This window comes from Triticum aestivum, chromosome 5D (genome assembly GCF_018294505.1).
Source record: "Triticum aestivum cultivar Chinese Spring chromosome 5D, IWGSC CS RefSeq v2.1, whole genome shotgun sequence".
Taxonomy (NCBI): domain Eukaryota; kingdom Viridiplantae; phylum Streptophyta; class Magnoliopsida; order Poales; family Poaceae; genus Triticum; species Triticum aestivum.
In genome coordinates this window covers 377843574-377915323 of record NC_057808.1, presented here as the reverse complement: position 1 = coordinate 377915323, position 71750 = coordinate 377843574, and the positions used below count along the sequence as shown (strand labels likewise).

General features: G+C 47.2%; 1 protein-coding gene across 1 annotated transcript; it reads right to left on the bottom strand.

The window, feature by feature from the left end:
* Positions 1 to 39045: 39045 nt before the first annotated feature.
* Positions 39046 to 48863, bottom strand: LOC123120664 (formin-like protein 6). The gene is made up of 12 exons (XM_044540655.1): positions 48705 to 48863; positions 48188 to 48424; positions 47400 to 47573; positions 46970 to 47114; positions 43097 to 43725; positions 42699 to 42808; positions 41501 to 42569; positions 40768 to 40844; positions 40263 to 40370; positions 39915 to 40127; positions 39625 to 39719; positions 39046 to 39285 (listed from the first exon to the last, which is right to left on the bottom strand). Exons 1-7 carry the CDS (start codon positions 48861 to 48863, stop codon positions 42299 to 42301), a joined length of 1725 nt encoding a protein of 574 aa, XP_044396590.1. The 3' UTR covers positions 39046 to 39285; positions 39625 to 39719; positions 39915 to 40127; positions 40263 to 40370; positions 40768 to 40844; positions 41501 to 42298.
* Between the last annotated feature and the right edge of the window lie 22887 nt (positions 48864 to 71750).

The following is a 71750-nucleotide window of genomic DNA, read 5'->3' as shown; positions in this document are numbered from 1 at the left end:
GGGGCATACGTCGAAGTGTGTTTCGGTCGTGCAGCGTGCTGGTTCGTGTGGCGCGTTGTCCGTCGTGGTGTGACACGGCTCCTCCGGCACCAGGGAACCTCCTGCTCGCCTTCGGCTCGTTTAATTTTTATAAAGCAGGTCATGCAAAAGGCAAGCTTCTTTGTTTCGAAAGGCACAGGTTTGAAGCATGTGCAGTCACGTCTGCTTAAGAGCTAGGCATGGTTGAGGCTCTATAGGTATGTGCGTGCATGCACATGTGTGCATCCTACCAAGCCATTGGTATGTTGCCTCCGGAGGCACGGGTTTGAAGCATGTGCAGTCACGTGTGCGTAGGAGCTAGCCATGGTTGAGTCTCTATTGGAATGTGCGTGCATGCACATGTGTGTATTGTCCGAAGGCATTGGTATGTTGCCTCCGGAGGCACATGTGTGAATCATCTGCAGTCACGTGTGCGTAGGAGCTAGCCACGGTTGAGGCGCTCTTGGTATGTGTGTGTGTGGATATTTCCCGGAGGTATGGTGACCCAGGCTTTGGTGGCACAGGGCCATGTCGCCTCTGGAGGCACGGGAGGGTGGTCTTCAGAGTTACGCGTAAGGGTTCGTTTTGGGATACACTGTTGTCGTACAAATAAGAAGAGGCACTGTTGTTTGTAGTGTACTGGCACTCTCTGATGATGTTCTTTTTTCAACATGAACACGCAATTTCTAACTACATTACATACAAACGTGAGTTATTGATAAACTGTTTTGTCACATCTTGATAGAATTAGCCTCATGGGCTAAATCAAAAGTTTTAGTCTTCATTCTTGCTGAAGATCTTGCTAATCTCGTCACCCATTTCACTAGCTTTGACTTGATTCATCTCGCTACTTAAGAGAATGTACATTGCCTCTGCCCTCCAGTCTTCGACCTCATCCTGTGAAATTTTGCCGAGAAGATAATTATATTATTAGAGTTGGTGCATAAAAGTTGTATATAAGTAAATATATATAGACTTACTGTCAAATCTTCCAGGTCTTCGACGAACTTTTCACCATTGTAGAGGAATGCAAGCTTTAAAACAGCAAATGGTGATTCACCCTTTTCTACCACTGGAACATCTTGCATGGTATGAATCTGCCATCTTCTTTTCTTTGGATTCATTTGTTGTTCAAGTATGGTGTTTAAGACTTCTTTAATCCTAGATACCTGGGAATTGCATTTTGTAATTGTTTTAATACTGCAACTTGTAAAACTGAAAAAATTGTTATGTATAAATGCTTACGATTGCCGACTTATGAGCGTGATATTCCCGAAACTGTGTTTCTCTTTCTTTTTGAGCGTCTTCATGTTCCTGAAGAACTCGACATGCTTCATGTGGATCCAATTTATCCACGTCTATCTTTTCTTTCTCAAATTCCTCTGGAGTCGCTTCTCGAGGATCAATAATGTGAACTTTGTGTTTATATTTGTCCACACATATAGTATGTAGCGGTCATGCTTCTCCATTGGAATGAATATCTGCGTACAAAATACTTGTTGGTTTCCTGACAGTTTAATATAAAGTAATTTGATAGAACACATATTTTGTGATTTTGTCGCGGAGGAAAGGGATGTTACCATGTTTGTTGTTGAGAGCTTTTTCCGTTGATTTTCTTTGAGATACATGGGAACCAGCTGATTCTTTGTTTTTTGCAATTCACTTTTAAATTTTGGAATAGTAGTTTTGTCTTTATTTAATTTCAGTATATGCTGCAAACAATAATTACGATGAAAAAAACTGTTAGAAAAAAGAGCTGTGTAACAATATAACAAGAGTAGGTGTTGCAATATAGAGAAGATTTTGCTTTTTAAAAGTTTACCTCTGCAAAGTTTGGGCCTAATATTACTCTGTCACTCTCTTTTGAATCTTGTCTGCTTTCCCAGATTTCTGCTATGTCATCGAGCACCCTCTTTTCCATATGATGTGGTATGTTCATCTGTGCTGGTCTTGGACCAAATACTGCCTTCAGTTGGGCTCCAGTAAATTGCATGCTTTCACTGTCCCTACGGATACGCCTAAATATAGTTTTGCTGCGACAGGGAGATAAAATAATTTTGGAGGTCAGGGTCAGTGAGAAACAGATTTTTCATTATTTTTGGCCTCGGTCCAACTATTTTGAGGTGCAATAGAAAACAACTCACTTTTTGTATTCCTCATGCCAGCTGTCGCTCATGACTAGTTGGAAGAGGTCGGACACCTCCTTTATGGGTTGGAAGCAATGGGAATGTTTTGGGTATGGACTGGTGCTTCGTCCTTTTTTCCTTTTTGTTTCATCTGTTTCTGTCAGCGGAAGCAGATATGTAATATGTAAGCTCTCGTGATACGAAAGACATTGGTCAACCAGTGGGGATGGGTAGGTCATTACAAAAAAAGATAACCAGAAATGATTTTCTTACCTTTGTTGGTGGAAAAGAAGTTTGAAGTTTCTGGTTTGAATTCTTTGATTCTTTCAGGTAGTTGCTCGCACTTTACTTGTTTCGTCTCACCAAATATGGCTGTAAAAAGGAACTCTGGTTTCCACTCGGCATCTACGTTGCTATGTTGCATCAAGGTCATCGGATATTCTTTTATTTTTCTTTCATGAGATAATTGAAGTATTCAAGTAGTGATGCTTCTAAAAAATAAAATTGTTGCTCTCGTACTATTCACTTACATGGAAATCCTCATCATCTTTTATGAGATCAATGACATTCCAGTATTTTGCAAATTGAACCATGAAGTGTCCGCATTGGGTACCCTGCTGTTTTGGCACGCAAACTCTGTTAGGTGTTTCTGCTATCCTCGGCCAGTTCGGTTCGCTGTTGGCTCGTAGTTCTGCTTCGCCGTAATGCTTCTTCATGAGTGCGTGCATCCTTTTAATCTGTGATTGTGGTTTGGTTTTATTGTTGGATTTTGCCATTAATAAAGGGAATGCAGGAATTGGAAAACCAATTAGAAAACCAAGGTTGAATTGACGTACCAGTTCTGGGTGATCCTTATGGTGTGTTTTCCATGTATTTTTTCCTCCTCTGTGTCTGTAATTCAGTGAGTCAAGTATGTCGATGGAGCTCGTGTACTTGTTGAGCACGTACAGTGTGAAGTGTTTAGCTGCATTGTGAGGTATCATAATCTGCGGTGTTTGGAGAAAGAGTGAGTTAAAGTTCATTCTTGTCAGGAGAATTAAATGACATGTAAATGTGCAATCTGTACGAAGAATGAATTATGTTTGTATATTTCTATTAACTTACCAGCTTTTTCTTTAAAAGTTCCTTCCCTGTTACAAGGGGTGCAAACGGTTTCAATGCTTCGTCCTCATTGAATTCTGCTAGTCCTCCTTCTTCTCCAGTATTAACACCGAGCACAATCTGCAACTAAAGAGTATTCTACTTTTTAGTTCAATCTTTGTAATTACTGAAATGATGCAAGTGTTTTTGTCAAATTGGACTTCATACGTTTGCAATTCTACGGGGAGTATGACTTTATCGGTTGTGTTGTATTGTTGCTGCACTGTCCATTCTTCGAACAATGCGTTTGCGATGGAGCCCTCCATCTTTCCTGTATCTCCTTTCTTTAGTTGTTCCATTATTATTTTTCCTGTAATCCAATCGGGTCGCTTCGAGCTAATATATACGTTTAGTCTACAAGCAGAAAAAGTTTATACATTAGTTAGGTGGGTTTAAAAAGGAGCAACATTTCTTTGTTTTTTGTTGTGACAAGAGAAAGTACTTACTCTCCGCATTCGTCCTGTCCTTCTTTGCTGAATAGGTATTCATGAAGTGCTCTGGCTTTGTTCATAAACTTGAAATCTCCTGGGACAAAAGTAGGAATAATGATTTTTCCATGGAGCCTGCTTGAAGGCTTTACCGGCCTCTTCTTGACCGAGATTTTCTTGTCTGAGCTGTTCTCGGATGATTGAGGCATTGAATGTTCTCCTGATTCTTGCTGCAAGATTGTCAGATACGGCTTGGCATCTTTGTTGAATTCATAGCTTTCATAGTCATTCAGCCATGTTTTGATTACATCGAATTTATAGCCCATCTTTACATACTCGTGGTATTCGTCTAGTTGGAGCGGGTTAAGGCTTAAAAGAAATTCATTAATTTCTTCATGCTTTTCCATTGTTTTGGGTTTTAGGAAGTCTAAAGAGATGGTGCTGGAGGTGCCTTGCTGATTGCTTGTCGAGCCTGTTTCTTCTTGAAGAAGAACATGTTGTTTCTTCTGCTCGGAAACATGTTCTTGTGTATTTGGTACGTCGTTGCTTCTGTCATCCTCTTTTAAATCAGTGCCTATTTGTTCAAGTTGCTCTGTGCTCGGGATATTGCTGTTGATATTTTGCTTGTCCGTTTCCTCTTCAGCATGGTGTGGTATCTTGTCGTCTGGTGGTGGTTGATCTGGTTCTATTGGTGGATCCTTTTCTTCATGGTCTGTGCAAGATTCTTGGGCGACGGCGTGGCTGCTGACATCCATAATCTCTTTGCGTTTACTGGATATATCAATAACTTCATGCTCTTGTGTGGTTGTCGCATGCATAATATGTTCTTTTGGCTCGGGATTTGGCGGAAACTCTTCTAGTACGCAACATTCTGCCTGTTGCATTTCTTTGTCTCCCATATCGACTTCATACTTCAGCATATCTGTTAGAATAAAAATAATAATTAAAAAAAATTATTACTTCTTCTAGTGTGACAAAATTGTAAGGTTTAGTTTCTGAAAAGACTAACCTGTTGTACACTTGATTAATGACAGTTTGGTATTCCCTCTGTGTTGACCGATTGGTTGATATAGAATTTTTTTCCTCAACTCTGGTACTTGTTCTGGCTCTAAGGTTGCTGTTGTTCCATCATTGGAGTAGTGCTTCAGGTTCATGTACATATAGAATGCGTAGTCCATTCTGCATGTAGAGGAATGGTACTAGTAAGATTGTTGCATTCAAGAAACGAAAAGAAGAGAAATGTTGGAGCAATGGTAGTGGTAATTGTTGCATTGAAAAGACGAAAGAACAGAATTATTTCAGTAATTGTAGTAGTGAATCTTGCATTAAAAAAAGAAAGAAGTGAAATGTTGGAAGTGCTTACGTGTCTTCTCCTTGAAGTGGCACCTGCAGTTTGACCTTTTTGAAATGGTCGATGCTTTTTTGTGAAAGTTGTAGCTCTGTGCTTATGTGCTTCCAGATTTTCATTAATTTGCTGGTTACATTGTTGAAGAATTCTGTTGTGCCTGGATATGCAGTTGAAGAGTCAAGGAGTTCAAAGCGCTGTTTTTGCATGTTAACTGTAATGGTGAAGTAATGACTTATAGTTTCGTCTTGCTCAGACCCGTGCAACGAACATGGTATAAGGAACTGCAAAACACAAAATAAAAAGAAAACATTTGGAAATCTTCTTATATTTAGGAACATAAAATAAAAAGAGAACTTTGCATAACATATACACAATTGTGTTTTGTTTTTGAAACAGCGGATCTGCTTACCATGTTATAATCTTGCAGTTTTTCTTCTTCTTGCATGTTGAAAAATGATCTAAGCCTGGCAGGTAGTAATTTTTTTCTAATGTGTTGTTGATCATTATTTTTGTAGCACATTGGATCTTCGTCGTCGGCTTCCTTTATCGAGTGTTGTTTGTTTCGTCACAGATACACAAAGGGAATTTGTCAGTTCAGTTATATGGGAAGTTTATCTATTTATAAAGTCATATATATTGTTTTAAACGTGATTCTTTTGTCGTGATCTTTACTTACAGTGTTGCTTAACGACAGAATCTTTCTCCCTGTGCCATTGAGTTGTTTTCTCAAGATTGTTAGCATGGGCTCGATTGCTTCGATGTCTACTGATTTACCGACCTTGAAGCTTTCGGCGACATGGCCTAGATTGACATCAAACTTGTCCGTTGTAATGAAAAGCTCATCCCTGCAAAGTATATTTAGAAAAATGTTTTAGTTTACACATGATACAGTCAAAATGATCGTGTGTAAGAATGTGTTTTGTGTTAGTTGCATGAACTTACATTTCTCTCTTTGTCCATGGCTTGCATACAGCGTTGTACAAGTCTTCGATGGCTTTGTTGACGGAATCACTATCTTTGCCCCCTTTCTCCATTGTGCATGCGATGATTTTGAATTTAATGTAAATAATTCCAAGTCACAAGATCACAAGATAGCAATTAAGTTTCTATTGTCTTGCCTGCTTTGATGCTAGAAGATATGTCCTATCCAGTGTTGTTCCTTTCTTGTTCTCCTTCTGCTTCTTGCGGCATGTTATGTTCTTCTTTTTGCGTTGTACCCTTTTGTTCAGTTTCTGCTCCATCCTCATTTGAGTCATCTGTGCTTTTCTTAGCATCATGTTTTTCCTTGTCAACCGTCATGTCTTGCTGGTGGTCTTTTCCGTCTTGTTTTTCAGTCTCAACCTGGTTGGCACTGACCTCTCTGCCAGGGGAATTGGCATCATACGGCGGTGTAGGGTTTTCTTCAATAGTTTCTGGTTCTTTCTCTGGAACAATCTGTGTGTTTGCTTCATTGGTTGTATCTCCATGGTTGCCTTTTTCGTGTTTCTGCGTTATCATTGAAAAAGCATTGAAATAATTTAACTTGCTACTTTATTTTAATTATAGCAGTTGTTATGGGAAAATAGCGAAGCGTTCGGTGCGTGGTTTGAGCTATTTTGATTGTGATTAAGTCGTAATTTTGTGGAAACATTTTCTGCAACTTCACCTGTTGAGCTGTCGTTGGTGATGCTGACTGTTCCATCCGTTCTTCGTTGAGTGTAGTTTCTTGGGGATCCTCTTGTTCTTTCTTTTGGTGTTCATCATCACTGTCATGGTTTTTGTCTTGCAGCTGTTCAATCATAAAGGTGGCTAAGTTGGAGTGCATTTGAGTTCTCATGGAACTACTTTATATTTTCGTAGAATTAGCTTATGTAAATTTACCTCCTCAATCGTTGCTGCTTCTGTTGTCTCTGCTACTATTCTCGTTGCTGCTGCTGACTGTTGTGCTTGTTCTTCGTTGAGTGGAGGTTTTTGGACATCTTCTTGTTCTTTCTTTTGTAGCTTTTGCAACACACAGGTGGCTAAGTGGCAGTGCATTTGAGGTTCCACATAGCTATTTTATACTTTCATAGGATCAGCTTATGTAACTTTACCTTTTCAGTTGTTGTCGCTGCTGCCGTCTCTGCTGCGTGTTTTTTGGTGAGTGAATATTTTGGGGCTTGGTCTTCTGTGACGTTGATGTCTGCCGTTTGAAGAACATGTTGCCCTTCTTCAGTGCCCTCCTTTTGCTCACTGGTCTCCTCTGTCTGCGATGCAGGAAAGTAGTGAAATGTCAAATGCGTATTTTTGAACTATAAGATTGTGAAGAGGTATTATGTGTTTTCACCTCTGTATTTGTTGTTGTTACTGCTGATTGTTCTACGTTTTCTTCGTTGAGTGGTGGTTTTGGGTCCTTCTCGTGCTCTTTATTTTGCAGCTGTTCAAACATAGAGGTGGCAAAGTGAGAGTGCATTTGAGTGAATACAGATATGGTGGGTTGGAGTTTATTTGATTGTGCACGCGACAATTTTATAATTTCATAGTTGCAGGTTTCGTAACTTTACCTTTTCAATCGTTGACGCTGCCGCTGTCTCTAGTACCTGTTGTTTGGTGAGTGAACTTTTTGTGGCTTGGTCTTCAGTGGCATTATTGTCTACCGTTTGAAGAACATGTTTGGGTTGTTCATTGGGATCCTATGGTTGTGTTTGATGGTCTTGATTGTTGGTGCTCTCTTGAGCTTCTTGTGCATGCACCAACACAAAAAATATTTAAGAAATGGGTGCATCTCTGACTGTTCAGTTACAATTTTTTTATAAGACCTCTTTATCTGGAGTTGCAGGACTGTCTACTGCTGGAACTATGGCTTCTCCTTGTCTCGTGTTGTCCTCTTGTTTTTCTTGTTCAATGTCTATGCCAGTGCTTTTGCTTGCTTCCTCTTCCTGTTTAAAAAAATTGAGATTATAGATTGAACTTCATTTCTGTCTGAGCTTTGTAACCTCACCTCTTCAGATGTTGTTGTTTGAAGTTTTGTGTGTTTTCGAGTTTCCTTTGTTTGTGCTGCTTCTTGATCTTCGAGATCAACGTACTCGTTTGTTTCCTGCATTTGTTCAAAGAAAAGGGTGAGACATCCCTTATAATCCTTGTATTGCGGTGGCGGGGTGTATTAGGTAGTTCAGACATCATAAATGTTTTGAAAAGGGGTTGTTGTTGTTGTTGAATTTTTACCTCTGTGTTGATGACTGGGTTATTCGTGCCTGCATCGACTGTTTCTTTGTCAGGTATAACAGTCTCTAGTTTCTCATCGGTTGTGATGTCTTGGGCTTTCTCCTTTGTACTCGTGATGGTGATCTGCAATGTTGTGGCACTGGAAATCTCTTGTACACAAACTTCCTGTTCTGTGACGCCTTCGTCTGTTTGAGGTTCACTATGGGGTTCAATTTCAACACGGGTTGTCTCTTGGTCTTGCAGTGCTTGTGATACCTGGAGATCAAACAATATGAGTTTGCGGTTCACTTTCTTTCCTGCCATTATGAGTTTCCGGTGTGGGGTGTAGTGGGCTGTGGAAGTTTACCTCCTCTTCGTTGTTTTCTTCTTCTTTGTCGTTTGTTATGCTAACGGTTGATTGTGGGTCAGCCTCTTGCATTTGGTTGGCGGGACTGCTGACTTGATTGTTCTCCAGCTGAGCCTATATTTTGTTGGAGGTTTGTCAGTTAACTTATAACTCTATCCAGTTTTAAAAGGAAAAATGGATGTTCATACTGACCTCTTCACTGGTTCTGACGTCGATCGTATCTTGTGCTTGTGTTGGGGTAGTTGTTGTTGTAGCATTGTCTGTTGTGAGGTTGCTTTGTTTGTTGCGTTCATTCTTGTTTTTGGGGTTGTTGACATCATCCTGCTGTTGGAGTTCATCTTGGCCTCGCGTGCTATTGGTACGTTCCTGAAAGCATTGAGACAGTTCTTTTCAGTTGAGGTATGAAAACAGGGGTTTGCTTTAGGGAGTGGATGGCACCATGCATTAATATTTATTTACCTATTTTTCCCGCTTTATCTTCTTCTTGTCAATGCCCATGTCCCTTGATTTTGTTCTTCTCTTCCTCTCTTTGTATTCTTCTTCTTTCTTTCCTTTTCTCCTTTCTCTTGGTTCTGTTGTGGCTACGATTTCATTCGTGCGGTTGGCATCGACTAGTCTACTTGAGGCTGCTGGATCTGCTTGCTCTAGTGTCCGCAGGGTCGCGTTGTCTGTCAGGTACCTTGTGCAAACTATGTCCTGAAATTCTCTGAGTTGTTCTAAAGAATCCATCAGGGCCATTGTTCGTTGCATGACTGAGTTCTTGTTTTTCATCCAATCTATCCTCTTTTTTGTTGCATTGGTGTTCAGCCCTGGTGGTTACTTCGGGTAACTGTTCTGCTTCATGGAGCACTTTTTCCAACAATTTCTTTATCCTTTGGAATCTTTCTTCTGGTCCTGTGCTGATGCTTTTGTTTGGTTCCCTGCTTCCACTGGTGCCGACACGTGGTTCACGCCGGCGCTTGGGTGGAGGTGGTAGCAGTTTGGTCGTGTGCTGGTGTTGCTGTTGTTTACGATGTTCTCCTGCTATCTAGTGAATTGAAGACGAAGTTGATGCTGTGCTGGCATAGAAGATCCTCTCTGATGTTCCTTTCCATGTCTGCATCGTTTTGGTGGAATGGAGTTGATTAGAATGGAAACCGTTTTAAAAAGGGAAGGACTGATTTATGTACAACAGAGCTATACCTGTATCTTGCCAAATTCATAGTCATCTGGTCGTGCTTTTCCGTCCCTTTTCATGTCTGCTCTAGCTATTTTCGCTAGGTCACTCTATTTGAGATGGTTTGCTCGTGGTAATGAGGTCTTGTCCATTGTTTTGCAATCTTCCGCATTTCTTTTGTGTCGGTTGGCAGCAACAGGGAGTCGAGGTACATGATTACTGGTCCCTGCGCCAAACCATTGATATGCTTTTTGTTCTTTTCTTCCTGAGGCAACATCCTGTGCTTCTGCCATATCTTGGTTCCTTCCTTAATACTTTCGATGATTACCTCGCAGAAATCCATCTTTGCCATTTCTGGATAGTCCATGTCCTTGACCATTATAGCTTGTTTGCTGAAGATAGCGGCGCTTGACCCGCAGGCAACATTGTGGAAAAAAATAAGGAAATTTTTTTTAAGTGCTTTCATGTTTGATTGTTCGTCATCTAGTTCCACCAATATTTCTAGCTCCTTGAACAGTTCTTTTGGCGTGGTTTTTCTACGTTTGAAGCCAAGGTCTGACATCAGTTCTTTCATTGAAGTTGGGCTAGTCGTTGGCCTTGGTGTAGACTTTTGTGTGCCGTTTGGGTATCCAAACACCTTGTGGATAGCTTCCTTGGTAATCTTGATTTTTTTGTCTTCGGTACCATCACTGAAGGTTATTGTCATGCTTTCTGTGTCCAGGTTGTCGTAGATGTGTGCTGCAAGCGGTCTGCAGATGGGCCCGTTATTTTTCAGTTTTCTATGCTGCCAAATCCTGCCGTCCTAATATCTTGCTTGTGATGGTCTTTAAGTAAATTCCATGCTTTCTTGACATGAGCGAATGCTGCCCCTGCCTTGATTTGGCATTTCTCTTTGTTTGTTTCTTGCTGTTCTTCATCAACTGTTGGTGCTGCCAATTCTTTTCCGCTTGTCTTTCTCCTTTTTCTGTCCTTCTGGCCTGATTTGGGCTGTTTCAGAAGAAAAAAAGAAAGGGTTTTGTTAGAAAGGAACGTTAGATCCTTAGTGCTGAATAGTGGTATTCAAAATTAGTACATAAGTGTGTTTTTACATCGTCGTCATGTTCTGCGTCGCTGCCGTGCTCTTCAGCATCATCGCCGTCTGTAGGAATGAAATCTTCATCATGTTGTCTGTCATCGTCGTCATCATTGGTATCTGAACCTTTGCTGTTGGTATCGTCTTGTTCTTTTTCTACCCTTTGTCGTTTGTTTTTCTTCTTGCGTTCACCTTGTTTCTTCGTGTCGGTTGGTGCTGTTGGCGGGAGTACCATTAGAGGTAATGGCTGATGCTGCAAGGTACTAGTGTCGGCGATGTTTTAAGCATTGTCCTTTTGCTTTTGCCTTTTTGCTCCAGGAGTAAAAACAGTGTTGGTATCTGATTTTCTCTTTTTTTGCTTGTTGCTAGATGTTTAATCCTGTTGAGCCTTGTGTAAGTTACCATTTCTGCCGCAGGTGGTTTGTTCTTCATGTTCTGTTGTGTCCTTTTCTGACGAATGAGGAGACATGCTGTGTGTTTCTGCGCTTTCAATATCACCGTCTTCGTGCCCTACATAATGACCAGGTAACAAAAAAGGATATTCTTTTGTTTGAAAATAATTGATACACATTTAAAATATATATCTTCCACGATTATGCATAAGGAATGTGAAACTCCCAAAGGGGATTTTTAGTTTTCTTTTTTTGGGTTAAGAAAGGTTATTACTACTGTTACCGATTGAGCTAATCAGGGGATGGAAAAAAATATTAATTATGGTTATAAGTGCAGCTAGGGAAGTGAAGTTAGGGTGAAGCATTTTCTAAGACAAAAATGCACTTTGCAGGTGATATTTCATAATGGGAGGAATATCATCAAGGAGAGTTGAAGATTTATTGGGTAAGTTAAACTGTTTTTGAATTAAAAATAAGATAGTGTGCGAACATTTTTAATGTTTTCTATAAAGAAATATATAAAAAGTGGCAGGTAGTTTTATTTGTAGACATAGTTAAGTTATTGTTGTCAAGGATAGCAGTTAAGTTATTAATGTCTCAATATAGTTTTTTGTAGATCGACAGTGGACACTTTTGCTCAAACCTTTGACAGGAGCTTGCTAGATTGCATGCTCTTCAGCAGGGTCTTCGTCAGTATTTTGCTGGGTTTTAGCTTCTTCGTGAGGATTTCTCATTGCTGCATAAAAAACGGGCAGGTGTTAGAAGCAGAGTTGAGTGTCACAGAAAAAAACCTGCGTTGTGTGAAAACAAATTTGTATGGATAGAGAGGCATGGGTTGTTTTACCCTAGAAGCACAGGGTAGACCTATTCTTTGTTCACGGTTTTTCACACCAGAGGCACTTAACTTGAAAAATGGTTACATTGAAGGGACAAGGGATGTAGAAAATCTCGTACGGTTATCAATTTTGGCCTCTCAGGATGCTTGCGGGTTTTGGATCTATCGACGTATTCTAGTTAGTGATGTTTCAGGTTTAGTACCTTTGAGCACATATCGTATGGCGAAAATTCTAGGGCGGAGAGCAGTAGCATTTCTATTAAATCTCATCTCTGCGCTAGTTCAATTTGTTAGACAAATTGATTTAGGGTATTGGAAAACTCCTTGGTAGCGGTGGCTAGGGTTGCTGTTCTTGGAAGTGAAAAAATCACTAGGATCTACCCGGTGGAATGGAATGGGATAGAACGATAATTACCTTCAATTACTTGTGCGATGTTCTTCGCTTCCATCCGCTTATTGTGTCGTTGCTCTTTTTTTGTTGCGATTTCCGCCGCCGTTGTTGAAGTCCTCGCCATCGGTCGCCGCAGCCGGCGGGGTTATTGGTGTTGTCGCAGGCAGTGTGTGGCTGTGTGTATGTCAGATTGGAGGGTGGTTGGCAAACGCGGTTGCGGTTGTCCGGTGACGCGAACTCGATTTCGAATTTGTGTTTGTGTGCAGAAGGAAGGAGGAGAGCATGCGGGAGTGATGAAGGTTTCGAGATTTACTTTGCGGAAGGGGAAGCAAGCTAGTAGAAGAGGGAGGGAGAGATGGAAACCATCGAACCGTCTCAAATCTTCAACCGTCCGTTTCAACATCAAGATTCGTTATGCTTGGCTTGGGTTTTTTTGTGTGCTACAGTATTATTATTTTTTAGTGTTGAGACTGGTAGTGCTGAAGTGGAGCCTCTCTACAGGCATGTGGATGCAGGCACACGAGGCACGGAAGTGCAGGTTCTACAGGCACGTAGTTGCAGGAACAGGAGGCACGGAAGTGTAGGTTCTACAGGCAGCTAGAGAACCACGGGACAGGCAAGTGTCGCATGAGGCATGTGGATGTAAGCATCGGAGGCACGGAAATGAAGCCAACACAGGCACGGACATGCTGCTTCTCGAGGCACGGGTATCAACCCTGTGGATGTACAAGAGTGTGGTGGCAGAGGCATGTGTTAGAATGCTCGGTTAAAGAGGCACGGTTGTGAAGTCTCTACAGAAATGAAGGCATCACAAGCATCCAGAGGCACATGGACGGAGTAGGAGAGGTGAGCTCCGAATACATAGTTACAGGGTCACGGTTTGGAAGTGTGCAGAGCCAAGGGTGTGCGACACCATGGGGCATGTAAGAGTCATGGCTATTGTCATGTGAGAGAGGAACCTGGATGCAGGTACGCAAGGCACGGGATTGCGACTTCTCGATGCATGGGTATCAACATTGTGGATACACAATAGTGTGGTGGCAGAGGCATGTGTCAGAATGCTCGGTTAGAGATGCACTGTTGTGACGTTTGTGAAGAGACACGGGCATGGTACCGCGACCATGTAAGAGTCGCAGGGCATGACACGTTAGGCACGTGGATGCAGGCACGGAAGGCACGGAGGTGAAGACGCAAAGAGGCACGGAAGTGGGGTTTTTGTTGTTGCGAACAACTATCAATCATGTGGATGTTCAAAAGTGTGGTACCAGAGGCATGCTTCCGAATACACAGTTAGGGAGTCACGGTTGTGAAGCCTCTAGAGAGTCACACGTGTCTGGCATCACGGGCATGGAGTGGTGTGGGGCTTTGAGAGGCATCACTGGCCTTCAACCCTCTGGATGCATGGTGGTGTGGTAGGAGAGGCTTGCTTGCTAATACTGAGGTAGGGAGGCACCATTGTGGATGCACAGGTGTGAGGTCTCTAACAGCGCGAGTGGGTGGCACCACATGCATTTGTTTGAATACTCATTTAGAGAGTCACGTCTGTACTCACGCCAGATGCATGTTTTAGGTTGGTGGCATTCGGAAGCACACGGTTGCAGAGAGGGGGAATGTTTGTGAAACATCGAAGTCACCGGCGGTCACGCGTGAGGAGTATGTAGAGTCATGGCGCGTCGACGTGATACACGTATGTCTAGGGACGGACTTGGGGCTTTATGGGGCATGGTCATCAACTGCCTAGATCGATAGTTGTTAAGTGTCTAGGGGCACCGGCTTGTGTTCGAATGCTTCGTTACTGAAGAATCAAGGAACTACATCAATAAAAAGAGTCTGTTGCTTCATTATCACAGTATGATGTGCGGTTAAACCGTTTTCTAAGGTTTCAATGGAGCTAGGCTCGTTCGCTTATCAACAACTTTTTATACCCTGATGTCGTCGTAGATCTTTCTAATCTCATCGCCCATTTTGCTGGGTTTGATTGTATTCTGATCGCTAAATAGTAGCATGCACAGTTGTTATGCTTTCCGTTGTTCCGTGTCATCCTACAAAAAGTTTAGTGAAAAACAAGGAGAAAAAACACATCAGAATTAGGTCATGCAGTTGTATGATATCTAGCAGATTTATTGCGATTTTTAAGCGAAAACTTACGTCGAAATTATCTATCTCTTCGACGAAGTGGTTGCCATCAAAGAGATGCGCGAACCTTAGAACATCAAATGAGGTTTCACCTTTGTTCACCTTTGGAACGCCCTGTACAAATTGAACTTCCCATCTAGTCTTTTCCTTTTCGAATTTTTCACCGAGTAATATTTCGTATACTTCTTTAAACCTGGGCACCTAGGAATTGCATTTTGTTTTTGTTTTAGAGAGACATGTAGTGTAATTTGTAAAACTGAAAGATGGTGTTATTTACAATTCTTACCAGTTTGTCTTTAAGGTTGTGGTATTTGTTATGCTCCTTTTCTTTGTTGGCTTCGTTGATTTCCATGTCAGCAATTTGCTTACTTAGTTTGCCATCATGCACGTGTTGAACACGTTTATTTTTCAGGTATTCTTGCCTCTTCAATTCTTCAAGAGAGGTTTCTTCAGGCTCGATGATTTGAAGCTTCCTTCTATATTTGTCGAGCACGAATAGTGTGTATCGGTCTTCCTTTTCAAGTGGCATGAATACCTGCGGTACAAAAGTTTTATTGTTAGAGGAGAGTTTAGAATATAGTATTTTGTTTGAAATGCTTATTTTTATTTTGTTGTATGGAAAACACTATTACCATTTTTGCTATCTTCAGCTTCTCTGATTGACATTTCTTAAGGAACAAAGGAACCAAGATATCCTTCTCTCGTGTGAAATCATCTCTAAAGTTCGTCATAGATTTTCTTTTATCCTTTAAACCCAGAATATGCTGCAGGGAACAAATAAAAAACCATAAAAACGAGTTAGAAAAATAGATCGGTACCAAGAGATTAAACAATCATTGCAAAAAGATGAGTTTATATGATCATTGTGGTTTTTTTTGAAATTTACCTCTCCAAATCTTGGGCCTAATAATAGTCTATGTCTTTTGTGTATAGTTTGGTTGCTTTCCCATGCTTCTACTAACTCATCGAGCACCTTCTTTTCCATTCCTTGACGTTTTTTCTTGTTTGCAGGCCCAAATATTTCCTTTAGGTTTGATCCAGTAAGAGTTGTGCTGTTGCTCTGTGGTTGATCTCTCGAGAATACTACTTTTCTTCTTACAGGCAGGACAGTAGAAGAAAATTTTGTTGAGAAAGTCATTAAGAAGCAAGATGATAAACAGGAATTCAAGGTTCTTTCTAGTTTCTGTCTTATTTGTGTGATTGCCGCCTAACTTAAACTAATTTCAGTTGCAAAAGGAACCAAGTCACCTTTTGAATTTGTCCTGCCATGTGTCACTCATGACTATGTTTTAGAGCTCGTTCGCTTTATGCACGTATTTAAACGAATGCCGGTGTTGCGAGTATTTGTTGGTGCTCCCTGATTGATGCTGGGTTTTTTCGTCTCGCTCTATCAAAACAGATAAAAATTATGGCTGTTGTTTCTAAAAGATATATTTGAAGCTCTTGTCATGTTGACTGATGGTAAAAATGAAAATAGTTATGTTACCTTTCATGGGCAAAAAAAGGTTTATAGTCTCTGGTTTGAAAACTTTGATTTTTTCAGGAAGTTGATGGTGCTTTATTTGGTTGGTTTTACCGAATATGAGTGTGAATACGTACTCTGGTTTCCATTCGGCATCCACCTTGCTGGGCTGCAGGCATGTCAAAATGTATGGTTTATAGTTACATGTTGTCCACCATTGTGAATAAACTAATTATGATAATAAAGAAATCAAGTTATTTGACGTGTATGTACTGGTAACTTACATGAAAATCCTCTCTGTACTTGACCAATTCTTTCCCATTCCAGTATTTCGCAAATTGGGCAGTGAAGTGTCCGCATTGTGTTCCTTCTTGCTTTGGTGTGCAGACCCTGTGAGGCCTTTCTGCTATCCTTCCCCAGTCTGGTTCGTTCTTGTGTTTTAGTTGGTGGTACTTGTTCATCAGCAGGGACATCCTTCTCATCTGTGATTGCATTTTGGTTTTGTTGTTTGGGTGCGGTATTGATAAAAGTAAGAGTATCATACTATCACGAGGAAAAGAATAAATCAATGTACAAAAAGTACGTACCAGTTCTGCTCGATGCACATGGTGTTTACTCCAAGACAAATCGGCGTAGTTTACATAGTTCAGTGAGTCAAGAATGTCAATGCTATCTCTGTACTTGTTCATTACATAGAGCGTGTAGTGGCTGTCTGTGTGTGAGGTATCATGATCTACGTTGAGAGAGGAGATCGTTGTTGATTTAAAAATTGAATTTCATTTCATTGTTGAAGCTCAAGGAGAATAAGCCATTTGTTCAGTAATAGTTCTGAACTTACCATCTTCGAATGCAGGGTGTTTTTACCTCGCACGAGTTGTTCAAATCCTTGTAGTGCATCGTCCTCGTTGAATTCTGATAGCTCTCCTCTATTATAATTGAGACCGAGCACCATCTTCAAGAAAGAGAATGTGTGGTTTTAGTTAAATATTGTACCATAGTAATGACGGTGGTGTTTTTGTGGGTGAGGTATGCATACATTTGCGAATTCTGCAGGGAGTACAGTTGTGACGTCTGGGTTAAACTGTTCCTATTCTGTCCATTCGTCCAGTAACGCGTTTAGCATGGAGCCCTCCATTTGTGTATCTCCTTTCCCTACTTGTTCCATGAAGGATTTTCCTGAAATGTAGACTTCGCGCTTTGAGCTTTTATATAGCTGTTCTCTGCAAGCAAGGGGGGTTTAGAAGTAGGTGAGTGAATGGTTAGTTGGATGTTAGAGAATGTGCAACTCTCTATAATCGTTTCCATGGAACAAGGAGAATCTGCTTACCGTCCGCATTCTTTCTGTCCTTGTCGGCTCATCAGATATCTATAGAGTTGCATGGCCTTTTCTTTGTAAATGAAATCTCCTGGAACAAGTGGTGCAGCGTTGACTTTCTCAATTTCCTTGCTTGCTCGCTTGAATGGCCTCTTAGTCGAGATTATGTTTGCTGAGCTGATCTCATATGATTGAATCGTCGAGGGTTTTGGGGAACTTGTCTACACTCTTGCAAGATGCCTTGCCTTTTTCTTGTCGTGACCTACCTACGCCTACTTGTTAAGTTGCCCAGGTGTTGGTTTTTCCTTTTGTGTGTTGTTGTTTTTGATGCTCGGTTCTACTGAGACTACAACATCGCGTTTCCTCTTTTGAAGTATCTTTTCTACTAAATCCTTCTCTTTCCGCTTCTTTTCTTCTTGTGCATCTTTTGCCTCGGGTGATGTTCCTGATATGCGATCTTCGCCAACAGGGTTCATGTTCTGTTTGGAAAGCTGTTGTTGGCGAGTTGGTACGCTCTTTGTCCTGTTATCCACTTCTAAAGGAGAGCGTGTTATGCCTTCGGTGTTTTTATCTGGGGGTGGTCTGTCTGGTTCTATCGGTGGATCTTTCCATTCGTCTTCCTTTTGTAAATCAGTGTCTGGCTGCGCGTGTTGTTCCCTCTGTAAACCAGCATCTGTCTGGGCATGTTCTTCCGTGAGTGCTTCTTCAGACACCTTGGCGGTATCCTTGCTGCTCACATGATAACCTTCTTTCTCCTTGTCGGCGTTCTGGGAACGGGGGTCCCCAGACTTGCCTGCCTACGGCCCACGGCGTGGCTGTGCTAGCAGGCCCGTACGGCCCATCTTCATCAACAAGACATTCAAGACCCTCGCGAGGGGCCAAGCCTCGCGGGGAGGACGACGCAAGACCTCCTCAGGAGCAGCCTCACCAGGCTGCCTCGCGAGGAGTGGAGAAATCAAGGCAGGGCAAACCTCGCGAGGCTCTCGTGACGTGAGCCATGACGATCAAGACCAGGCGGGCGCCAGGCGGGCGCCAGCGCGCGTAGCGTCCTTGTTCCCTCTTTGGTGCTAAGGAGGCAGGCGCAGGCGCGGAGTACCGAGGCATCAAGCAAAGGTTTCCATATCGGTGCAACGAGACCAAGACCAGCAGGACGGCAGGACGGAGGTCACCGTGGAGCCCAAGACGGCGTCATCACCAGAGCCTTTCGCAGGCGAAGACCGCTTTTGTCAGGATAAGTTGTACTAGCCGTCCCCTTTCAAATTGGCCATTGTTGGCTCCCTTCCCGCTCAATATTTGGGAAGAGGACCAGGGCCTCTATAAATAGGACTAGCCACCACAGTAGGAGGCAACTGATTCAGATCATCCTCACATCCACAAGTTCGCCAAGCACAAGAACACCTCAACCTCACGAGGCTGTTCTTCCCTTTGTACTGTTGTTCATCAGCCCAAGAGGCAATCCACCACCACCACACTGGAGTAGGGTATTACACCACAATGGTGGCACGAACAAGTATAAATCTTGTGTCTTTGTGCTGTGAGTTCGTCGAGTTCGTCCGCGAGATCTTAGCGAGCTAGGGTGTAGATCGGTAGGGAAGAAATCTTCGTGCGCACCCCAGTGTTCGAACCTTAAGGGTTTTGCCGGAACCCGTGATCCGACATTTGGCGCGCCAGGTAGGGGTGCGCCGGAGCTTCCTTCCCGCCGTCTCGCATCCAGTTGCTCCGTCATCTCCATGGCCGACGCTCGCCATGCTCGTGCTGAGCACCGGGCTGCCCTAGCCACTCGCGTCGCTCAGACGGCTCTCGTCGGTGGGCCACCTCGTCGTTCCCCGTCTCCTGCCGCCAACGCCGCCACCGGTCCGGCGGGGAACGAGCAGCAAGCGTCCTCGCTGCACCCCCTCGGTGCGGCGGGACGGCCGCACCGCCACTCCATCGCTGACCCCGGCTGGTTCCTCGTCCCATGCTCGTCGCGCTCCCATGGACACACGGGCCGCGCTCCTCATGGCGCACGAGCTCCTGCGCTACCGCCCGGTCGACGACCTCTACGAGGACTGGCTCGACCGCATCGCCGAGCTCGTCCGCGGCGCAGGGGGCTCCCCTGCGCCGTCCCTCTCTCCGCCTCACCCTCCGCCAGCTACGAGCGACGTAGCTCATGGAGCGCCTCCACCACCTCTGTGCCAAGGCGCGCAGCCCCATGACGCGACCCGCCGCGTCCCACGCCCGCGCGCAAAGAAAGAAGCTGTCGAGAAGTCCCTCCACTGCAAGAGAACGCTCTGCCACTCCTCGCACCGCCGCGCCAGGATCGTCTGCCGCGGCAGGGCCCCGCGCCGCTTGCTGTGGCGGCACGTGGGCATCAAGACCAAGCTCAGCCCCCAAGACGGGCCCTGGCGACCACGGCCGGCCGCCGCGCCTTCACCCCTGAGATACGTAGCGTTGCTTGGCCGGGCAAGTTCAAGCCAGATATGCCTCCTCGCTACGACGGCACCCCCGACCCCGCGGAGTTCCTATAGCTCTACGAGCTGAGCATCGAGGCAGCCAACGGCGACGAAAAGATCATGGCGAACTGGTTCCCCGTGGCACTCAAAGACGGCACCCGTTCGTGGCTCCTGAACCTTCCTCCAGACTCGATCTCCTCCTGGGACGAGATGCGCGACTGCTTCATCGCCAACTTCCAGGGCACTCGCGACTGCCCGCCGGCCGCGGGTGACCTGCGCCGTGTCAAGCAACAACCAGGAGAGACCCTCCAGAAGTTCATCCAGCGCTTCAACAACATTTGTCTCAAGATCCCCAAGGTGACGGACGAGGCCATCATCTCTGCGTTCTCTGATGGCGTCCGCGACGTCAAGATGAAGGAAGAGCTCGCTATCCACGAGGAACTGTGCACGTCTCAGGAGCTGTTCAACCTGGCGACCAAGTGCGCAAGAGCTGAGGAAGGGCGCCTCTCCCTCCTCGAGCTGCCGGCTGCGGACCCAGAGGAGAAGAAAGCCAAGGCCAAGGACGTGAAGCGCAAGGGAGCAGCCGTGCTCGCAGCGGAGCCAGACACCAAGCAAGGCAGAGACCAGCCCGAGTCATCCAAAAGCAGTCGACTGTTCTGCGCCTTTCACAACCTGAATACCCACAACACCAGCGACTGTCAAGAGCTCAGAGCCATTCGTGAAGGACGCTTCGGTCGACGCCCCGAGCGCGGTGACCAGGGCTACGGCCGAGGAGGAGGACGTGGTGGCGGGCGTTGGGACGACCGTGGCCCGCGCCAGGAGTGGCGCGACCGGCCTCGTGAGGACCGCTGGCAGGATCATCCTCGCGAGGGCGCCTGGAGGGACCAGCCTCGCGAGGATCGTCCTCAGGGCAACGCCGGTCTTCCCCCGCTACCGCCACCACCAAGAAGGAATGACGACCACCATTAGGATGAGGGGGCTGGGGGCTTCCAGGAGCCGCGCGATATCGCCTGCATCTTGGGCGGAGCCTAGGCCCCAGCCTCGCAGCGTATCTTCAAACAGTTTGCTCGTGAAGTGAATGCAGTCCTCCCCAAGCTCGAAGCCACGCGCCCGCTCAGGTGGTCCCAGTGTGCCATCACCTTCAACTCAGCAGATCAGCTCAAGTGCGCAGCGACCGCAGGCGCCCTCCCGATGCTTTGTTCACCAGTCATCAGCAACGTGCAAGTTACCAAGACCCTCATCGACGGTGGCGCAGGACTCAACGTCCTGTCCGTCGACACGTTTGACAACCTCCAAGTACCATATGACCAGCTTCAGCCTACCAAGCCTTTCTCAGGAGTGACCGACGGCTCCACCACACCAATAGGGCAGGTCCGCCTCCCTTTCACCTTCGGAGAACGCAAGAACTACCGCACCGAACTCATCGACTTCGACGTCGCGCACATCCGTCTGCCATACAACGCCATCCTTGGGTATCCAGCCCTGGCCAAGTTCATGGCGGTGACACACCACGGCTAAACTGTTGGAAATATGCCCTAGAGGCAATAATAAATGGTTATTATTATATTTCTTTGTTCATGATAATAGTCTATTGTTCATGCTATAATTGTGTTATCCGGAAATCGTAATACATGTGTGAATACATAGACCACAACGTGTCCCTAGTAAGCCTCTAGTTGACTAGCTCGTTGATCAACAGATAGTCATGGTTTCCTGACTATGGACATTGGATGTCATTGATAAGGGGATCACATCATTAGGAGAATGATGTGATGGACAAGACCCAATCCTAAGCATAGCTCAAAGATCGTGTAGTTTGTTTGCTAGAGCTTTTCCAATGTCAAGTATCTTTTCCTTAGACCATGAGATCGTGTAACTCCCGGATGCCGTAGGAGTGCTTTGGGTGTACCAAACGTCACAACGTAACTGGGTGACTATAAAGGTACACTACGGGTATCTCTGAAAGTGTCTGTTGGGTTGACACGGATCGAGACTGGGATTTGTCACTCCGTATGACGGAGAGGTATCTCTGGGCCCACTCGGTAATGCATCATCATAATGAGCTCAATGTGACTAAGGAGTTAGCCACGGGATCGTGCATTACGGTACGAGTAAAGTGACTTGCCGGTAACGAGATTGAACAAGGTATTGGGATACCGACGATCGAATCTCGGGCAAGTAACGTACCGATTGACAAAGGGAATTGTATACGGGATTGATTGAATCCTCGACATCGTGGTTCATCCGATGAGATCATCATGGAACATGTAGGAGCCAACATGGGTATCCAGATCCCGCTGTTGGTTATTGACCGGAGAGGCGTCTCGGTCATGTCTGCATGTCTCCCGAACCTGTAGGGTCTACACACTTAAGGTTCGGTGACGCTAGGGTTGTTGAGATATTAGTATGCGGAAACCCGAAAGTTGTTCGGAGTCCCGGATGAGATCCCGGACGTCACGAGGAGTTCCGTAATGGTCCGGAGGTGAAGAATTATATATAGGAAGTCCAGTTTCGGCCACCGGGAAGGTTTCGGGGGTTATCGGTATTGTACCGGGACCACCGGAAGGGTCCCGGGGGTCCACCGGGTGGGGCCACCTATCCCGGAGGGCCCCATGGGCTGAAGTGGGAAGGGAACCAGCCCTTAGTGGGCTGGGGCGCCCCCCCTTGGGCCTCCCCCTGCGCCTAGGGTTGGAAACCCTGGGGGTGGGGGCGCCCCACTTGGCTTGGGGGGGAAGCCACCCCCCTTCCCCCTTGGCCGCCGCCCCCCCCTTGGAGATCTGATCTCCCAGGGCTGGTGCCCCCCCCAGGGGTCCCTATATATAGTGGGGGAGGGAGGGCAGCAGCACCACAGCCCCTGGCGCCTCCCTCTCCCCCTGCAACACCTCTCCCTCCCGCTTGCGCTTGGCGAAGCCCTGCCGGGATCCCGCTACTTCCACCACCACGCCGTCGTGCTGCTGGATCTCCATCAACCTCTCCTTCCCCCTTGCTGGATCAAGAAGGAGGAGACATCGCTGCTCCGTACGTGTGTTGAACGCGGAGGTGCCGTCCATTCGGCACTCGGTCATCGGTGATTTGGATCACGGCGAGTACGACTCCATCAACCCCGTTCACTTGAACGCTTCCGCTCGCGATCTACAAGGGTATGTAGATGCACTCCTTTCCCCTCGTTGCTAGTATACTCCATAGATGGATCTTGGTGATGCGTAGAAAATTTTAAAATTCTGCTACGATTCCCAACAGTGGTATCAGAGCCAGGCCTATGCGTAGTTACTATGCACGAGTAGAACACAAAGCAGTTGTGGGCGTAGATGTTGTCAATTATTCTTGCCACTACTAGTCTTATCTTGTTTCGGCGGTATTGTGGGATGAAGCGGCCCGGACTGACCTTACACGTACGCTTACGTGAGACAGGTTCCACCGACTGACATGCACTAGTTGCATAAGGTTGGCTAGCGGGTGTCTGTCTCTCCCACTTTAGTCGGAACGGATTCGATGAAAAGGGTCCTTATGAAGGGTAAATAGAAATTGGCATATCACGTTGTGGTTTTACGTAGGTAAGAAACGTTCTTGCTAGAAACCTATACAAGCCACGTAAAAACTTGCAACAACAATTAGAGGACGTCTAACTTGTTTTTGCAGCATGTGCTATGTGATGTGATATGGCCAGAAGATGTGATGAATGATATATGTGATGTATGAGATTGATCATATTCTTGTAATAGGAATCACGACTTGCATGTCGATGAGTATGACAACCGGCAGGAGCCATAGGAGTTGTCTTTATTTTTTGTATGACCTGCGTGTCATTGAATAACGCCATGTAAATTACTTTACTTTATTGCTAAACGCGTTAGCCATAGAAGTAGAAGTAATCGTTGGCGTGACAACTTCATGAAGACACGATGATGGAGATCATGGTGTCATGCCGGTGACGAAGATGATCATGGCGCCCCGAAGATGGAGATCAAAGGAGCAAAATGATATTGGCCATATCATGTCACTATTTGATTGCATGTGATGTTTATCATGTTTTGCATCTTATTTGCTTAGAACGACGGTAGTAAGTAAGATGATCCCTTATAATAATTTCAAGAAAGTGTTCCCCCTAACTGTGCACCGTTGCGAAGGTTCGTTGTTTCGAAGCACCACGTGATGATCGGGTGTGATAGATTCTAACGTTCTCATACAACGGGTGTTGACGAGCCTAGCATGTACAGACATGGCCTCGGAACACACGCAATACACTTAGGTTGACTTGACGAGCCTAGCATGTACAGACATGGCCTCGGAACATGGAAGACCGAAAGGTCGAGCATGAGTCGTATAGAAGATACGATCAACATGGAGATGTTCACCGATCTTGACTAGTCCGTCTCACGTGATGATCGGACACGGCCTAGTTAAACTCGGATCATGTTTCACTTAGATGACTAGAGGGATGTCTATCTGAGTGGGAGTTCATTGAATAATTTGATTATATGAACTTAATTATCATGAACTTAGTCTAAAATCTTTACAATATGTCTTGTAGATCAAATGGCCCACGTTGTCCTCAACTTCAACGCGTTCCTAGAGAAAACCAAGCTGAAAGATGATGGCAGCAACTATACGGACTGGGCCCGGAACCTGAGGATCATCCTCATAGCTGCCAAGAAAGATTATGTCCTAGAAGCACCGCTAGGTGAAGCACCCATCCCAGAGAACCAAGACGTTATGAACGCTTGGCAATCACGTGCTGATGATTACTCCCTCGTTCAGTGCGGCATGCTTTACAGCTTAGAACCGGGGCTCCAAAAGCGTTTTGAAAAGCATGGAGCATATGAGATGTTCGAAGAGCTGAAAATGGTTTTCCAAGCTCATGCCCGGGTCGAGAGATATGAAGTCTCCGACAATTTCTTCAGATGTAAAATGGAGGAAAATAGTTCTGTTAGTGAGCACATACTTAGAATGTCTGGGTTACACAACCGCTTGTCTCAGCTGGGAGTTAATCTCCCGGATGACGCGGTCATTGACAGAATCCTTCAGTCGCTTCCACCGAGCTACAAGAGCTTTGTGATGAACTTCAATATGCAGGGGATGGAAAAGACCATTCCTGAGGTATATTCAATGCTGAAATCAGCGGAGGTGGAAATCAAAAAGGAACATCAAGTGTTGATGGTGAATAAAACCACTAAGTTCAAGAAAGGCAAGGGTAAGAAGAACTTCAAGAAGGACGGCAAGGGAGTTGCCGCGCCCGGTAAGCCAGTTGCCGGGAAGAAGTCAAAGAATGGACCCAAGCCTGAGACTGAGTGCTTTTATTGCAAGGGAAGTGGTCACTGGAAGCGGAACTGCCCCAAATACTTAGCGGACAAGAAGGCCGGCAACACCAAAGGTATATGTGATATACATGTAATTGATGTGTACCTTACCAGTACTCGTAGTAGCTCCTGGGTATTTGATACCGGTGCGGTTGCTCATATTTGTAACTCAAAACGGGAACTGCGGAATAAGCGGAGACTGGCGAAGGATGAGGTGACGATGCGCGTCGGGAATGGTTCCAAGGTCGATGTGATCGCCGTCGGCACGCTACCTCTGCATTTACCTACGGGATTAGTTTTAAACCTCAATAATTGTTATTTAATGCCAGCTTTGAGCATGAACATTGTATCTGGATCTCGTTTAATTCGAGATGGCTACTCATTTAAATCCGAGAATAATGGTTGTTCTATTTGTATGAGAGATATGTTTTATGGTCATGCCCCGCTGGTCAATGGTTTATTCTTGATGAATCTCGAACGTGATGTTACACATATTCATAGTTTGAATACCAAAAGATGTAAAGTTGATAACGATAGTCCCACATACTTGTGGCACTGCCGCCTTGGTCACATTGGTGTCAAGCGCATGAAGAAGCTCCATGCTGATGGACTTTTGGAGTCTCTTGATTACGAATCATTTGACACGTGCGAACCATGCCTCATGGGTAAGATGACCAAGACTCCATTCTCCGGAACAATGGAGCGAGCAACCAACTTATTGGAAATCATACATACCGATGTGTGCGGTCCAATGAGTGTTGAGGCTCGCGGAGGATATCGTTATGTTCTCACTCTCACTGATGACTTAAGTAGATATGGGTATGTCTACCTAATGAAACACAAGTCTGAAACCTTTGAAAAGTTCAAGGAATTTCAGAGTGAGGTTGAGAATCAACGTGACAGGAAAATAAAGTTCCTACGATCAGATCGTGGAGGGGAATATTTAAGTCACGAATTTGGCACACACTTAAGGAAATGTGGAATAGTTTCACAACTCACGCCGCCTGGAACACCTCAGCGAAATGGTGTGTCCGAACGTCGTAATCGCACTCTATTGGATATGGTGCGATCTATGATGTCTCTTACCGATCTACCGCTCTCATTTTGGGGCTATGCTTTAGAGACTACCGCATTCACTTTAAATAGGGCTCCGTCAAAATCCGTTGAGACGACACCGTATGAATTATGGTTTGGGAAGAAACCTAAGCTGTCGTTTCCAAAAGTTTGGGGATGTGATGCTTATGTCAAGAAACTTCAACCTGAAAAGCTCGAACCCAAGTTGGAAAAATGCATCTTCATAGGATACCCGAAGGAAACCATTGGGTATACCTTCTACCTCAGATCCGAAGGCAAGATCTTTGTTGCCAAGAATGGGTCCTTTCTGGAGAAAGAGTTTCTCTCGAAAGAATTAAGTGGGAGGAAAGTGGAACTTGATGAGGTGATAGTCACCCATTCTGAACCGAAAAGTAGCGCAGCGCGGGAAGATGTTCCTGTGGTGCCTACACCGACTGGGGAGGAAGTTAATGATGATGATCATGAAGCTTCGGATCAAGTTACTGCTGAACTTCGTAGGTCCACAAGGACACGTTCCGCACCAGAATGGTACGGCAACCCTGTCCTGGAAATCATGTTGTTAGCCAAGGGTGAACCTTCGAACTATGAAGAAGCGATGGCGGGCCCGGATTCCAACAAATGGCTTGAAGCCATGCAATCCGAGATAGGATCCATGTATGAAAACGAAGTATGGACTTTGACTGACTTGCCCGATGATCGGCGAGCCATAGAAAACAAATGGATCTTTAAGAAGAAGACAGACGCGGATGGTAATGTGACCATCTATAAGGCTCGACTTGTCGCTAAGGGTTATCGGCAAGTTCAAGGGGTTGACTACGATGAGACTTTCTCACCCGTAGCGAAGATGAAGTCCGTCCAAATCATGTTAGCAATTGCCGCATACTATGATTATGAGATATGTCAGATGGACGTCAAAACGGCATTCCTTAACGGCTTCCTTAAGGAAGAATTGTATATGATGCAGCCAGAAGGTTTTGTCGATCCTAAGAATGCTAACAAGGTATGCAAGCTCCAGCGCTCCATCTATGGGTTGGTGCAAGCATCTCGGAGTTGGAACATTCGCTTTGATGAGATGATCAAAGCGTTTGGGTTTACACAGACTTATGGAGAAGCCTGTGTTTACAAGAAAGTGAGTGGGAGCTCTGTAGCATTTCTCATATTATATGTGGATGACATACTATTGATGGGAAATGATATAGAATTCTTGGAAAGTATAAAGGCCTATTTGAATAAGTGTTTTTCAATGAAGGACCTTGGAGAAGCTGCTTATATATTAGGCATCAAGATCTATAGAGATAGATCAAGACGCCTCATTGGTCTTTCACAGAGTACATACCTTGACAAGATATTGAAGAAGTTCAATATGGATCAGTCCAAGAAGGGGTTCTTGCCTGTATTGCAAGGTGTGCAATTGAGCACGGCTCAATGCCCGACCACGGCAGAAGATAGAGAAAAGATGAGTGTCATCCCCTATGCCTCGGCCATAGGGTCTATTATGTATGCCATGCTGTGTACCAGACCTGATGTAAACCTTGCCGTAAGTTTGGTAGGAAGGTACCAAAGTAATCCCGGCATGGAACACTGGACAGCGGTCAAGAATATCCTGAAGTACCTGAAGAGGACTAAGGATATGTTTCTCGTTTATGGAGGTGACGAAGAGCTCGTCGTAAAGGGTTACGTCGACGCTAGCTTCGACACAGATCTGGATGACTCGAAGTCACAAACCGGATACGTGTATATTTTGAATGGAGGGGCAGTAAGCTGGTGCAGTTGCAAGCAAAGCGTTGTGGCGGGATCTACATGTGAAGCGGAGTACATGGCAGCCTCAGAGGCAGTGCAAGAAGCAATCTGGATGAAGGAGTTCATTACCGACCTAGGGGTGATTCCCAATGCGTCGGGCCCGATGACTCTCTTCTGTGACAACACTGGAGCTATTGCCCTTGCCAAGGAGCCCAGGTTTCACAGGAAGACCAGGCATATCAAGCGTCGCTTCAACTCCATTCGTGAAAGTGTTCAAAATGGAGACATAGATATTTGTAAAGTACATACGGACCTGAATGTAGCAGATCCGTTGACTAAACCTCTCCCTAGAGCAAAACATGATCAACACCAGAACGATATGGGTGTTCGATTCATCACAATGTAACTAGATTATTGACTCTAGTGCAAGTGGGAGACTGTTGGAAATATGCCCTAGAGGCAATAATAAATGGTTATTATTATATTTCTTTGTTCATGAATAGTCTATTGTTCATGCTATAATTGTGTTATCCGGAAATCGTAATACATGTGTGAATACATAGACCACAACGTGTCCCTAGTAAGCCTCTAGTTGACTAGCTCGTTGATCAACAGATAGTCATGGTTTCCTGACTATGGACATTGGATGTCATTGCTAACAGGATTACATCATAAGGAGTATGATGTGATGGACAAGACCCAATCCTAAGCATAGCTCAAAGATCGTGTAGTTCGTTTGCTAGAGCTTTTCCAATGTCAAGTATCTTTTCCTTAGACCATGAGATCGTGTAACTCCCGGATATCGTAGGAGTGCTTTGGGTGTGCCAAACGTCACAACATAACTGGGTGACTATAAAGGTGCACTACGGGTATCTCTGAAAGTGTCTGTTGGGTTGACACGGATCGAGACTGAGATTTGTCACTCCGTCTGACGGAGAGGTATCTCTGGGCCCACTCGGTAATGCATCATCATAATGAGCTCAATGTGACTAAGGAGTTAGCCACGGGATCATGCCTTACGGTACGAGTAAAGAGACTTGCGGGTAACGAGATTGAACAAGGTATTGGGATACCGACGATCGAATCTCGGGCAAGTAACATACCGATTGACAAAGGGAATTGTATACGGGATTGATTGAATCCTCGACATCGTGGTTCATCCGATGAGATCATCGTGGAACATGTGGGAGCCAACATGGGTATCCAGATCCCGCTGTTGGTTATTGACCGGAGAGGCGTCTCGGTCATGTCTGCATGTCTCCCGAACCCGTAGGGTCTACACACTTAACGTTCGGTGACGCTAGGGTTGTAGAGATATTAGTATGCAGAAAACCGAAAGTTATTCGGAGTCCCGGATGAGATCCCGGACGTCACGAGGAGTTCCGGAATGGTCCGGAGGTGAAGAATTATATATAGGAAGTCCAGTTTTGGCCACCGGGAAGGTTTCGGGGGTTATCGGTATTGTACCGGGACCACCGGAAGGGTCCCGGGGGTCCACTGGGTGGGGCCACCTATCCCGGAGGGCCCCATGGGCTGAAGTGGGAAGGGAACCAGCCCTTAGTGGGCTGGGGCGCCCCCCTTGGGCCTCCCCTTGCGCCTAGGGTTGGAAACCCTAGGGGTGGGAGGCGCCCCACTTGGCTTGGGGGGAAAGCCACCCCCCTTCCCCCTTGGCCGCCCCCCCCCCCCCCCGTGGAGATCTGATCTCCCAGGGCCGGCGCCCCCCCCAGGGGTCCCTATATATAGTGGGGGGAGGGCAGCAGCACCACATCCCCTGGCGCCTCCCTCTCCCCCTGCAACACCTCTCCCTCCCGCTTGCGCTTGGCGAAGCCCTGTCGGGATCCCGCTACTTCCACCACCACGCCGTCGTGCTGCTGGATCTCCATCAACCTCTCCTTCCCCCTTGATGGATCAAGAAGGAGACGTCGCTGCTCCGTACATGTGTTGAACGTGGAGGTGCCGTCCGTTCGGCACTCGGTCATCGGTGATTTGGATCACGGCGAGTACGACTCCATCAACCCCGTTCACTTGAACGCTTCCGCTCGCGATCTACAAGGGTATGTAGATGCACTCCTTTCCCCTCGTTGCTAGTATACTCCATAGATGGATCTTGGTGATGCGTAGAAAATTTTAAAATTCTGCTACGATTCCCAACATAAACGTCCTCAAGATGCCAGGAAGTGGCGGAATCATCACGGTCCCATGCGAAGAAAGAGACGCGGTGTGCTCCCTCGAGCGTGCCTTCCAAGCTGCAGCAATCGACGACCCCGACAGCAAGGGCGAGGGCCCTGCTGAGGCCATCCCCAAGAAGAAGAAGAAGTAGCTGCATCGTGCAGGATCTCAGGAGGATGGCGTCGTAACTGGAACCTCGTCAGGATCAGCGCCCGCTCCAAGGGCGCCTCCCTCCGTCGCATAGGAAGGTGTGCCCAGCGCCCTCCTCGGGCAGGGCTCGGAGGCTCTCTTCTGGAGGGCCTCAGACCTTGCCAACATCACGAGGGAGGCGCTTGGGCACCACTTGGAGGCGTGCTTCACGGCACGATTCCCTCAGGAGGACACAGGGCGAGGAGCGCCCACCGCTCAGGAATTCATCACTAAGACCACTCAGGAACTGCAAGACACAAGGGCCATGCACGGAGACCGTCACTCACGAGGCGCAGCTCCCCATCCAGGCGAGGATGCCGGGCTGCATGTCTGCATCGACGTCCGAGGGCTCAGCAGGGCTGCTTCTCAGGAGCTTTTCTGGCCTTCGTGCGTGGGCCGTTGTGAGGGTCCGCCACACAGCTACATTCGCATGCCTTTCGGCCTGCTGAGCGTGTCGTCAGCCTATGAGCGCAACCTGCGGCGTGTCCTGACAGCTCAGGAGGCCAGGCACCACGCCGTCCTGGCGGAGATGGAGACGGTCCTCAGGGAACCACCTGAGCCCCCAGAGCCTCCCGAGGCTCAGGGCCCCGGTGGCTCATGAGGGGCAATCCCTTCGCCGCGTACCGTCAGCTGCCCCGACTCTCCTTCATCAACAGAACCAGGTGACATTTTCCAAGTTCATTCAGCTGGGAGCGCCCCTCGGGCTGCATCATTCCCAGGCCGCGTGGGTCCATCCCTGTGGCATGTGTCCCTTTTTATGTCTTTAGCTTACCCTGTTGGGGGCGCCCCTCGGGCTGCATCATCCCCAAGCCGCTCGGGCCTGACCCAGTGGCATGTATCTTCCTGCATTTACCCAAGCTGATCTGCCTTTCATGTGTAATCTACCTGTGGTTATCACCTGCTCGATTGCCACCTGCTATGGGTCCACCCCTCTCTCTTGCAATTCGCTTGCGCGTTAAAAGGGGGGCGATGCTCAGGAGCTCTTATTGGCTCTCCAGCCCTCACCCCCTGGCCTTGACCACGGCATCGCGACCTGGCATACCAGCGGCGGCTGAGCTCGCTCGAGGGCCGGGACCTGAGGACGTAGAGCACTTGTACCTAACCGTCTCGCAGGAACATACAGCTATCAAAGACCCAAGACCATGCGCAACCCGCCTTGAGGTAGGGCCTCGTGAGTCCCGCGCTGGCTCACGAGTGCCCATACACACCTCGTCTAGCCCTACCGTGCAAGCCACGTGTCAGGGCGGGGCTGTACACGCCCCGGGGGCTCTCCTCAGAGGGAGCCCCCCTCCCACGCACAAGTGGAAGCACCATGCTCCGCGCTGGTCGTCGACACTGCCGAGGAGCGGCTATGCCCGTGCACAAGCGGAAGCACTATGCTCCGCGCTGGTGATAAACAACTGAGGGCGGCTCCACGGTCGTACCAACCTCAGGGAGCCCCAGAGCTCAGCGTTCGGCCTCACCGCAACGCCTCCCCTCGTGAGAGCCGCGCGAGGGGGCTGGGCACGGGGGCTGCGCTGGGGTCACGCCCAAGCGTACGCCACCCAACCAGGTCTCTCGGACCTGGGGGTTGCGCTCGGGTCACGCCCAAACGCACGCCACCCAACCAGGTCTCCCGGACCTGGTCGTCGCACGCCCCTCCCGAGACCTCGGCGAGGGTAGGTATGGAGATTGTTTGCACGTCAAGGGGGACTCCTGAGCATCACGACTCAGGAGCCTAACTAGTCACGTAGCCCCTCACTCCTTGGTCCGTCCTGGTCTCCGGTCGGCCCAACGGCGGTTGAGGTATGCGCGGGGCCGGGCTCTGCCGACGTAGAACATTAATCTATCCTCGCGTACTCTCCCTATAAGCTGTTTGCGCGTCAAGGGGGACTCCTGAGCATCGTGACTCTGGAGCCTAACTGGTCACGTAGCCCCTCACTCCTTGGTCCGTCCTGGTCTCCGGTCGGCCCAACGGCGGTTGAGGTATGCGCGGGGCCGGGCTCTGCCGACGCAGAACACAAAGCAGATAGGAAGAAAATCGCAAAATCTCGAAGCAAATATTACAAAACATATTGTCCTCACAATATCAAACGCAAGTTTTAACGCCTCCACGAGGCCCGATGCATGATCGCAGGAATAAAACAGGAAGGGAGCCGCAGGTCACCCCTGAACACCATCGATGCCCGAGGGCGGCATTCCTCCCTTGGTGGTGTCGCCCCCGGTCAAGGGCGCGGAAGCAAAGCCGCGGAACTTCTTCAGCAGGGCCTCCACTTGACCTTGCACGGCTGTGGCGGCAGCTGTGCAGTGCTCATCGGCCACAGGCTCCAGCAGCTCATCAAGACAAGCGCTGGGGTCGCGGAGGTGCAGGTGGCTGAAGAGCGAGTCAACGCAACTGAAGAAAGAACACGAGCCTCCGCCTCTGCCATGGGACCGACGCCCTCCACAACTTCCTCGAGCGCCTTCACCAAGAAGGGAAGCAGTTGGGCAGGGCCGTCCTCATCGGTGGCCAACGGCCTCTCCAAGTCGTTCTCGTAGAGCGTCTTCAGTGCCGCGCGAGACCTCTCCTCGAGATCAGCGAAGGTCGTGCGATCCTCAGCCAGGACCTAGGCCTTGGCGTCAAGATCGGCTTCCTTCGCCTTCGCCTCCCGCTCCAGCTCCTCCAGCCGGCTGCGCTCAGTAGCCTGCGTCTTCTCTAGCTCCTCCAACTCAGTGTCACGGTTCTTGATGGCGTCCTCCCGGGCCCTCATCTCCTCCTCCTTCACCTGGCGGCCGCGTGCTTCTTCCGTGTGTTGGTCGCGCGGACGATTCAGCTCGTCCTCCAGCTCTTGGCAGCTGCCACGGGCGGCCTCGGCGGCCTTCAGTGTCGCGTCGCGATCAGCCGCAGCTTTGATGGCGCTTTGCTTCTCCTTCTCGGAGGATGCCGCGGCCTGGCTCAGCGCCGCTCGGACCACCGAGTCAGAGTGAAGCCAGCCAGAGGCCAGTTCCAGGCGCCCGGCCACTAGGTGTGGGTCTGCGCCCAGAAGGTCTTCCCGCAGCTGTGCCATCTCTGAAAGAACGTGCTCCAGGGCGATGGAGGAAGCAGAAGAGCCTGGGAGTAGTGGCGCGGCAGAAGGAGGAATCGACGTCGTCACCAGAGCCTGGGAGATCAAGGACTCCTGAGCCTTTGGGACCTCATCAGCCGAGCCAGGCGCCGGCACTTCCGGAGCCAGCGGGGCCACGGGGGCTGAGTCCTCCCGACGATGCTCCCCTTGGCCTCGCGAGGGCAACCGGGCCGGGGAGGTGCGAGTGCTGCCACCTCCTTTCTCCGCCGAAGGGGGCGCGACCGCCGTGTACTCCTTCCGTTTCTTTGCTGAAGGCGCCGGCCTGATCAACCAAGGGTGAACGTCAGGAAATAGCAAGTATAAGCAGAAGCAAGACGAAGCTCGAAACACTTACTGATCCACCGCGGCATATTCCACCATCCACTTGGGAAGCTTGAAGCCTGAAAGTCTCGAAGCCTGAGGTGTGGGCGCGCGGACTCCAGGAGCAGAAGACGGCGCAGCAGAAGGGCCGGAGGCAGCTCCGGGCGGCGTCAAGGCTGAAGCGGAATCCCGAGGAATCAGTGACGACCTGCTCCTTGTCGGGACGACAGGGAGTTCTCCCTCCTCTTGGCAGGCGTCGACCTCGATGTCGTCAGGAAGGGCGCGGAGGATATCAACTTTGCTCAAGGGGGAGTTTTCCCCCATCTCCTTGGGGGTCGCCTCCGAGTCCTCCTCCTCTTCTTTCCCACCGCAGGACTCGTCAGAAGATAGCTCCACTGGCTTCGGCGCCGCGGGGGCTCCGGAGAGCACAGGCGGCACCAGCCCGCGCGCGTCAAAGGTCGGCCTGGAGACCACGATTGGCTCCCAGTCCTTGCGATGGAACAAAGGAGTGAAGGCGCTCGGCGGGTACTCCTGGTTGTCCCCAACCAGGAGGCGCAGGACAGCAGCCAGCTCATCGTCAGGCAGGGCCCCCGGCCTCAGGCGGACCTTGTCTTCTTCATCTCCAAGCCTCCACAATGGGCGCGCACGCGCCTGAAGCGGGGCGACGCGCAACATCAGGAATTCCCTCAGGAGCATGGCCCCTGTGACCTTCGCCGCCTTCGCGTTGCCCGGCTTCAGGTCGGTCTGCATCTGCGCCAACACCGATGACGCCTGCTCGTCAGTGAGCTCTGCGCGAGGCCATCCCTTGTTAAACTAGGGCTCCTCCGTCGGCAACGCCAAGCGCGGGTGGATGCACTTGGCGTCCATCGTGACCCATTTGGCCCGGATGTTGTCGGCTCTCTTCCCGGTGTTCGAGATCGAGTTGGCCTTGCCGGATGCGACGAAATTGGTGCACCCGGAGACGTGTCCATCACTGATGCGAAGGAAGAAGTGGTGGCGCAGAAGAGCCACGGACGGCATCACGCCCAGATACGCCTCACAATAGTAGGCGAAGATGGACAGGAGGAGGATAGAGTTGGGATGGAGGTGCAACGCCTGCAGCCCGTAGTGATCGAGGACCTCATAAAAGAAATCGGAGAAGGGAGGAACCAACCCGGCAGTGACGCTGCTCGAGAAGAAGGAGAAGAAGGTGCTTCCCTCAGGCTCCGGCACGTCAGAGGCAAGCCGGAGCTCTGTCTTCCCCCATTCATTGCTCTCCCCCGCCGTCAACAAGCGCGTGGAGGCGAGGCTCTTCTCTGTGACGTTGGGCGCTTCAAGAGCTGGCTCGTACCAAGCCGGCGCTGAGGAGGACTTGACCTTGCGCGGCGCCATTAGTCGCAGATGCGGAGCAAGATTGGAGCAGATCTGGAGGTATCGTAGCGAGGAGCGAGAAAGGGGATCTGAGGCAAGGCAAAGAGGAATAGTGAAGGCAGGCGCTCTCTGCGCCAGCCTTTTGTCAAGTCGAGCAGTTGCCGAGGTAGCGTGGGGAAGCGGAGACGCCCACGCCCAATCAACCGCCACGCGTCGACCGAGGCCGCGGGCTTTTGGGGCCAGCGGCGCTCCACGCTTGACCTTTGGCTTCGCCTCGAAGCCAAGCCTGAGCGCACCTTGGGCCCGGGGGCTACTGTCGGCGTTCTGGGAACGGGGGTCCCCAGACTTGCCTGCCTGCGGCCCACGGCGTGGCTGTGCTAGCAGGCCTGTACGGCCCATCTTCATCAATAAGACATTCAAGACCCTCGCGAGGGGCCAAGCCTCGCGGGGCGGACGATGCAAGACCTCCTCAGGAGCGGCCTCACCAGGCTGCCTCGCGAGGAGCGGAGAAATCAAGCCAGGGCAAACGTCGCGAGGCTCTCATGACATGATCCATGACGATCAAGACCAAGCGGGCGCCAGCGTGCGCAGCATCCTTGTTTCCCCTTTGGTGCTAAGGAGGCAGGTGCAGGCGCGGAGTACCGAGGCATCAAGCAAAGGTTTCCATATCGGTGCAACGAGACCAAGACCAGCAGGACGAAGGTCACCGTGGAGCCCAAGACGGCGTCATCACCAGAGCCTTTCGCAAGCGAAGACCGCTTTTGTCAGGATAAGCTGTACTAGTTGTCCCCTTTCAAATTGGCCGTTGTTGGCTCCCTTCCCGCTCAATATTTGGGAAGAGGACCAGGGTCTCTATAAATAGGACTAGCAACCACAGTAGGAGGCAACTGATTCAGATCATCCTCACATCCACAAGTTCGCCAAGCACAAGAACACCTCAACCTCAGGAGGCTGTTCTTCCCTTTGTACTGTTGTTCATCAACCCAAGAGGCAATCCACCACCACCACATTGGAGTAGGGTATTACACCACAACGGTGGCACGAACAAGTATAAATCTTGTGTCTTTGTGTTGTGAGTTCGTCGAGTTCGTCCGCGAGATCTTAGCGAGCTAGGGCGTAGATCGGTAGGGAAGAAATCTTCGCACGCACCCCAGTGTTCGAACCTTAAGGGTTTTGCCGGGACCCGTGATCCGACACTCCTCATCGCTGTTTGTGTCATTAATGTCAATAACTTTTATCTCTTGAGCGCTCGTCCCAATGTGCTCGGGAGTTGGAGGAATCTCTTCTTGAATTATGTCACAATGTATTCGTTGCATTTCTCTGTCTTCCATATCGACCTCAGAGTTCAACATATCTGTTAAAATAAAAAAACTTATTGGTGTGTCTCTGAAAATTAGATAAGTAGAATTTTACTTTGTTGTCTTTAGAAAGAGAAACCTATGGTGTAGTTGATTAATGACAGTGTGGCCGTATCTTTGTATTGGCTGATTATTTGATAGAGAATTTTCTTCCTCAACTCTGGGACTTGTTCTTCTGTTAGTAACACTGTTTCTCCACCGTCAGTGTAGTGCTTTGCGTTCATGAACATATAGAACGCGCAGTCGAGTCTGCAGGTAGAAGGATGATTGGTTATTGTCGCTGTCCAAAGATGGTTGGGCAGTTTAGGTGAAATTGTCCTAACGTCCTATGTTTTTTATGGATTGCATTAATAATTGTTACAGCGAGTAAGGAAAAGGAGAAAGGTTTGTAGTGCTTACGTTTTTCCCTGAAGTGGTACCTGCATTTTGACCTTTTCGAAATGGTCAATACTACTTGGAGACAGTTGGAGCAATTTGCTTATTTGCTTCCATATCCTCTTTACTCTGCTTGTTACTGTGTTGAAGTAATCCATTGTGCCTAGATATTCATCTGTTAAAGAGTCAAGGAGTTCAAAGCGCTCTTTTTTCATGTTAATTGTAACAATGAAGTAGTGGCCCACATGTCCTTGTTGAACAGGTCCGCCTATGCAAACTGGTAGAAAGAACTGCAAAATGCAAAATAAATAAATAAGGGATCCTTCTTGGATTTAGTCATGATTTGTTGATTGTTAGACGGAATTGTAGTGCCGAGATTGTATCTCTTATCTGTAACATGAGATGTGCTTACCATGTCGAAATCTTGTAGTTGCTCTCCTTCTTGCACATCAAGGAATCTTTTAAGCCTTTTAGGCATTGTCTTGTCTCTGACGTGTGCTTCGTCTTTATTTTTCAACTCCAATGGATCTTCATGGTTGGCCATGTGTATTGATGCCTGCTTGTTTTGTCACATGTGCGTAAAAGAAATTTGTAAATTCAATTGTACAGAAAGGTTGATTGATCGATAGAGTGATATTCATTGTCGAAACTTGAGCTTTACTTACGGTGTTGTATATTGATAGAATCTTTCTCTTTGTGCCCCTGAGTTGCTTTTCCAACATCTGTAGCATGACTGCCATGGTTTCGCTGCACACTGTCTTTCCAATGTCGAATCTTAATGCCATGTGGCTGACCGTTACTGTTGACGTCTCTGTATTTATTAAAATCTCGTGCCTGCAACATATATATATATATATATATATTTACAGGTATACATATAAAATGTTTAAGGGAGGAAATCATTGGAAGAAAATAATTCTTTGGTGGTAACATGAACTTACCCTTTGTCCTTATTCGCTGTCATGACGTTGTTGTACAGGTGTTCGATCCCTTCATCTTTTGTGCCTTCTCCGATGGCCTTTCCTTCGGTGAGTGGAGGTTTTTGGACCTCCTCTGGATCTTTTTCGTTTTGTTCATCCGTGGTGTCGTCGTTTTTGTCTTGTGGTTGTTGAGACATAGAGGTAGGTAAATGATATTGCATTTGTGTCTTTGTTCACTCAAATTTCTAATTTCCTTAAAAGTAGCTTATCTCACTTCACCTTTTCGATCTTTTGCGTCGACGTTGCCATCCCTGTTATTTCTTGCCCGGACGGCGAAGGTTTTCTGGCTTGGTCTACGGCGGTTACGCTGTCTGTTGTTGGAAGAACATCTTCTGCTTGTTCCATTCCCTTGTGTTGGTGTGTTTGTTGGTCTTGAATATTGGTGCTCTCCTCTATTTATTGCATCTGTCGGAACGCAAAAAGTAATTAAAATGTGTCTGTGTTTCTTTCTGGTGGATGCATTTTTTATATGCTATAGAAAGAGGTTTTGTAGCTTGACCTCTACATTCAATCTCTCTGGTGCCGTGCCTGTCACTTCTTCTGTGTCTTCTGGAGTTTTTGTACATTGTCGAGCGGTAGCAGCACTTTCTATCGCTTCTTGAGGCACATCTTCTGCTTCATTTGTTTCTTTCTTCTGTTCAATAAAAAAATGTAAATAAAGTTTGGACTTCATCTGTGCATGCATAACTTTTTTGTTTTAACGTTGTAGGAGCAGGTGCGTGTAGCTTTACCTCACTACAAGAAATATGTCAACTTGTGACCTTGACTATTGGTCACTGAAAGGTCATTGTTTTTCATTTGCGACCTTATTGTGACCAAAAACAGAAGGTCAAAAACTGGCAGTCGTAAACTAAAATTAACGACCTTCTCACAGAGAAGGTCGTAGACGTTTACGACCAAAACAGAAGGTCGTTGAACCCATGACCTTTTGTTTTGGTCACTGGCTGTCTGCCCAGGCCACGTCGGATCCGACGTGGCAATCTGACGTGGCAAAATTGCGACCAATTGAAAAGGTCAAAAATTAGAATCGGTCCGGTCCAATTGGGTGTTTATATGGGCCGAGCCCATTAATTCAGCCAATTTAGTGTATTTTTCTGTCAATTTGTGCACGGGCCATACTTCCATATTAGGGGGGCCTCGGCCTTTTTTGCAATATATTTATTTTTTTATTTTCTAAGGCTTTTTTGTTTCACTTTTTAAACAGACCAATGCTTGTTGGGCTGTGGCCTTTTTCAGCCCAATTAGTTGTTCGGTATTAGATATCAGATTTTGAAATAAATGTTTGGACAAAATTGTTTGGGCACAAGACCTCTTTAATCCAGTTACACACACGCATCCGACATTGTTTCATATTCAAATCAGGAAAACTCAATGTCGAATTCAGATCATCCATCATATCACATCACATAAGACATCTCCCGGGTTTAGATAACATAACAAAATCATCTCAGGAATACATTTCCTTACACAGGAATTATGGCACATCTGCTACTATCCTAACATGTACGTATATGCATGTGTGCTTGCTTGACCGGCGCATGCATCACTTTAGCAGCCAAGCAAGTAGGCATCGTTGACGTCTACTCATAGCTTTCCTCGCACCAGAGAAAGAATCAAAACAAAAAATATTAGTAACTTTAAATCAGAAAGTATATCCACATCACCATAAAATAGTCGCAGACCATCACACAGAAGGCAAATACTATGAACTGATGATTAGTAGACACGGACATGATTCAGCTACGTAATGGCTACCACAAGCAAAAGTGACAAGTGTGTAAGCAAGCTGCTAGTGTACACAAGGTGATTGAGCTCCTACTGTTTAGTACGTATACACGGTAGGCTACTGCTGCTAGTGTTCTAAACCAACAGAGCATGCTATAGGAGCAGAAAATAGGGAGCTAGACCTAGAAGATGGAGCCGACTCACCAGAGAGCTTGTGATCGCCGCCGTCACGCCGGTCGCCTCAAGAAGCACCACCACGCCGGAGACGGTGCTAGACGTGAGCAAGAGCAGAGCACCTGCTGCGTCCATTTCAAAATAGAACAAGAACAAAAAATTAGGAAGGGTTGCAAACTCATTCATTCTCTGGTCAATTTGATTCGATTGACAGACAGCAGCAGGATGGAGGTAGCATTTCGATTTCAACAACAAAAGTAGCGGTAGGAATGTAGGATTGAGCTGGACAGATAAATGAACAGGAGGGAGCAGGGAGCAACCTTGTGCGTGGGGTGGTGGTTGTAGGGCTGGACGTCGAGCTCGTGGGGCTTCTGGCTAGGAAGTACCAGCAGGCTCTAGAAGCTTCCATCGCACGGAATTTCCGCGACAACGGTAGTGTAGTTTGTCTCCCGGGCAGTTTGGCTCGCAGGATTGATCCGTCAGGAAACACAAGCTTCCTCAGCAGATCGAAGTCATGGTTTTCGGGTTTGTCACTGCCATAATCACACGCAGAGTTAGCATCAAAGATTTCTTTCAGTTTCAGCACATGAAAAGAAAACTGAAAGTTGTCTAAAGATATACACGTGTGGAAAAGCTAAAAGTTCTCCACTGCCTGTAATGTTCGTTACCTCACGTATATAGCGCAACCGCCGACTGCCCACACTGCGGCGTGGTATTCCGCCATCGGGTGAACGCTCTGTCAACACGACAATGAGCAGTGGCAGACACGAGTGAAGCTACCAAGACAATATAAATTTTATATAATCAGTACCACTGCTCGATTTTTGCAATAGTTCAGAAAAGAACAATGAGTTTTCAGTAAAGAAGAATATGTTTAAATTTAGGGGCGCTTCTATTTTTCTTGTCATAAGAAGTGGCTAGAGCCTTCTCTGTTTGGTGAAGGTGCCGATGGTATGCACGTCTGTATTTACAAGAACAACAGCTGGGCTTTTTGTATGAGTAAGGAAAGGATAGATGATTTTTTTTAAGATCCACAAACCCAGGCACAACAAGTTTTTACCAGACTGTCAACATATATACAGTATTGCAGTTATGTTTACAATCAGGTAGACACACTTGGCATATGCACAACAAATAGAATCTGCCAACATGTGATAAGAACAAAGAACCTACCTATTGGATTTGATTAAATTTCTCTCTCTGCTCATCCTCAAGCGCAACTCCACCGAGAACAACATCCTTTATTTGGCCTGGCAAGGAAATGAAAAAGCACCATTAGGAACGGAAAATGCATATGAGACAGCTATCTATCAAGCACTTGACTGAAACAACAAGAAATCGTCAGCCTCTACCTCTAGTCTGGTACCAAATCCCCACAAAATCATGCAGGCCAAAGTCACAAGCACAAAAGCAGGTTACAGCCAGGATCTATGATAATTTTGTACTATGCACTAGTATTGCTGGATAACTCGTCTAGCAAGACAAAATACACAGGATAAACTCGTCGGGCGTACAAGGTGGGCTTGCTGCAACCACAAAATCACAAGCCCTCTAAAACCTGGTGCCCATGTTCCTATTATAGTTTGTTCGTTCATTCATCACCCTAGCATAGCGGATTCTATCTAACTAGATGATCTGTGTGGCTTGGTGACAAAAGCAATCTAAGAAAGTAATCTAGCAACATCTGATCTGAGATAATCATCCATCCACGCTTGTGATTATGTAGGAACAGTAGTAGTAACCGGCACGACTACGCAGTGAAAGGAAACAATAACTGGTGATTAACAATACAGTACATGATCTACACAGTTAACTGAAGCGTTGCTGTCTGAATCCACACAGTTCACTGAATATCTTGGACACTGCATCTTCAGGTCTGACAAGGCAGGGAGAGGGAGGGGGTTACCTACAGCTGCAGGCAGGAAGATGGGTGGGAGTTGGGCGAGGTCCATGGTGACCTTCCGTGCTTCCTCCCTCCCTCCTCGAGTGGTTCTCCAATCCAACACATACATATATATACAGAATTCAGCATGAATCATTGGTCTTAGTTGTATATGAGACTAGTTGGGCTGTGTATTCTAAGCTCCAAGCAAGTTACAGAAGAAACTGAAGATGAACCGTATATAACAGACTAAAAAATCAAATAGAAACCCAAAAATTAAATACAAGTAGAACAGGAAGGATTACAGCAGGTTCAATTCAATCAATTCCTAAGCATTGAATCAGTAGCATAAGCATGCAGCAACAACATAAGCATTTAATCAACAGCAGCGTGAGCATAGGCATTAAATCAGCAGCAGCAACTGATCGAAACCAAAAGGTTCCAAATCATGTACGCTGGTCCTATACTTCAATCTTCAATAGAATGTTGCAATCAAACATTCTGGAATCTGGATAAACACGGACATCAAGCAAACTGTGCATGTAGGACGATTCATCAGCTAAAAAAAGAGAGGCATTTTGGGTGATTACCAAATACAGCCTTCTTACGGCACGTAAACGAAAACATGATTCATAAACTGGGGAAACACAAATAAGATGCAGCTAATACGAACATAAAAATGGCATCACAGCTAATATGATTGACACATGATCCGAACAGATGAAGCTAATTAAGATAGCTCCTGCAATTCGATTCGATCATTTTTCCCACAGATAAGATAAGATGCAAATCAACGTTACACTACTACTACATTGATTGCCCCTAACTGATGAAGCTGAGATAGATAGGATAGCCAAGGCCGTCCAGGAACCACAAGTCTGACCAAACTGAATACAAATAGAAGAGCATGGCAGCAGATATATCTGACGAAACTGAACTGAAAGCACAGGTCTGGTCTTCTGGATAGTCGAGCGACTTGCACGCGTCGTCCATGACCTGGAAGTTGTAGGTCCAGTTCCATCCGGGCGGGATGGGGCAGTTGGTGCCCAGCACACCGTCCTGCCAGCAGTTCTTCCGCTGCTGGATGCCGTCCCTGCATATGTGAGCCAAAATTGAAAAATGTTCAGACCAACACTTGCTTGCCATCACTCACACTGAACCCATGACTGTAATGACTCGGCTTGCATATGAGAGCAGTGTGGGGAGTGGGGAGTGAGCATACCAGGTGATGAGGAGCGGCTCGTCGAGGCTGTTGAGGACGTTGACGGCGACGTTGTAGTTTGTGGTGACGTTGACGACGGGGCCCGGGAACTCCTTGTTGATTGCGATCACCTGAATCAAAGCGAAAAATTCAGAAACAGAAACACACACAACCGGTTGTTCAGGTTCAGGTTCAGGCGGTCAATTAAAAAGGGGCGCCGCGATGTCAGATCTCTGTCGGGGAGGCGCACGGGAACAGTGTGCTGGGGAGCGGGAGGGGGGATCTGAACTTTTGGAGGCGGCCGGCATCGAAATGAATCGAAACTTTTGAAGCTGGGGAGCGGGAGGTGGCAAAATGAACTGAAAGAACGGCGAGGGTAGCGATCCTGCACGCGCGGTACAGGTAGTCGAGCGACTTGCCCACGTCGCAGCCGCCGCCTCTGGCTGCCTGACGGGGCTTGCTGGAGCCGGACTTGGCGGTGGCGGTGGCGTCCGGGTCGTCGGAGAGGTCGACCTTGGCGAGGGCCTCCGTGGTGGCCGCGGCCGGGTCCGGATCCAGGTCGTCCCTGTCGAGGCTGCTGCCCGGGAGGGAGGCCGTGAAGGAGGTGGAGGAGGAGCGATGGTGGAAGGGGGAGACACGGCCCGGGGAGGTGAAGCCCGTGCTGCTCCCGCTGCGCTGCCGCCCGCAGACGGTTCATGGCGGGCTCGCCGGAGCGGGGAGGGATCTGGGTAGAGGACGGCGGCGGATTGGGTTGGGCTACGCGGGGGTAGGGATAGGGGCGGCGGCGTATTGAGATCTGAGGGAGGGAGAGGGTTAGGGTTGGAGAGAGGGTTGCAAGAGTCCACGTCGGGGCGGAGGAGCGGGGACGCGGTGGGCGCGCCGGCCGACGACGACTGCGAGATGGGGCTCTGCGCGGCGCGGAGCACCGACGCGGCCACCACGAGGAGCAGGCCGCGACGTCGTGGCTGCGGCGGCGGAGGACGGGCGCTTGGGTTGGATCTGGATCGGGGAGAGGCGGCGGAGAGGGGGAGAGAGAGGCGGGCGCGGGCTGCTTAGGGTTTGGATTGGGCTGCAGAGAGGTGGACGGTTCAGATCGGATAGAACGGACGGTTCAGATCGGCTAAGGGGGATGATCCGTGGGAAGAGCCCTGATTGGTTCAGAAAATTTATGGTTTAAAATAGTTTCTAAGTACTAAAACTATGGGTGTTTTGTGAAGCAGCTATCAAAAATATTTTGCAAAAGGGCATCACACAAATTTTCACTCAAGTTAGACCACATTTTATGGATGAGCACCAATTTGTATGCATTTCTGATGTTTCTATCTATTTTTAATCTTTTTCGAGTGCCCAAAAGGAGGGTTTTTTATGAAGAACCTACCAAATAATTGTTGCAAAATTGGACCAAATCATTTTTCTAAAATACTAGGCCATATTTAATGCACAATTGACCAAATGATTGGGTGTAAAAAGTTTTGATCCACCTCTGGTGAAAAAGACAAATTTTCGCCGATTCAGTTGGAAGCGGGTCAAATTTGAACTGTAGCTGCCTTGTAGTTTCCTCTTTATTTTTTCCAAAATCATTTTTAGGTACATAAGTATCTATTTAATAATAGAAACACAAAAAAAATCCAAGATTCAACCACTAGCTAGAAACGGTCAAGCCCGCCGTTTTGACCGCATTTTGAAACGGGCATAAAAAATTCAAAAAAATCAAAACATTGGAAAACCTTCGCATTATGTCATTATATGTGACCAAGTTCCAGGAAAAATAATAAAGACAATTATTTTTAAAAAGTGTTCTCAGAAGCGAGCTATCACGTGTGGAGATCAATGGCTTTCAAGCCAAATGATCAATCTTATAGACACATGCATGGCATAGTTTATTCAAATGATCTCATATTGTGCACAAGGGTGCATATTGGAATGGCAAACAAACTTGCCTAAGGAAGTTTTCATTTTCTTTGGACGAAAAAACCATTTTCCATTTTTCGAGTGCCCAAAAGGAGGTTTTTTTTAAGGACCTCCCAAATAATTGTTGCAAAATTGGACCAAATCATTTTTCTAAAATACTAGGCCATATTTAATGCACAATTGACCAAATGGTTGGGTGTAAAAAGTTTTGATCCACCTCTGGTGAAAAAGACAAATTTTCGCCGATTTAGGTGGAAGCGGGTCAAATTTGAACTGTAGCTGCCTTGTAGTTTGCTCTTTATTTTTTCCAAAAATCATTTCTAGGTACATAAGTATCTACTTAATCATAGAAAAAATTCCAAGATTCAACCACTAGCTAGGAACGGTCATTCCCGCCGTTTTGACCGCATTTTGAAACGGGCATAAAAAATTCAAAAAAACAAAAATTTGGGAAACCTTCGCATTGTGTCATTATATGTGGCCAAGTTCACAGGAAAAATAACAAACTTGTAATACGGCAATTATTTTAAAAAAGTGTTCTCAGAAACGAGCTATCACGTGTGGAGATCAATGGCTTTCAGGCCAAATGATCAATCTTATGGCCACATTCATGGCATAGTTTGTTCAAATGATCTCATATTGTGCACAAGGGTGCATATTGGAATGGCAAACAATGTTGCCTAAGGAAGTTTTCATTTTCTTTTGACGAAAAAACCATTTTCCATTTTTCGAGTGCCCAAAAGGAGATTTTTTTTGTGAAGGACCTCCCAAATAATTGTTGCAAAATTGGACCAAATCAATTTTATAAAATACTAGGACATATTTAATGCACAATTGACAAATTGGTTGGGTGTAAAAAGTTTTGATCCACCTCTCGTGAAAAAGAAAAATTTCCGCCGATTCAGTTGAAAGCGGGTCAAATTTGAAGTGCAGCTGCCTCATAGTTTGCTATTTATTTTTTCCAAAAATCATTTCTAGTTACATAAGTACCTATTTAATCATAAATACATGGTTTGGTGGCGATACGTCGAGGTTTTGGTGGTGGCCGAGGGCCCCAACTCTAGAGCGCGTAAACTCGCATGCCCGCCGCGTGGTCACCGCGTGACCATGGCGTTCCCATGTGTTTTGGGCGGCCTAGGCATGTCTAGTTGGTTGGGCACTCCCCATGTAGGTGCTAGGAAGAAAATTACAACATAAGATTCTCACGAGGAGACCGATCGATGCTCAAACATGAATTAGCAGCCAAGTGTTTGATTAGCGGTACGGGAAATGTACATGGCTAATGGGCGTGAGTTTTGGCTGAGGATGATCAGTTACTAAGAAGACCGTCTTCACAAATTTTCAGCTCAAAAGGAGAAGCCTAGGTGGTACTTGCTTTGCAAAGTACCACACTGGACATTAATACGAATGTTAAGGTTGGGCTCAAAATAATGAATGGATTGAGCTAGCATTTGGTGGAGGATGGTTATTTGGGCATAGGAAAGCACTATAGAAAATGGATACTATTTGGACATGCCAAAGTGGTACTTCCTTCACAAAGTGTTGTTCTGAACAGAATAGGAAAATGAATATTGTTGAATTATTTTAGAACTAGGCAAGGAAGGTTTTTTACATATTTGACAAAGATATGACCCAAAGAATTGATGAGATTTTTTTGGCAATTTTGGGAATGACAGAAATATAGGTTGCTTCACAACCTGTGGCAAAAATTGCCACATGGACATGACACATAGGCAAAACTGATGAGGTGGCGCCTAGTCATAGCAACCCACCACAATTTACATGGTTATGACCATCTATATTGGTCGTGATCAGTTAGAAATAAGGCAGCAGACCAGTGCTATCTGCTTTATGACTATTTCGTGTAAGGAAATTACGACCTTTCTGACCAAAATGGTCGTTATAGTTTAGGGTTTGGAACCCCCCGAACAACTTTTGACCAATTGGTCTGAAATGGTCATAGATCTATGACCAATTCTTGCAGGGTCACTGACAGAAGGTCACTAGTTGACATATTTCTTGTAGTGCCTCTTTGGTCTTTGATGTTGGTGGCATCTCTTCTCGGTTGTGTTTGTCATGTGAAGACTGCTCTTTGGTCGGCGTACTGGGTACCATTTGAGTCAACATTTGCCCTTGTTTTTTGGTTTGTTCCGTTTGTACTCCTTGTTGTTCTTTGGCATGACCATCCTCGTTTGTTTCCTGCGTTTCATGAAACAGGAAAAGCATGATTTATTGGTTGTAATTCTTGTACTACTGTGACAGGTTGTACCAGGCAGTACATTTCTTATAAATTTTGGAAAAATGGTTCTGGTTGAATTTTACCTTTGCGCCGGTGGTTGGGATATCCATTTGTGCGTCCACTTTTTCTTTGCATTGTATACCAGCCTTGGGTGTGTCACCAGGTGGAGTGTCTGAGGCTTTCTCCCCTGTATCGGTCATCTGGAATGCTCTTGTGCTGAAAAGCTCTTCTGTATCAACTTTCTGTTTTGCATGGGCATCCTCTTCCCTTTGATGTGCTTGTAATACCTGATAGATGAAACAATATGAGTTGACGGTATTGGGCAAAGTGGGTTTGGAAGTTTTACCTCTTCTTTGTTGTTTTCTTCTTGTTTTTCTGCTGTGCTATTAACGGTCGATGCTAGATCAGTCCGTGTCTCGTTTGCGGGACCGTCGATATGATACTTGTCTGGTTGAGTGTTTATTTTGTTGCAGATTTGTCAGTTAACTCAAAACCGTTTCTAGTTTAGAAAGAAGAGACTTATTAGAAATAAGAGACTTATTAGAAATAAGAGACTCATTTTTTATACTCACGTCTTTGCTGCCTCCGATCCTGTTCGCCTCTTGTACTGCTCCTGTTGACACTCTTGAGGGAGCATTATCTGTTGTTGGGTTGCTTGTTCTATTGCTTCCATCCTCTTGCTCTGTGTTCTTGACGACATGCTGTTGTTGGCCTTTATGTTTCGGTGGCGTTCTGTTGCCGTGTCCCTGAGAGAATCGAAGACAAAAATTTTAAGTTCAAGTTTGAAAGCATCGCTTTCGAGTCACATGGATGATGTATTTGTTCTCATTTACCTGTTTCTCATGTTGATCCTCTGCTTCTGCAGCTACTTTTCTACCTTGTTCTTGCTGTCCTTCGGCACTTTCTGTGTTGGTTGATATGTGCTCCTTGCTTTGCTCTTTTTGCAGCTTGTTCTATTCTTTTGTCTCCCTCTGGCTAATTCTTGAGGTCTGTGTTCTTGATTTTGTTATTCTTTTCTTCCCTTTATGTTTGTTTTGTTGGTCTTGTTCTTCCTTCTTTCTTTTTCTCCTCCCCTCTGCTTCTCCTGCAGCTACGACTTCTTTCGTGTGGTTGCCATCTACTAGTGAAGCTATGGCTCCTGCGTCTGCTCGATCCTGCAACTTCAGCGTCATCTCTTCTGGTAAGCTCACTCTGCAAACTATGTCCTGAAATTCTCTAAGTTGTTCGAAATAATCCATCAGGGCAATTGTTTGTTGCACCACTGAGTTCTTCATTTTTCATCTAATTTCTCCTCTTTTTTGCTGCATTGGTGTCCAGCCCTGGTCGTTATTCCGGGTATCTGTTTAGTTTTGTCGAGTACTTGTTTCAACATTTCTTCTATCCTTCCGATTTTTTCATCTGATCCTGTGCTGGTGCCTGTGATGGGTTCCTTGCTTCCACTCGTGCTGACATGTGCTTTGTCCTGGCGCTTGGTTGGAGGTGGTAGTAGTTTGGTCGTCTGCTGGTGCTCCTGTTGTTGTGCTGATATCATCTGTATTGAATACGAAGGTGTTGCTGTGCTGGCATAGAAGATCCTCTCTGTTGTTCCTTTCCATGTCTGCATTGTTTCGGCAGAATGAAATTGGTTAGACTGGAAACCGTTTTTATAAGGGATAATGCATATATATTCAATAGGGCTATACCTTTATCTTGCCAAATTCATAGTCATCTGGTCGTGCTTTTCCATCCCTTTTCATGTCTGCTCTAGCTATTTTCTTTAGGTCACTCTCTTTGAGGTGGTTTGCTCGCGGTAATGATGTCTTGTCCATTGTCTTGGCAATCTTCCGCATTTCTTTTGTGTCGGTCGGCAGTAGCAGGGAGTCGAGGTACATTATTACTGGTCCCTGTGCCAAACCATTGAGATGCTTTTTGTTCTTTTCTTCCTGAGGCAACATCCTGTGCTTCTGCCATTTCTTGGCTCCTTCCTTAATACTTTCGACGATTACCTCGCAGAAATCCATCTTTTCCATTTCTGGATAGTCCATGTCCTTGACCATTATAGCTTGTTGGGCGAAGACAGGGGAGGTTGTTCCACAGACAACGTTGTGGAAAAAAATAAGGAAAAATATTTTAACTGGTTTCCTGTTTGATTGTTCGTCATCTACTTTCACCAATTTTTTTAGTTCTTTAAACAGATCTTCGTGATGGAATTCCATTTTCTTGAGGCCAAGTTTTGTGACCAGTTCGCTCATTGTATCGGTGGAAATCTGTGGCCTTGGTGCTGACTTTTGCGTATCGTTTGGGTATCCAAACACCTTGTGGATGCCTTCCTTTGTTATCTTGATTTCTTTCTGCTAATCAGCTTCACCAAACGTTATTGTCATGCTTTCAGTGTCCAAGTTGTCGTAGATGTGTGCTGCAAGTGGTTTGCAGATGGAGCGCTTTATTTGGCATTTCTCTATGCTTCCAAACCCTTCTGTCCTAACATCTTGTCGGTGACGTTCTTCAAGTAATTCCCATGCTCTATTGACCTGATCAAATGCTGCTCCTGCCTTGATTTCGCATTTGTCCTTATTTGTTGTTGCCTCCTGTTCATCATCCGTTGGTGATGCCAATTCTTTTCCACTTGTCTTTCTCCTCTTTGTGCGCTTCTGTCTTGGTTGTACCTGTTGAGAAAAGGAGGGTTTTGTTATAGAGGATGATTTGGTTTTCATGGGTGAAAAGCGGTAGCAAAAATCTGTAGAGAAAATGTGTTTTACATCATCGTTGTTGTCCTCTGCGGCGCCACTGTTGTCCCCTACAGCATGTTTTGTGCCATTGTCTTCGTCGGCAGCATCACGCTTTGACTCTTTGCTGGCATCCTCCCCGTCTTCTTCCAACCGTTGTCTTTTGTTTTTCTTCTTGGCTTTAGTTAGTTCATTCTCGACGCGTGGAACTGCTGGCGGGAGCATCATTAGAGGACTTGGCTGCTGCTGCTGCAAGGTAGCACCGTCGCTGATGAGTTGAGTTTTGTCCTTTCTCTTTTGTCTTTTTGCTCTAGGAGGAACGACAGTCTTGGTTTTTGATGGCCTCTCTTTTCTGCTGCCAGTCACTTGCTTTTGTTGCCCTCCCTGCTGGAAGCTAGTGTTGGCACTTGCTCGGGTGCTTCGTTGTCCATGTTCTGCGTCGTTCTTTTTTCTGACGGGTCAGGAGAGATGACTGGTTGTTCTGGATATGCACTATTAAGTTCAAACAAAATCGTTTCAATATCTCCTCCTCCGTCACCTGCACGATGATTATGTAACAAAAGGATTACGTAGCAACATCGAAATAAATGGGATATAGTTTTAAAACTGTGTCTTCCACGACTGCACAAAAAGAATCTGAAACTTAATCTACATAGATTCATAAGATAGCCCTTTTCTTTCATTTCCTCACCTAAAAAGACAATCAATCCATTTTTTTCTTGTTATATCAAGTCTTCCTCCTAACTCTTGGTTTGGTCAATCAGTGATAGTGTTGGGGATCGTAGCAGAATTTTAAAATTTCCTACGCATCACCAAGATCCATCTATGGAGTATACTAGCAACGAGGGGAAAGGAGTGCATCTACATACCCTTGTAGATCGCGAGCGGAAGCGTTCCAATGAACGGGGTTGATGGAGTCGTACTCGCCGTGATCAAAATCACCGATGACCGAGTGCCAAACGGACGGCACCTTCGCGTTCAACACACGTACGGAGCAGCGACGTCTCCTCCTTCTTGATCCAGCAAGGGGGAAGGAGAGGTTGATGGAGATCCAGCAGCACGACGGCGTGGTGGTGGAAGTAGCGGGATCTCGGCAGGGCTTCGCCAAGCTTCTGCGAGAGGGAGAGGTGTTGCAGGGGGAGAGGGAGGCGCCAGGGGCTGTGGTGCTGCTGCCCTCCCTCCCCCCACAATATATAGGGACCCCTGGGGGGGCGCCGGCCCTGGGAGATCAGATCTCCAAGGGGGGCGGCGGCCAAGGGGGAAGGGGGGTGGCTTCCCCCCCAAGCCAAGTGGGGCGCCCCCCACCCCTAGGGTTTCCAACCCTAGGCGCAGGGGGAGGCCCAAGGGGGGCGCCCCAGCCCACTAAGGGCTGGTTCCCTTCCCACTTCAGCCCATGGGGCCCTCCGGGATAGGTGGCCCCACCCGGTGGACCCCCGGGACCCTTCCGGTGGTCCCGGTACAATACCGATAACCCCCGAAACTTTCCCGGTGGCCGAAACTGGACTTCCTATATATAATTCTTCACCTCCGGACCATTCCGGAACTCCTCGTGACGTCCGAGATCTCATCCGGGACTCCTAACAACTTTCGGGTTTCCGCATACTAATATCTCTACAACCCTAGCGTCACCGAACCTTAAGTGTGTAGACCCTACGGGTTCGGGAGACATGCAGACATGACCGAGACGCCTCTCCGGTCAATAACCAACAGCGGGATCTGGATACCCATGTTGGCTCCCACATGTTCCACGATGATCTCATCGGATGAACCACGATGTCGAGGATTCAATCAATCCCGTATACAATTCCCTTTGTCAATCGGTATGTTACTTGCCCGAGATTCGATCGTCGGTATCCCACTACCTTGTTCAATCTCGTTACCGGCAAGTCTCTTTACTCGTACCGTAATGCATGATCCCGTGACTAACTCCTTAGTCACATTGAGCTCATTATGATGATGCATTACCGAGTGGGCCCAGAGATACCTCTCCGTCATACGGAGTGACAAATCCCAGTCTCGATCCGTGCCAACACAACAGACACTTTCGGAGATACCCGTAGTGTACCTTTATAGTCACCCAGTTACGTTGTGACATTTGGCACACCCAAAGTACTCCTACGGTATCTGGGAGTTGCACGATCTCATGGTCTAAGGAAAAGATACTTGACATTGGAAAAGCTCTAGCAAACGAACTACACGATCTTTGAGCTATGCTTAGGATTGGGTCTTGTCCATCACATCATTCTCCTAATGATGTGATCCCGTTATCAATGACATCCAATGTCCATAGTCAGGAAACCATGACTATCTATTGTTCAACAAGCTAGTCAACTAGAGGCCTACTAGGGACACGTTGTGGTCTATGTATTCACGCATGTATTACGATTTCCGGATAACACAATTATAGCATGAACAAAGAAATATAATAATAACCATTTATTATTGCCTCTAGGGCATATTTCCAACAGTCTCCCACTTGCACTAGAGTCAATAATCTAGTTACATTGTGATGAATCGAACACCCATTGCGTCCTGGTGTTGATCATGTTTTGCTCTAGGGAGAGGTTTAGTCAACGGATCTGCTACATCCAGGTCCGTATGTACTTTACAAATATCTATGTCTCCATTTTGAACACTTTCACGAATGGAGTTGAAGCGACGCTTGATATGCCTGGTCTTCCTGTGAAATCTGGGCTCCTTCGCAAGGGCAATAGCTCCAGTGTTGTCACAGAAGAGAGTCATCGGGTCCGACGCATTGGGAATCACCCCTAGGTCGGTAATGAACTCCTTTATCCAGACTGCTTCTTGCGCTGCCTCCGAGGCTGCCATGTACTCCGCTTCACATGTAGATCCCGCCACGACGCTTTGCTTGCAACTGCACCAGCTTACTGCTCCTCCATTCAAAATATACACGTATCCGGTTTGTGACTTCGAGTCATCCAGATCTGTGTCGAAGCTAGCGTCGACGTAACCCTTTACGACGAGCTCTTCGTCACCTCCATAAACGAGAAACATATCCTTAGTCCTCTTCAGGTACTTCAGGATATTCTTGACCGCTGTCCAGTGTTCCATGCCGGGATTACTTTGGTACCTTCCTACCAAACTTACGGCAAGGTTTACATCAGGTCTGGTACACAGCATGGCATACATAATAGACCCTATGGCCAAGGCATAGGGGATGACACTCATCTTTTCTCTATCTTCTGCCGTGGTCGGGCATTGAGCCGTGCTCAATTGCACACCTTGCAATACAGGCAAGAACCCCTTCTTGGACTGATCCATATTGAACTTCTTCAATATCTTGTCAAGGTACGTACTCTGTGAAAGACCAATGAGGCGTCTTGATCTATCTCTATAGATCTTGATGCCTAATATATAAGCAGCTTCTCCAAGGTCCTTCATTGAAAAACACTTATTCAAATAGGCCTTTATACTTTCCAAGAATTCTATATCATTTCCCATCAATAGTATGTCATCCACATATAATAAGAGAAATGCTACAGAGCTCCCACTCACTTTCTTGTAAACACAGGCTTCTCCATAAGTCTGTGTAAACCCAAACGCTTTGATCATCTCATCAAAGCGAATGTTCCAACTCCGAGATGCTTGCACCAGCCCATAGATTGAGCGCTGGAGCTTGCATACTTTGTCAGCATTCTTAGGATCGACAAAACCTTCCGGCTGCATCATATACAATTCTTCCTTAAGGAAGCCATTAAGGAATGCCGTTTTGACGTCCATCTGCCATATCTCATAATCATAGTATGCGGCAATTGCTAACATGATTCGGACGGACTTCAGCTTCGCTACGGGTGAGAAAGTCTCATCGTAGTCAACCCCTTGAACTTGTCGATAACCCTTAGCGACAAGTCGAGCCTTATAGATGGTCACATTACCATCCGCGTCTGTCTTCTTCTTAAAGATCCATTTGTTTTCTATGGCTCGCCGATCATCGGGCAAGTCAGTCAAAGTCCATACTTCGTTTTCATACATGGATCCTATCTCGGATTTCATGGCTTCTAGCCATTTGTCGGAATCCGGGCCCGCCATCGCTTCTTCATAGTTCGAAGGTTCACCGTTGTCTAACAACATGATTTCCAGGACAGGGTTGCCGTACCACTCTGGTGCGGAACGTGTCCTTGTGGACCTACGAAGTTCAGTAGTAACTTGATCCGAAGCTTCATGATCATCATCATTAACTTCCTCCCCAGTCGGTGTAGGCACCACAGGAACATCTTCCCGCGCTGCGCTACTTTCCGGTTCGGAAGGGGTGACTATCACCTCATCAAGTTCCACTTTCCTCCCACTAATTCTTTCGAGAGAAACTCTTTCTCCAGAAAGGACCCGTTCTTGGCAACAAAGATCTTGCCTTCGGATCTGAGGTAGAAGGTATACCCAATGGTTTCCTTAGGGTATCCTATGAAGACGCATTTTTCCGACTTGGGTTCGAGCTTTTCAGGTTGAAGTTTCTTGACATAAGCATCGCATCCCCAAACTTTTAGAAACGACAGCTTAGGTTTCTTCCCAAACCATAATTCATACGGTGTCGTCTCAACGGATTTCGACGGAGCCCTATTTAAAGTGAATGCGGCAGTCTCTAAAGCATAGCCCCAAAATGAGAGCGGTAAATCGGTAAGAGACATCATAGATCGCACCATATCCAATAGAGTGCGATTACGACGTTCGGACACACCGTTTCGCTGAGGTGTTCCAGGCGGCGTGAGTTGTGAAACGATTCCACATTTCCTTAAGTGCGTACCAAATTCGTGACTTAAATATTCTCCACCACGATCTGATCGTAAGAACTTTATTTTCCTGTCACGTTGATTCTCAACCTCACTCTGAAATTCCTTGAACTTTTCAAAGGTTTCAGACTTGTGTTTCATTAGGTAGACATACCCATATCTACTTAAGTCATCAGTGAGAGTGAGAACATAACGATATCCTCCGCGAGCCTCAACACTCATTGGACCGCACACATCGGTATGTATGATTTCCAATAAGTTGGTTGCTCGCTCCATTGTTCCGGAGAACGGAGTCTTGGTCATCTTACCCATGAGGCATGGTTCGCACGTGTCAAATGATTCGTAATCAAGAGACTCCAAAAGTCCATCTGCATGGAGCTTCTTCATGCGCTTGACACCAATGTGACCAAGGCGGCAGTGCCACAAGTATGTGGGACTATCGTTATCAACTTTACATCTTTTGGTATTCACACTATGAATATGTGTAACATCACGTTCGAGATTCATCAAGAATAAACCATTGACCAGCGGGGCATGACCATAAAACATATCTCTCAAATAAATAGAACAACCATTATTCTCGGATTTAAATGAGTAGCCATCTCGAATTAAACGAGATCCAGATACAATGTTCATGCTCAAAGCTGGCACTAAATAACAATTATTGAGGTTTAAAACTAATCCCGTAGGTAAATGTAGAGGTAGCGTGCCGACGGCGATCACATCGACCTTGGAACCATTCCCGACGCGCATCGTCACCTCGTCCTTTGCCAGTCTCCGCTTATTCCGCAGTTCCTGTTTTGAGTTACAAATATGAGCAACCGCACCGGTATCAAATACCCAGGAGCTACTACGAGTACTGGTAAGGTACACATCAATTACATGTATATCACATATACCTTTGGTGTTGCCGGCCTTCTTGTCCGCTAAGTATTTGGGGCAGTTCCGCTTCCAGTGACCACTTCCCTTGCAATAAAAGCACTCAGTCTCAGGCTTGGGTCCATTCCTTGGCTTCTTCCCGGCAACTGGCTTACCGGGCGCGGCAACTCCCTTGCCGTCCTTCTTGAAGTTCTTCTTACCCTTGCCCTTTCTTGAACTTAGTGGTTTTATTCACCATCAACACTTGATGTTCCTTTCTGATCTCCACCTCCGCTGATTTCAGCATTGAATATACCTCAGGAATGGTCTTTTCCATCCCCTGCATATTGAAGTTCATCACAAAGCTCTTGTAGCTCGGTGGAAGCGACTGAAGGATTCTGTCAATGACCGCGTCATCCGGGAGATTAACTCCCAGCTGAGACAAGCGGTTGTGTAACCCAGACATTCTGAGTATGTGCTCACTAACAGAACTATTTTCCTCCATTTTACAGCTGAAGAACTTGTCGGAGACTTCATATCTCTCGACCCGGGCATGAGCTTGGAAAACCATTTTCAGCTCTTCGAACATCTCATATGCTCCATGTTTCTCAAAACGCTTTTGGAGACCCGGTTCTAAGCTGTAAAGCATGCCGCACTGAACGAGGGAGTAATCATCAGCACGTGATTGCCAAGCGTTCATAACGTCTTGGTTCTCTGGGATTGGTGCTTCACCTAGCGGTGCTTCTAGGACATAATCTTTCTTGGCAGCTATGAGGATGATCCTCAGGTTCCGGACCCAGTCCGTATAGTTGCTGCCATCATCTTTCAGCTTGGTTTTCTCTAGGAACGCGTTGAAGTTGAGGACAACGTGGGCCATTTGATCTACAAGACATATTGTAAAGATTTTAGACTAAGTTCATGATAATTAAGTTCATATAATCAAATTATTCAATGAACTCCCACTCAGATAGACATCCCTCTAGTCATCTAAGTGAAACATGATCCGAGTTAACTAGGCCGTGTCCGATCATCACGTGAGACGGACTAGTCAAGATCGGTGAACATCTCCATGTTGATCGTATCTTCTATACGACTCATGCTCGACCTTTCGGTCCTCCGTGTTCCGAGGCCATGTCTGTACATGCTAGGCTCGTCAAGTCAACCTAAGTGTATTGCGTGTGTTCCGAGGCCATGTCTGTACATGCTAGGCTCGTCAACACCCGTTGTATGCGAACGTTAGAATCTATCACACCCGATCATCACGTGGTGCTTCGAAACAACGAACCTTCGCAACGGTGCACAGTTAGGGGGAACACTTTCTTGAAATTATTATAAGGGATCATCTTACTTACTACCGTCGTTCTAAGCAAATAAGATGCAAAACATGATAAACATCACATGCAATCAAATAGTGACATGATATGGCCAATATCATTTTGCTCCTTTGATCTCCATCTTCGGGGCACCATGATCATCTTCGTCACCGGCATGACACCATGATCTCCATCATCATGATCTCCATCATTGTGTCTTCATGAAGTTGTCACGCCAACGATTACTTCTACTTCTATGGCTAACGCGTTTAGCAATAAAGTAAAGTAATTTACATGGCGTTATTCAATGACACGCAGGTCATACAAAAAATAAAGACAACTCCTATGGCTCCTGCCGGTTGTCATACTCATCGACATGCAAGTCGTGATTCCTATTACAAGAATATGATCAATCTCATACATCACATATATCATTCATCACATCTTCTGGCCATATCACATCACATAGCACATGCTGCAAAAACAAGTTAGACGTCCTCTAATTGTTGTTGCAAGTTTTTACGTGGCTTGTATAGGTTTCTAGCAAGAACGTTTCTTACCTACGTAAAACCACAACGTGATATGCCAATTTCTATTTACCCTTCATAAGGACCCTTTTCATCGAATCCGTTCCGACTAAAGTGGGAGAGACAGACACCCGCTAGCCACCTTATGCAACTAGTGCATGTCAGTCGGTGGAACCTGTCTCACGTAAGCGTACGTGTAAGGTCGGTCCGGGCCGCTTCATCCCACAATACCGCCGAAACAAGATAAGACTAGTAGCGGCAAGAAGAATTGGCAACATCTACGCCCACAACTGCTTTGTGTTCTACTCGTGCATAGTAACTACGCATAGGCCTGGCTCATGATGCCACTGTTGGGGATCGTAGCAGAATTTTAAAATTTCCTACGCATCACCAAGATCCATCTATGGAGTATACTAGCAACGAGGGGAAAGGAGTGCATCTACATACCCTTGTAGATCGCGAGCGGAAGCGTTCCAATGAACGGGGTTGATGGAGTCGTACTCGTCGTGATCCAAATCACCGATGACCAAGTGCCGAACGGACGGCACCTCCGCGTTCAACACACGTACGGAGCAGCAACGTCTCCTCCTTCTTGATCCAGCAAGGGGGAAGGAGAGGTTGATGGAGATCCAGCAGCACGACGGCGTGGTGGTGGAAGTAGCGGGATCTCGGCAGGGCTTCGCCAAGCTTCTGCGAGAGGGAGAGGTGTTGCAGGGGGAGAGGGAGGCGCCAGGGGCTGTGGTGCTGCTGCCCTCCCTCCCCCCACTATATATAGGGACCCCTGGGGGGGCGCCGGCCCTGGGAGATTAGATCTCCAAGGGGTGGCGGCGGCCAAGGGGGAAGGGGGGTGGCTTCCCCCCAAGCCAAGTGGGGCGCCCCCACCCCCAGGGTTTCCAACCCTAGGCGCAGGGGGAGGCCCAAGGGGGGCGCCCCAGCCCACTAAGGGCTGGTTCCCTTCCCACTTCAGCCCATGGGGCCCTCCGGGATAGGTGGCCCCACCCGGTGGACCCCCGGGACCCTTCCGGTGGTCCCGGTACAATACCGATAACCCCCGAAACTTTCCCGGTGGCCGAAACTGGACTTCCTATATATAATTCTTCACCTCCGGACCATTCCGGAACTCCTCGTGACGTCCGGGATCTCATCCGGGACTCCGAACAACTTTCGGGTTTCCGCATACTAATATCTCTACAACCCTAGCGTCACCGAACCTTAAGTGTGTAGACCCTACGGGTTCGGGAGACATGCAGACATGACCGAGACGCCTCTCCGGTCAATAACCAACAGCGGGATCTGGATACCCATGTTGGCTCCCACATGTTCCACGATGATCTCATCGGATGAACCACGATGTCGAGGATTCAATCAATCCCGTATACAATTCCCTTTGTCAATCGGTATGTTACTTGCCCGAGATTCGATCGTCGGTATCCCAATACCTTGTTCAATCTCGTTACCGGCAAGTCTCTTTACTCGTACCGTAATGCATGATCCCGTGACTAACTCCTTAGTCACATTGAGCTCATTATGATGATGCATTACCGAGTGGGCCCAGAGATACCTCTCCGTCATACGGAGTGACAAATCCCAGTCTCGATCCGTGCCAACCCAACAGACACTTTCGGAGATACCCGTAGTGTACCTTTATAGTCACCCAGTTACGTTGTGACGTTTGGCACACCCAAAGCACTCCTACGGTATCCGGGAGTTGCACGATCTCATGGTCTAAGGAAAAGATACTTGACATTGGAAAAGCTCTAGCAAACGAACTACACGATCTTTGAGCTATGCTTAGGATTGGGTCTTGTCCATCACATCATTCTCCTAATGATGTGATCCCGTTATCAATGACATCCAATGTCCATAGTCAGGAAACCATGACTATCTGTTGATCAACGAGCTAGTCAACTAGAGGCCTACTAGGGACACGTTGTGGTCTATGTATTCACACATGTATTACGATTTCCGGATAACACAATTATAGCATGAACAATAGACAATTATCATGATCAAAGAAATATAATAATAACCATTTATTATTGCCTCTAGGGCATATTTCCAACAGATAGAAATTAGGGTCAGATGTGAGCAGTATGGCTGCTGTCAAGTCCATATCAGTGGGGGAAAGTCTTTTTTTATAGGAAAAAAATACACTACAAATGATATTCTATAAATTGGAGCAATGATTGTAAGGTTTAGAGGATAAGATAAAATGTTCTAGAATGAATAATAATACACATAATGTGTGAAAAATTTCATCGAAGTGTAATTTCCCAGGATTGTGTGGACGTAGTGGTTAACTTACTGCTGCTGCTACATAGTTTTTGTTATATGGATTGTGTGAGCCTTTTATAGTACCTTGCTGCACGGCAGGGTGTTCCGCAGGTACCCTGTTTTCCTTATTACCAGTCCTTGCTGCATAAAAATGCCCAGGTGTTAGCAGCAGTAGAAGCATAATTGAATTTCACAACAAAAAGGGGATATGCATCCCGTGGACAAAAAAACGGCATTGTCGGAGAGGCACAGGTTGTTTCACGCTATAAGCACACAGCTAGATCTATTATTGGAGCACAGATTTTAATACGAGAGAGGCACATAATTTGAAACAGATACAATCAACGGATAAATAGAATCTCCTGTAAATACCAGGTTTTGAATTGAAGGATGCTCTCATGGTTTGAATCTAAAGCGGTGTCCTAGATAGTTCTAGCATGCACAATACGTTTTAGGCAAATATCTTGCGAGCAGATTTTTGTGGAGGGTAGGGGTAGCATCCTATTGCACGCGTGTCTACCTTATTTCAATTTTGCTAGAAAAGTCTAAACAGACTTTTTGGGAACACGGTTTTGTGTGGCGGTTAGGGTTCATGTCCGTCAAAAAGGGGGAAAATCGCTTTGATCGACCCGTGGTAATGGAATGTAATGGATTAATATTTTTTACCTTCGATTGCTTGTGAGGGATTCGTCGCATCCATCGACTTGTTTTTGTCCTTGCTCTCTGTTGGTACCTCCGCCGCGAGCAGGGGTCGTTGTCGTCAGTCGTCGCCGCCGCCGGGAGAGGTTTTTGGTGCTTTCGTGGGCACACACTGACTGTGTGTATCTCGAAGTGGATGGCGGCTGGTGGGTGAGGCGAACCCTATTTGGATTTTTGGTTGGTCTGCTGGATTGGACAATGGGGGCAGAAGGAGAGAGGAGGGTGTTCAAGAGAGGGGAACTGGTGAAGTGTTCGAGATTTTCGGTGCGAAAGCAAAAGCAAGAAAGTAGTGGAGGGAGAGAGGGAAATGGTGGAACCGTCTCGAATCTTCGACCGTCCATTTGGACATCAAGATTGGTGCAACTTTCTGTGGGCTTTGATGGGCTTGTTTTTTTGCTTGCTTGCTCAACTGCGGGATCGTTTTTTATTTTAGTGTGGTGACATCCAGGGGGGCATGGTTTGGTGTTACCCAAAGTCACGTTCTTGCTTCTTTCGTGTTCCAACTGATTGCGCTCGCCAGTTCAATTTGAGGGGCATCGACATGAACTAACAGGAAGCGTGTTTTACCTATTAGACAGGATCACGTTCGTCCGTGCGCGTGTTACAGACGTTTTGTATGACGTTCCATGTTGAGGCGCATGGAAGTGAGGCCACCAGCGCTCACCCTCCTATGGAAATGGCGAAGCATCTCGAATCTTCGACCGTCCGTTTGGACATCAAGATTGGTGCAACTTTCTGTGTACTTCGATGAGCTTGTTTTTTGCTTGCCTTCTTAACTGTTAGTCGGTGGGACGTTAGCATTTTTGGATTTTAGTGTTGTTGTGTGACCCACAGGGGCATGGTTTGGCGTTACTCAGAGTCACGTTTCATGGTTCTTTGTGTTCCAAATGATTCCGCTCGCCAGTTCATTTGGAGAGGCATGGACATGAACTCAAGGGAAGCATGTTAACACATTGGCCAGAGTCTCGTTAACGCATTGTGTGACCCACAGGGGCATGGTTTGGCGTTACTCAGAATCACGTTTCATGGTTCTTTGTGTTCCAAATGATTCCGCTCGCTAGTTCATTTGGAGAGGCATGGACATGAACTCAAGGGAAGCATGTTAACGCATTGGTCAGAGTCTCGTTACCACGGGTGTATGCTTTTGGTATTTCCAAATGATTCCGCTCACTCGTTCTCTCGGAGAGGAATGGATGTGAATCCGGCGGAGGCAAGTCTTCTTATTAGCCAGAGTCACGTTTGTCCACGCGTGTGTTACATGCATTTTCTCTGGCGAGTCACTGTGAGGTGCGTGGAAGTGAAGCCGAGTTGGCACTGTGTTACTAATGCAACAGGCACACTCTTGACGCTGTGTATGGAAATGTTTTCCGTGTCAACTCGTTCCTTTGTTGTGCAGAGTCGCAGTGGTGCGTTCCAGGGAGGCACTGTTTGTTATTAGAGAGAGTCACGTTCGTGCCTGCGTGTGTTACAGACGTTTTCACTAAGGTGTCACCTGGAGACGCGTGCAAGTTTATTCGCGGATATAGTAAGATTTTGATATAAATATCATTTCAAAACAAAAAATGACAATGGATATTGGTATGAATTCGACAGTAAGTTCTCTGGAATACAGAAAGACGTACACAGTAAGTTAATTGTGTTTGAGATGTTTTCTGTTGAATATATAGGGACCATTAGAAAGAAGTTGAGTGGTTGTAGTGTGGACGAACGCACGGGGAGACGAAAGGATAGTACTGGTGTTTCCCAGGCGTGCAGAGTTCGAGGTATTTAAGAGAGACTGTGAGAATTCGAGGCGTCGGTTATTCCGTTTGACCGTCTGACTGGTGTGCATATGTTATAAAAAGGTACCTACTCTTGGAACACTCCTTGTCCACAATTCTCCAGAGACAGGCACCTCTTTCTTGCTGGTAGCTCCTTGCTTGCGCCATGGCCGGTAAGAGGGGTTCTGGGTGTTCAAGCAACCAGGCAGCGAGGACCAAAGCCGCGGAAAGAAGAGAGAGGTGCCGCCGCTATATCCTGCCCCGTTGCCGAGGTGTCGAACGATCTCTCGCATGGAGGCGATTCCTCCCACAAGCACATTCGCCATGGAGACAATCTCGGCAAGATGGCAGTACAGAATTCCTTAGCCAGTGATGACGTGCTCGATGAGCTAATTAAGCAGCAGCAGTTCATTGCTCGCTTTGAGAAGTTGGTGAGCAGAGCAATGCCTCTGTGGAGAAGTCCACTGGTCTCATATTTCAATCTCTGTGTGAGAATGAGAAGCATCTCAACGAGCTCGACTAGAAGGATCAGGAGGCCGCCCGATTGAAGAATCTATATGAGCAGAGCCGTGTGTTGGTGCAGAAGCTGTCGGGCGAAGTGGGGGAGGTTATGGATGAGAAGGCTGAGGTCCTCGTCAAGTACAAGAGCTTGGTTGAGGATTCGTTTGCTGCTATGAATGAAGGTCATGAGGCAACGAAGAAGGAGATTGAGGATGCGCTCGGCCACCAGCCGATCAAGAACGTTGCTGGAGTGTAGGGAGAGAGCCTGGAGCGTGTTTCTTCGTTGCGTCGGGGCATGTGGCCTTTTGTACTGCCATGAATCTGTAAGGCATTTATGCGTTGCATTGTCGTCGTGTTGTTTCGTTCGTTGGTACATGTAGATGAGTAGGCTCTGGGCATGGATGTCGTGTGTTAGCAGTTGGAGCACGGTTGTGCTTCCACTAGGGGCACTTCCTACGGCCGCGGGGAGCACGTTTTTGCGACACGTGCGTAGTTGTGGTCCAAATGATTCCGGTTGCTCGTTCACATGGAAAGGCATGGGAGTCGAGTCTTTTGAGTCACGTTTTTTCATTGCATGGAGTCACGTTAGTGAGTGGGTGTGTTTACAGATGTTTCTCTGAGAGGATTCACTATAAGAGGCACGGAAGTGTAGTCATACGGGCCACGGTTTTAATACGAGTTGGCGTTCCTCGCTTGTTAGGCGCACAGACGTGGATGTAGAAGGCACATTTTTCAAGCAAAGAACGCACATCACGGTGCCACGTTTTTCAATCAAAACACAGACCTGAAGTCCGTATAGCAACGGTTCTGTGCTAAGTAGCGTCATGCCTTGTACTAAAAAATGCGTGGACTTTCGTGGCTCTCTGCAATATTTCAGGTCACAGGCACTGGCGTGGGGCCCACAAAGGCATGGTGTGGTTTTATATAGAGTCACACTCGCCCGTGTTTCTGTTTCCAATGCTTCTGTCGACTCGTTCAGACGGTGAGGCACGGCCGGTCAGCCCACAGAGGCATAGGGTTGCATTACGCACAGTCACGTTAGTTCTTTAATTGGAGTATCCCAGCGGAATGGGTTCAGCTGCGAACACTCACCGTTGAAGTTGTTTTTAAAAGCTTATTTCCTTGTTTTCAAAAGCACAGTCACGCTTCTTTATTGATGTTACGTGTATTACTCGATAAAGGCATGGACTCGATCTGATGGAGAGGCACAGGCATGGTGTGGTATTATATAGAGTCACGCTCCTCTGTGTTTGTGTTCAGAATAATTCCGTCGACTCGATCAGACGGAGAGGCACGGGCGTGAATCGCACAAAGGCACAGTTTGGTTCGAAGTCATGGTGAACACTGACTGTTTACTCTGTGAGGCACGAATGGCTTGTTCGAGAGACGCTGCTGTTGTATATTCTTTGCACGGTCGTGGTTCCCAGGAAGTCACGGCATGGTATTGTGAAGAGTCGCGTTATGTTGTCTTCGTGTTCGAAATGATTCCGTTGATCTGTTCGCAAGGGCAGGCACATCCGTGCAGCCCGGAGAGGCATGGTTATTCTCTACCCAGAGTCACATTCATGTATTTATCGCGGAAACGCAATGGTTCGAAGGGCGTCTCCTCGTATTCGGGTGCGAATGCCGCGTGGTGCCGCTCCGAAAACCCAATGGTCCGACGGGCGTCTCCTCCGGTGACGCCGCTCTGGCTCATGGTCCGAGGGGAAGCTCCGGCTATTTAAGGTGGACGGACGGAGTCTGGAAACCCTAGCCACACCCTTCTCCTCCCTTTGTCCACCGCCAGGCCTTCCATTCCTCTTCCTCCTCTCTATTCGCTGACCATCTCCGCCATGGCTGATCAGAAGGGGACTACTCCGGACCATCGTGCCCTATCACGGGAGGAGATCCCGGCTGGCGAGGTTTCCTCGTCTGTAAGTTCACGCTGTCTCTGCTTCTCCTTCATTCGTTTTTTCTTTCTTTCTGCTACTTGATTTAGTTTGTGAAACATGAATTATTGTGGTCAGTTGACTCCTAATTTGATGCGGGTGTGTCTTGCTGATACCAATTTACAGTCAATTGGAGCTAGGGTTAGGCTGCGTCGTTGTCTTCAACAGAACTCCCCTGCTGTAGAATTGGGGAGCAGTTGTGGCTCGAGAAAGAAGAAGGGAATGGTGAGCGGGGCGGCGACGGGAATGGTGCGCGTTGTTTCAGTTGCAGAGGCTAACAAAACATGCGACGAGCTGCTGGAGATCATCTACATGTGGCAGGAGCTCTTCCAGGAAGCAAGGGAAGATTTGGAGAAGGCGAATGCCAGGATCATAGAAATTACGGTTGAGAAGAACAATCTCCTCGAAGAGCACGTCCGGTCGTTGCAGGAATCGGTCGCAGCTGTGAAGCGACATGACGAGAATGTAAAGGCGCTGAAGAAGGAGATTGATGAACTGCGTGGGGAGCAAACCAGCAAGAAGGTCGGTGGAGGCTAGGTATACAACATCGTCCCTGGCTGTTGTGTTCATCTGGTGTTGCTAAGCAGTGGACTGAAGTTTCTTACCTTGTCTTGTGAAATTTCGTTGTCAGCTACTTTGTTAACATGTATTTTGGTTTCGAGTATCATTGTAATTAGGCTCCGTTACTTATGAAGCACGGGACGTGAAGTCTCTGCAGCCATGGTTGTGAACCTAGTATTGTAATGACTTGTGTACTGATGAAGGCGTGTATGTTCGTGGCTTTTCTGTGTTGCAGTGTTTTGGGTCACAGACACGGGCTTGCATCCCACAAATTCATGCTGTGGTTTTATATAGAGTCACGTTCGCCTGTATTTGTGTTCGAAATGATTCCGTTGACTTGTTCAGAAGAAGAGGCACAGACATGAATGCCATGAGGGCATGGTTTGGTCTATCGGAGAGTCACGTTCGTACGTTTATTATGGAAATAAAGCAAAATGGTTTAGATGTTAACGCTAAATGTTTACTTTGCGAGTGGCCGGTTCGAGAGTCGAGGTGTTTAAAAGCGTAAGTTCCTTGTTTTTAAAAGCCACGGCTCTGTGCTGAGTTGCATCGCGCTTCTTTTATTGGAAGCACGGGTGTGAAGTGAATACAACCACGGTTCTGTACCAGGTAGAGACATGACTTGTGCACTGACGATGACGTGGACGTTCGTGGCAGTGTTAACGGTCACAGGCACGGGCGGGAAGCGCTAAAAGGCATGCTGCCGTATAATATAGAGTCACGCTCCCGTGTTTTTGTGTTCCAAATGATTCCGTCGACTTGACCGGACGGAGAGGCACGTGCATTCAACCCACAAAGGCACCGTCAGGTTCGTTCTTTAATTGGGGAGACCCAGCGGAGTTGGTTCAGATGTGAACACCCACTGTTTACTCTGTGAGGCACGGAATGGCCTATTCGAGAGACGCTGGTGTGGTATATTCTTCGCACGGTCATGGGTCCCAGGAAGGCACGGCGTGGTATTGTGTAGAGTGACGTTAGTTTGTCTTGGTGTTCCAGATGGCGTGGTTTTATATAGAGTCACGTTCGCCTGTATTTGTGTTTGAAATGATTCCGTTGACTCGTCCAGAAGAAGAGGCACGGACATGAATGCCATTAGGGCATGGTTTGGTCTGTCGGAGTGTCACGTTCGTACGTTTATTATGGAAATAAAGCGGAATGGGTTTAGATGTTAAGGCTAAATGTTTACTTTGCGAGTGTCCGGTTCGAGAGTCGAGGTGTTTAAAAGCGTAAGTTCCTTGTTTTTAAAAGCCACGACCCTGTGCTGAGTTGCGTCGTGCTTCTTTTATTGGAAGCACGGGCGTGAAGTGAATACAACCACGGTTCTGTACTAGGTAGGGACATGACTTGTGCACTGACGGTGGCGTGGACGTTCGTGGCAGTGTTAAGGGTCACAGGCACGGGCGTGAAGCGCTAAAAGGCATGCTGACGTATAATATAGAGTCACGCTCCCATGTGTTTGTGTTCCGAATGATTCCGTCGACTCGACCAGACGGAGAGGCATGGGCGTTCAGCCCACAAAGGCACCGTCAGGTTCGTTCTTTAATTGGGGAGACCCAGCAGAATTGGTTCAGATGTGAACACCCACTGTTTACTTGTGAGGCATGGAATGGCCTATTCAAGAGACGCTGGTGTGGTATATTCTTCGCACGGTCATGGGTCCCAGGAAGGCACGACGTGGTATTGTGTAGAGTGACATTAGTTTGTCTTGGTGTTCCAAACGATTCTGTTGAATCGTTCGCACTGAAAGGCACAACCATGAAGCCAGGAGAGGCACGGTTATGCGTTACACAGAGTCACATTCGTGCGTTGATTGCAGAAACCCCACCATTCGACGGGCGTCTCCTCATATTCGGTGTGAACGCCACGTGGACGCCGCTCCGAAAACCCAAAGGGTTCGACGGGCGTCTCCTCCGGTGATGCCGCTCTGGAGGAGGTGGAGGTATTTAATAGAGTGAACGCCACGTGTCGGCGCTGCGGAAGCCAAAAGGACCGACGACCGTCTCATCCGCTGGCGAAGTGAACGCCGCGTGTCACCGTTCCGGCTCCTCACCCGAGGTCAAGGAGCAGTTATTTAAGCCGAGCGGCGTCCGCCACCACTAGACATCATCCTGCTTCTCCCTCTTTCGCCGACAATCCTAGGAAATCATCCATCTTCCTCTTTTCGTTTGTGACGGCCCCCGCCATGGTTCGACACAAGAAAACTACTTACGCCATGCTTACTCCCGAGCGCCGCTTCCAGTTGCAGGAGGACATCCGTTCGAGGCACGCCGCTCGGGTCACAGCGGGCATGTCTCCGGACTCGCCGGGGCCGGAGGAGATTGGGGAGGTGGAGGAAGTGGAGGGGGATGCGTCGGAGCTCATGTAGGGAGTTGATCCAGTGGGGGGAGATGTGATGGAGGAAGAGGAGGGGGTGACGAGGATGACGAGGACGACAAGGAAGGCAGGGACGAGGATGACGAGGACGACGAGGAAGGCGTGGACGAGGATGATGAGGACGATGAGGAGGGCAATGACGAGGAGTACGAGGAGGGGGATGACGAGGATGACGAGGACGACGAGGAGGGGGTGACGAGGATGACGAGGAGGGGGGTGGCGAGGTTGACGAGGACGACGAGGAGGGTGGTGACGAGGAATACAAGGACAACAAGGAGTGGGGTGACGAGGAAGACGAGGCGGAGTTTTATCTCGGCGAGGCGGCCTTGATGGCGGAGCAGACCGCTATCCTGGAGTCCATCCAAGATGAGGCGTACGTGGAGTCCAACCGGCGCTTCCTGCGGGAAGAAGAGGCGAAGACCGATGTGCTCTTCGACAAGCTGGATGCAGAGCAGGAGGCAGAGGCCGACGATGTCGATGTCAGAATGGAGATAGTGGACATCTCCGACGATGGGGAGTAGTGTAGTTTTGTTAGTAGATGTTTGCTTTGCATGGTTTTTATGCTTTCCATGTTTTGTATGCCTGTAACGGTTGAACAATGTCAAGCAATCGTTGATTTCAGAATGGAGATAGTTTCGTTTCCATGTCAAGCAATCGTGATTTATTTTTAAGTAGTAGTACTACCGCGTCCCAAAATAAATGTGTCAACTTTGTAGTAACTTCGTACCAGGCAGTACAATTCACATTGTACTGGTTAGTACAAGGTTGAGCCAATTAATTTGTGACGGAAGGCACATGTTTTATTACAAATTGCAGTTTCAGGTACCATACTTGGGTCGGAAGGCATATGTTTTATTACATTGTATTGTTTTATTATAAATTGCAGATTCAAGTACAAAATAAATGTCTCAACTGGGGCACATATTTGATTCTAGAGATTTCAGTGTGGTCAGATTTCAATATGGTTTCAACATGGTTTTACCACAAGATGGGATTCAACATTTATCCAGGACATTCCGAGTTTTATAAGTGTAGAAGGAATTGTTTTTCACTTATATGTTCTGTGGCAGAGGCATAGTTATTACTTTTGTGAGGAAGGAATGAACATCTGAGGTACGTGATGCGAGGACTGACAAAATGCGTCCGTTACTGTTGTTCCAGAACGTTTTTCAATTAACTGTGAGAGGCATGAATGTGCCGACGGAACAGGCACGATCATGTATGAAATAGGTGCAAGGTGGTCCCTAATGTCTTCTGATTGTATCATCTATACGCTTCACTGTTACAAGCACGATCGTCGTTCTTGTCGAGGCACGGAGGTGAAGGATGGAGCCTATGCACGATACCATATTAAGAAGGAAGCAAACCTTCATAGACCCGATACGTCGGAAGCTGGCCGTAAGGCACGGTCCTGCCTCTGCGTTTTCGGTGACGTCACATTTAGTGCCAGCGGGGTGGACGTAATGCTCGGTTTTCTGATGTTTTTGTTGTCAGCAACTTTCTTAACATGTTACGCATGAGAGAGGTATGATTTTACCCGACGTAGAGGCATGCACGTGACGAACTGGAGGCACGGACGTGATTCTAAGGGAGGTACGGACGCGAAGGATCGTGATGCAAGCACGTGAAGGTGCGCCTCTGTTTTCAAGAAGCTTTCATTGACAAGTTTTCATTGCGGGGGGCATGGCCTATGAGCTCCATGTGTTTTCAAAGGCATTAGGCCTCATTAATGAACTTATCAGAGAGAAGGTGAAGCTTTGGGTTGACTTCGAGAATGTTGCGTAAAACGACGTGAAGCTAGGTTACGCACGGTCCCCTTAGTATCAGAGGCACAAACGTGCCTCTGTGGTGCACTGGAAATAAACTTGTCCAAAAGATATGTAAACTGCAAGCAAACTACAAGGTTATCTGCAAGCAAACTACAAGGTTATCTGCGACACAAGCAAACGACAATCTTGAGAGAAAGCAAATCTAATGAGAAATTTAGAATTGCATGAGCAATCTTCTTGATACTTTTCTTGGCCGGGAAAACCTGCTTCAGTAGTCATAGTCGCCCTAGGACCTAGCGTGCTTCGTGGTCTGCTCCTTGTCGAGTTTTGCCCGGTGGAGCCCTTCCTGGATGATGGTGAGGCGGCTCCATATGTCGTACACAGCGTAAGCGTCCTTTGCCGCGTACTCGATGTGCCTCATGGACAGGGGCATGCACGCCCAGCGGCTGTGTTCTGCGTTGGTGAGCTCTCCGTCGTGGACAAGGATGCCTGAGACCTCCCCAAGGGATTCCAGAGGCTTGGTAGCTGTAGGCACGCTCCATTCCTTCTGGATGTCGACGAAGTGGGCGATCTCCAGACTGATGCGGCCGATCATCTCTATGTCGCCGTCGATGGAGAGGCCAGCAAATGTGTACCTAGGGTCGGCGAGGAAGTTGTCGAACTTGGTGCAGTTCTTGTCGGCGGCGCACAGTTGGAAGAGCAGCACCGGATGATCCTTGCCGACGGAGAGCTGGACGAGGGCGGGTTTCTGATCTTCGCCATGGTCGTTGGTGTACTTCACATCAACTCCGACGATCTTGTGGCACTCGAACTGGAGGTGTCGCTCGTACTGCTCGATGGTGGTCGCCGCCTTGTGCAAGTCATTGGTGTGGATCACGTGCAACTTGGTGTTGCCGTGGGCCTGCACCTCCATGAATTCCCTGGTGAATCCCATGGCCTGGAGCAGTTCGTCCTCCTTCAACCTGGTATTTCATGGGGAACAATGAGTGGGAGCGCAATGGCGATTTCTGTTGTTTGTGTGTGAGAAGGCCGCGGCGGAAGTCTAAATTTAAGGGCGGGGCAGCCGCAAAGGAGTGCATGATCTCATTGTCGATGCGGTTGTGCACATCGTGGGTTGTGGATCGTGGTTTCATCTCCCTGTCGGTGCGCTTGTGCACATCCTGGGTTTTTGATCATGGTTTTTCTTTATAAAAAATAAAAATAAAATCAGCAGTTATGTTTTTAACAACCGTTGTATCTGCAGCAAGTCGGGGACAAGATCGTTGTCTTGCATAGTTTGCTGTCAAATGTCAACTTTTATAATTTATCTCGTGAGGCATGCAGGGGCAGTATATAGAGGCACGTGTCTTTGACCAAGAGAAGCATGCTTGAAGTGCCTGGTTTAACTCTCAGACACACGGGCGTGATACATTCACTGGGAGTGCCAATTGTTTCAAGTGATACATTCGGTGGCAGGAGCAGTGCTGTGTTTTTTCAGAGGCACTGTTGTGTGTCCGTGTTGCAACTGACGCTACGAGATGGACAGAAAGAACGAGAAGCAACGAGAGGCGTGGACATGCAACTGCGAGAAGCACTTATACAACGAGAGGCGCAACTAGAGGCACATATACGATGCTACACGAGGCACATACATGGAAGTACATGATTGCACAGACGTCAATTCGTGTCGTGGTGCTACGTGAGGAACGGGCACGAACATTTAGCTGTGCACTCAACTACATGCGCAAAAAGCCACATATGTGTTTCGGAGAAGCACCGGTCTCCATGGTTTTACTGCAAGATGGGATTCGACATTTATCCTGGGCATTCCGGGTTTTACAAGTGTAGGAAGAATCGTTTTACACTTATATGTTCTGTGGCAGAGGCATGGCTATTACTTTTGTGAGGGAGGAATGAACGTCGAATGTACATGATGTGAGGATTGACAATAGGTGTCTGTTACTGTTTTTCCAGAACGTTTTTCAATTAAGCGTGAGAGCCATGAATGTGTACGTTGAATGTACGTGACATGAGGATTGACAATAGGCGTCTGTTACTGTTTTTCCGGAATGTTTTTCAATTAAATGTGAGAGGCATGGATGTGCCGACGGAACAGGCACAGTCATGTCTGAAATAGTTGCAAGGTCGTCCCTAAGGTGTCCTGAATGTATCACCTATACGCTTCACTGTTACAAGCACGGTCGTTATTCTTGTCGAGGCACGAACGTGAAGGATGGAGCCAATGCCTTTGTAGTAGTCACGCCCCATATTAATAAGGAAGCAAGTCTTCATAGACCCGATACGTCGGAACCTGGCCATAAGGCACGGTCCTACCTTTGCGTTTTCGGTGACGTCATATTTAGTGCCATCAGGGTGGATGTAAGGCTTGGCTTTATGATGTTTTTGTTGTCAGCAACTTTCTTAACATGTTACACGAGAGAGGTATGATTTTACCTAAGGTAGAGGCACACACGTGACGAACTGGAGGCACGGACGTGATTGTAAGGGAGGTAGGGACGCAAAGGATCGTGATGCAAGCACGTGAAGGTGTGCCTTTGTTTTCAAGAAGCTTTCATTAACACGTTTTCATTGCGGGGGCCATGGCCTATGAGTTCCATGTGTCTTCGAAGGCATTCAGCCTCATTAACGGATGTGAAGCCAAGTTACGCACGGTCCCCATAGGAGTGGAGGCACATAAGTGCCTCCGTGGGTGTTTTAAGTAGTTGGTGTTATTGACGGACAACCGTGCCTCTGTAGTGTTCTTCTCTGAGGGTCACGGACGTAAGCAAAATTTTCCAAGGAGAATAAACACCTAACTACCTCTGTATTCAAAATGTTTTTCTAAAGTGTTCCATACAAACGATTTTTAATATCGTGTGTGCAATGGTTTGTTAGAACATTGTGCACTGCTTTTAGGAGCATTCTGTAATT

Excerpts from the sequence above, each read along its gene's own strand:
- LOC123120664 (XM_044540655.1), bottom strand. The coding sequence starts at position 48,863 with ATGGTCAAGGACATGGACTATCCAGAAATGGAAAAGATGGATTTCTGC. Across the intron at positions 48,425-48,704 it reads ATGGTTTGGCACAGGGACCA|ACATGGAAAGGAACAACAGA; the intron begins GTAATAATGTAC and ends GAAACAATGCAG. Across the intron at positions 47,115-47,399 it reads GGATCGGAGGCAGCAAAGAC|GTATTACAAGCACATCAAAG; the intron begins GTGAGTATAAAA and ends TTCATCTATCAG.